General features: G+C 44.3%; 6 protein-coding genes across 8 annotated transcripts; all 6 read left to right on the top strand.

Moving 5' to 3' along the window:
- Positions 1-12,311: 12,311 nt before the first annotated feature.
- On the top strand, positions 12,312-13,198 carry LOC120643036 (leaf-specific thionin DB4-like). 2 transcript variants are annotated; one of them, XM_039919574.1, is made up of 3 exons: positions 12,312-12,592; positions 12,693-12,767; positions 12,848-13,198. In XM_039919574.1, the coding sequence occupies exons 1-3, from the start codon at positions 12,364-12,366 to the stop codon at positions 12,952-12,954; spliced, it is 411 nt and encodes a 136-aa protein (XP_039775508.1). In that variant the 5' UTR covers positions 12,312-12,363; the 3' UTR covers positions 12,955-13,198. The 2 variants fall into 2 exon arrangements, with proteins under 2 accessions (XP_039775508.1, XP_039775507.1); XM_039919573.1 differs by having other exon boundaries at positions 12,317-12,592; positions 12,690-12,767; positions 12,848-13,195.
- Positions 13,199-30,449: 17,251 nt separating this feature from the next.
- Positions 30,450-31,338, top strand: LOC120641065 (leaf-specific thionin DB4-like). Of its 2 annotated transcripts, none has more exons than XR_005662136.1 (3): positions 30,450-30,736; positions 30,834-30,911; positions 30,992-31,338. XR_005662136.1 is itself a non-coding variant. In XM_039917026.1 (3 exons), exons 1-3 carry the CDS (start codon positions 30,508-30,510, stop codon positions 31,096-31,098), a joined length of 411 nt encoding a protein of 136 aa, XP_039772960.1. In that variant the 5' UTR covers positions 30,456-30,507; the 3' UTR covers positions 31,099-31,338. The 2 variants fall into 2 exon arrangements, 1 of the variants encoding a protein (XP_039772960.1); XM_039917026.1 differs by having other exon boundaries at positions 30,456-30,736; positions 30,837-30,911.
- A 3,806-nt stretch (positions 31,339-35,144) lies between these two features.
- LOC120640142 (MEIOTIC F-BOX protein MOF-like) lies at positions 35,145-37,264 on the top strand. Its single transcript, XM_039916018.1, has 3 exons — positions 35,145-36,020; positions 36,181-36,357; positions 37,043-37,264. The coding sequence occupies exons 1-3, from the start codon at positions 35,145-35,147 to the stop codon at positions 37,262-37,264; spliced, it is 1,275 nt and encodes a 424-aa protein (XP_039771952.1).
- Positions 37,265-42,297: 5,033 nt separating this feature from the next.
- LOC120640141 (MEIOTIC F-BOX protein MOF-like) lies at positions 42,298-44,168 on the top strand. The gene is made up of 3 exons (XM_039916017.1): positions 42,298-43,313; positions 43,735-43,884; positions 43,977-44,168. The coding sequence occupies exons 1-3, from the start codon at positions 42,369-42,371 to the stop codon at positions 44,166-44,168; spliced, it is 1,287 nt and encodes a 428-aa protein (XP_039771951.1). The 5' UTR covers positions 42,298-42,368.
- A 2,072-nt stretch (positions 44,169-46,240) lies between these two features.
- On the top strand, positions 46,241-53,453 carry LOC120640140 (MEIOTIC F-BOX protein MOF-like; the record flags this gene model as incomplete). Its single annotated transcript, XM_039916016.1, has 4 exons — positions 46,241-46,385; positions 51,942-52,877; positions 53,036-53,187; positions 53,268-53,453. Coding segments are annotated over 4 exons (1,419 nt in total), but the record flags the coding sequence as incomplete, so codon positions are not given.
- Positions 53,454-63,240: 9,787 nt separating this feature from the next.
- Positions 63,241-65,624, top strand: LOC120641064 (MEIOTIC F-BOX protein MOF-like). The gene is made up of 4 exons (XM_039917025.1): positions 63,241-63,399; positions 63,787-64,729; positions 64,910-65,062; positions 65,150-65,624. Exons 2-4 carry the CDS (start codon positions 63,806-63,808, stop codon positions 65,354-65,356), a joined length of 1,284 nt encoding a protein of 427 aa, XP_039772959.1. The 5' UTR covers positions 63,241-63,399; positions 63,787-63,805; the 3' UTR covers positions 65,357-65,624.
- The last annotated feature ends 5,003 nt before the right edge of the window (positions 65,625-70,627 follow it).

Here is a 70,627-nt window from a genome sequence, read left to right as displayed (position 1 = left end):
TATTTTTGTACAAGAAACGACGCATGTGGCCTTCTGGCCTAGCTGAGCTGCGGGTCTCGAATTGGCGCAGCATGCATCTCGAATGTGGAATCTTGTAAAGTTTTGGAATTTTGAAGGGAACTAAATAAAGCACCCTTGCATATGTAATTGATAATATTTCCATACAAAATTTGAATTCAAATATATAATTGATAATGCATATAACTATAATAAATAGATACTATTCACTTATCAAATAAATTGATAAAACATATAAATACAATAATTTGATAGTATTCACATATCAATTAAATGGATAACGCATATAACTACAATAAAATGCTACAACTAAAAATAATTATCACATATATAAACTAAATTAAATGATAACTGCTTCTAAAAACCAATTGCTAAGTTATGGAGAAAAATAACTAACCTTTTTTGAAAAAAAAACAAAAATTCGCCTCCCCTCCCCTCACTCAGCTGCCATGAACAGTGAGTTCACGGCAGCTTGGAGGGGGGAGAGGTTGGGGTATTTATAGGCGTGGACAAAAGGCACCAGTTGGTACCTATGACCCGGTGCTAAATGTTATTCAATAGCACCGGGTTAAGCCACAAACCGGTGCCTTTGGCCCGAGCGTCAGCCGGCACCGGGTCGTGGCAAAACCCGGTGCCGTTTGCAGTACAATAGGCACCGGTTAGTCCCACCAACCGGTGCCTATACTGACATCTGCATTTGGCACCGGGTGGTGGTACAAACCGGTTCCTATGCTGCCGCATTGGAATCGGTTTGTACCTCCACCCGGTGCAAACTGTCCTCCACGGGGCCGGTCCAAGGCCAAAGATACCAGCTGCTGTTGCAGCCGGTACCATTGGTACCAACAGTACCGGCTGCAACAACAGCTGGTACCTTTGGCCTGGACCTTTGGCCCATTTTCTAGTAGTGATTATTGTTGTAACTAGTTATTAACTTTCAACTTCTAGGTCATCACGTTCTAACTATAAAATCTTTCGTGGAATTCCTGCCAATCAGCCCATGAACTAGAAGTATTTCAACGTTATAAATGTTTTGGCCCATCCAAGTAACATCACGAGATTTTGGGAGGACACTTGGGTGGACCAAAGGAGATTCAAAGATCAGTATCCAACAACTTACAATATAGCTCGCCAACCACATGCTTCAATAGAAGTGTGTTAAGTTCTAAACCCCTAAACATTTTGTTTAGAAGGGCTTTATTTGGTGGATGAAAAACACCAAGAATGGCTTGACCTGGTAGCTAAGATAACCAACATCAATTTAGTTGAAGGGAGAGATCACTTCAGATGGAATTTACATAAATACGGAATCTTCACTGTTAGATCTATATACCTCCACAAGATAAACCAACATGCTCCTTTTCACCACAAATTGATTTGGAAACTAAAAATTCCTCTCAAGATAAAGATCTTCTTTTGGTATCTCCAAAAAGGAGTTATACTAACAAAAGATAATCTAGTGAGGAAGAATTGGAAGGGGAGTTTGAAGTGTCGCTTCTGTAATTGCAATGAATCGATTACACATCTCCTCTTTGGCTGTCACTATGCAACGAATATTTCGAAGATAGTCTATTTAGCTACAGGGTTAACTCGACCAAGATCGATATCCGATATGCTATGAAATTGGCTCTCAAATTTTGATGACAATGAGAGGCGTGTCATGTTGGTGGGGGTAGCCACATTATGTTGGGCCATTTGGAGATGTCGTATTGATATTATTTTTAACAATACCAAGTATTCTTCATTTATACAGGCTGTTTTCAGAGGGACCTACTGGTTGCGCATGTGGGCGCACCTAAAGATACGACGAAGGTGCTGTTCTAAAAGGCGAGTCTTACTTTGGAGATCATCGCCTTGGAAATAGTCAATCGAGGGTGGAAGCATAACCTCAGGATTGGTTTAGATTCTTTTTTCTTTAGTTTTTCCCCAATTAGCCAATGGACGGTTCTGTTTTGTAATAATCTTTTAGCCGTATACACTTTGTAGAGGCCGGAACTCGTTTCCATTATCTGAAAAAATATAACTAGTTGTTGACTGCTGGTGCCGCTTGTGGTAGTGTGTGCGATGAACGAGCCGGCAATGCGACAGGGATACAGTAAAGTTGAAGAGGTGGCGTTCGACTTGGAACGAAGTAGTAGAAGACCATAATAACTGATAGGCTTCATCTGGGAAATAATTCATGTCGCACGAGAGATCTGAATTAGTCGTCTCATGATACCTTCCAATTTATTTTTCTTTTGTCTTTCGTCAAATATATTATAATTTTGGTTAAAGTAAACCATATTCGAGACATGCTGTCATTCGGTGATGAGATTGATCCTACTCTTACCACCCATATTAAAAAGAACGATGAGTTAGCATAACTGATCTAATTGTAATTGCAGCCATACTCTCAACAATTATGCTTAAATATACAGATATTTTATTTGGTCTCCACTGATCGAAGTCTTGTCCATTCTTCCATTGGCTGTGACGGAGCCATCTTAACTACTCTTAACAAAATGTTGCTAGTTGCTGACCAATAAGTTCAAGTCAAGAACAGGTAGCCTATCATAACCATGCACCATCTTAATTACCCTTCATTGTAGGTAAGTCATGCATATTTGTAGTAGGCAACCAAAAGAAGTTCTCTTGTTCAACTCTATGGACCAATGCTTATAGTTGACTAGATATAGAATGATTTCATTTAAGATAACAGGGACATGCATGATATCACAACAGAAATGCTCTCGTTAGGTAAATGACCTCAAGTACACTGCCATATTAGCTATATGTGCACTCCTCCCATTCGTTTCTAGCCAGCAAAATAAAACAATGAAGACAACATGGAATGAAACTACCGACCTATGTGTAGTTGTAGCCCAACCATACTCAAGTGGATAATTAAAAATAAAGAAATGGTTATGCATGCATGTTGGGCATCTAGAATCAACGGAAACAATCAGTAAATGCTAAATTATTATACAATATTATAATGAAAAGCATTAAACTGGTCTTTGTCAGTTAGAATAATCTGGTACGAGCTTATTTGAACATATGGCAAAATATATATCCTTATTTGAACATATGGAACACCTTCTAAATTTCTAGAACTTGAGCTCATTGTAAATATTCAAGTACAGATTAGTAGATTACTATGATAGACTAACAGCTTCTATAAAATGCGGGCACGATTGCTTTATACTCTGGGTTTTCTCAAACAGGTACCTACATCTGATTCGCTGGTAGTTGTGTGGAGCTCACAATAAAAAATAATACCAAAGCACCGCCGCAAGGTATTTGACTCCATAATGCTTTCGGTATCGTATCTTTGAATGATTTGGAAGAAGAATCAGACCGTATTCGATAGAGTGGCTGCAATGCCGGTCTTGCTGTTCAAGGGGATTGATCACACTACTATGAAAAATATTTTTAGGGACTTCTCGTAGCTAAAAATCTATTTGCATGGGCAGTGCTATGACCCGTCTCTACAAATTAATTTTTTTTTAAAATGAAAAATAGGAAAAACTTGTAAATAGCAAAATAAAAAAGAATATAAATATACCAGCCAACCGGCCACCACCACAAGCCTCAACTGCTGAGGTACAACTTTTTTATAAAATATGCATACTTGCATAAACCGGGGTTAGAACAGCCTACCTCATGCATCGTGCGTACCCTCCTCTTCACCACATTAAACTATCATTGGCACTTTATAAGATGTGCTATTCTTTTTGTATTAACTCTGAAATCAAATTGTAGGAGTGGGTGATGGCGTCTAGAAATCCATTTCCAGGGCAGGTGACCCATCACCCACCCCTAAATATATGTTTCTATTTCATTGTGAAAATTTATCTAACTCTTAACTATAGAATATCAAATAAAAAAGTGAAACTTCTACAATATGTCTATTGTAAACTATAGATACAAAAAATGTGCTAAATATATTTCAGTATATATAAGTGTTAAAATTATGGGAACCTCAAAGTATAACTTGAGTTGTATGAGATACTATATAGTCATAGCCATGTGTAGGGCACAACTAGTAAATTATCTTGTGATTCTAAGCGACATTAAATGAATAATATATAAACTTAAAATTTTAGATCTTACCACTACAACTTTGATATGGAACTACTCTAGATCCGAAGTTGTTTGAAAAAGAAATCAAAACTTCTTGATTTGTAAATTAAAGAACTTATAATATTTTTTAGACTATTAAATGAACTTAAATGGAAAAGATATCAACTACAAAATTTTATATCTCATCAACCTCTACAACTTTTGTATAAAGTTTGATTTCATCTGAGATTATATGAAAAAGTTATGAATTGTTTTGCATTGGACCATTTTTAGAGGCGGGTGACACCATCACCCACCCCTAGAAATGTTTTATATGGGTGGGAGGCCCTATCACTTGCCTATGGAAATAGTGGCCATTTTTAAGGGCCGGTAATGTTGTCACCCGCCTCTTAAAATGGTGGCCATTTCAAGGGACAAATGATGCACCATCTGCCCCTAAAAAAATCATTTTTAGTGGTGTGTGAATTGCTATAGTAACCCCGCTCCATTTGTAGGAGCAGGTTAGCTTTTGGGCCACCCCTAGAAAAAAATATATAGGGCATCCTAACAAATCATTTTTGTAGTAGTGTCAGAGAGGAGAGCCAATAGTTATTTTTTGTGAGGAATAATCAATTATGACTAATAGACTTTGCGGTTCGCTCTTATATCCTCCTAATCTTTCCTTATGTTATACTCAGTCATGATCTTAATTTTTGGACCTGCTCGAATTGGATCATTATATACAGTCCCACCATTGTTCTTCCTTTCAATGAAATACTCGATGCTAAGGCACATTTGCAGAAAAAAAAACTTTGATCGCAACAAATGCACTTGACAAACTAACAGGTTCTATATACGTGTAAACAGCCTCTATTATGGTATAATTGATAAAATACGTTCTAGGAAATAAGTCAATATTACAGCTCGCTCGCTACATTTTGCAAGTAGGGTCAGTAGGGGTGGAAGGGTGCCTTTGGACCAAGCACGGCGAAGTTTGAGTTATGATGGAAGATAATGAAGAAGTTGACGATGGTGTCAACAATCTTCCAGATTGGGTATGGGTTCATGAAGCAGGTGGCTTTCAAGATGAACCAATGGACGAGGGTGAAGCAAATATTGCACAAGAGGAGCCACTTGGCGAGCTAGGTCAGGCGTTGCTTGATGCACAGAAAGACAGTGAGACTGTGAAGGAGGCATTAAAGTTCGAGAAGATATTGGAGGATCACAAAAGACCGTTGTTCCCTAGTTGCAAACCGGAGCAGAAGAAGTTGGGTACCACGCTAGAGATGCTGAAATGGAAGGCAACTAATGGTGTCACTGATAAGGGATTTGGTGAGCTATTAAAGATTGAAAGAACATGCTTCCTGAGGGTAATGAACTGCCGTCAACAAATACGAAGCTAAAAAGATGGTTTGCCCTCTTGGATTGGACGTGCAGAAGATTCACGCATGTCCTAACGACTGCATTATGTATCGCGGTGAATACGAGAACTTGGAAGCTTGTCCTGTTTGCAGCGCATTGCGGTATAAGATCAGGCGAGATGATCCAGGTGATGTTGATGGGCAGCCGGTAAAGAAGAGAGTTCCCGCAAGTTGGTGTGTACTTCCCTATAATACCACGTCTGAAGCACTTTTTCAAAAACAAGGATAACGCTAAGTTGATGTGGTGGCACAAAGAAGATTGTAAGGAGGATCACATGATCAGACACCCAGCAGATTGGTCCCAGTGGAGAGTATCCTCAATTTGACAACGACCCAAGGAATATAAGATTTGCTCTAAGTGCAGATGGAATGAATCCGTACGGTGAGTTTGGCAGCGCTCATAGTACATGGCTCATGACCCTATGTATGTTCAACCTTCCTCCTTGGTTGTACCTGAAGCGTAAGTTCATCATGATGCCGATGCTTATAGAAGGGCCAAAAGAACCTGGCAACGATACTGATATGTTCCTGCAACCCTTGATGGATGATCTCTTACTGCTCTGGAAAGAAGAAGGTGTACATGTGTGGGATGAGTATAAACAGGAGTCTTTCAAGCTCCGAGCTTTGTTTTTTGTTTGCATCAATGATTGGCCTGCACTTGCAAAACTTTCGGGACAGTCAAACATGGGATACATGGTCTGCACCCACTGTTATGATGAAACTGATAGCATTTATTTGAAACACTATAAGAAGTGCGTATACATGGGCCATCGCCGATTCCTTCCTACCAGTCACCCCCTAAGAACCGAAGGGAAGCATTTCAAAGGAGAGCCCGGTAGCCAACCTGTTCCGAAGGATGACTAGGGACATGTTCCAATGTGGAAGAATAAGTTCTTTTGGTATCTCCAAAAAGGAGTTATACTAACAAAAGATAACCTAGTGAGGAAGAATTGAAAGGGGAGTTTGAAGTGTTGCTTCTGTAATTGCAATGAATCGATTACACATCTCCTCTTTGATTGTCAAATGTAAAGGAGATTTGGAGGATAGTCTATTTAGCTACAGGGTTAACTCCTCCAAGATCGATTTTCCAAATGATAGGAAATTGGCTTTCAAATTTTGATGACAATGAGAGCCATGTCATGTTTGTGGGGGCAGCCACATTATGTTCGGCTATTTGGAGATGTCATATTGATATTATTCTTAAGAGTAAATTTCACTCTAGATCCCCGAACTTGTAGCAAAGTTCCGCTTAGGTCCCCAAACTCTCAAATCATCCATCCATGTCCCTAAAGTACATTAAGTGTTTCACGAGGGGTCCCAAACCTGCCACACGTGCGTCCGAAGCCGACGTGGCATGCCACGTGGTGCCACGATGGCTAACATTTGCAAAAAGACCCTAAATTTATTTATCTTCTCATATTTGGTCCTTTCTCCCTCTCTTACCCTATCTCTCCCATCTCCCATCAGCTCATCCACCGGAGCTGGCCACCGTCACGCCGCTCTCTCTCCCCCACGTGCCGTCCGTCCCTGCCCCTCCCCACATTGGCAGCAAATGAGCTCCTCTCCGCCCTCTTCTACACCGCACCACCACTACCGGCCGGCAGCCGCGAGCCACGCGTAGCTCACCCGCCCGAGGTGGCCGCCGCCACGCCGCTTTCTTTTCCCCACACGCCGCCCGTCCCTGCCCCTCCCCACCACGCCACTCCACCTCCACGCTCGCTCTGCACCCCGCCTCTGCCCTCACCGTGGCGCCCCTGCTCCGCACTCGCCTTCGCGGCCTGCCTCCGGCGCCTCCCTTATCCTGCCCCTTTCGCCTCTCGCCGCGGCACGGCAGGACGCGCGGCACAACGCCGCAGCGGGCATGCCAGAGCGCGTAGGGCCGCAGCTGCAACGGGCGCACGCAACTGCCATGGCGCCGGCTCTCTCCCTCCGTACCTCCGAATGCCTCGAGCTCGGCTCTTCCTGGCGCGGACGGTGGCGCTCGCCCTCCTCTCTTTCTCGGCGCTCGCCGCCCCCTCCCCTGCCACGCAGCCCGTGGGACCGCGTGCGGCAGCGGCACCTCCCTTCCCCGTCCCTTTCCCTTCTCACGGCAGGGCCACGGCTGTGGCTGGCGGGCATGGCAAGCGTGCACGGCCGCTGATGCGGCAGGCAGGAGGTGCGGAGGAGGGTGGCGCGCCATGGAGTCCGCGCGCCATGGAGTCCACGCGCCCCAGTTGCTCTACCTCCTCGACCGGCTCTCCCTACTCGATGGTGGGTCTCGGAGGGAGGCATGGTGGTGGAGCTGCGGTGACGGCAGGAGCCGGGAGGGGCACGCGCGGTGCCGCGGTGGTTGGGGAGATGGCGCGCTAGCGTCTCATCCTCCTCTCCCTCTCATTCCCCTCCATTTCTTCTTCCTCCAGCCGGGCCAACCGAAAAGCAGAGCTTGCCTCGCCGCTGGTGGGAGCCAAACGCCAGATGAGCAGCTGCCATGGCGTGGCTTTGACCAGCCCTCACCCGTGCAGCCGCAAGGTAGCTCAGCGGCCCCGCACGTGCCATAGCGATGCACGGCGGCGGTGGCGGCAAGCGCGGGATGCGGCTGTGGGCGAGGCGCGTCGACGGCCAGCGCTGGCGAAGCGCGGCGGCGGTGGCGGCCTACGTGAGATGCGGCTGTGGGCAAGGCGCGGCCACGGCCTGCGGGGGCGGCCGAAGGGGATGGTGGTGCTGGGAGGATGCGGAGAGAGATAGAGATTGGTGAGGGAGAGAGAGAGAGAGGGAAAGGACCAAGTATGAGAAAAAGAATTTTAGGGTGTTTTTTACAAAAATTTACCACTGTGGCGCCATGTGGCATTGGCTTCAGATGCATGCGTGGCACGTTTGGGACCCCGTGAAATAATTAATGTACTTTAGGGACCCAGATGGATGATTTGAGAGTTTGAGAACCTAAAGGGAACTTCGCTACAAGTTTGAGAACCTGTGGTGCAATTTAATCTATTTTTAATAATACCAAATATTCTTCATTTGTGCAGGCTGTTTTCACGGGACCTACTAATTGTGCCTGTGGGCGCATCTAGCATGAAGATATAAGGAAGATGTTGTTCGGAAAGACGAGTCTTGCTTTGGAGATCATTGCCTTAGAAATAGCTAATCGGGGGTGGAAGCATAACCTCAGGATTGGTTTAGATTCTTTTTTCTTTATTTTTTCTCCTAATTAGCCAATGGTCGGTTCTGTTTTGTAATAATCTTTTAGCCGTATACACTTTGTACTGGCCGGAACTTGTTTCCATTATATAAAAAATATAACTAGCTGTTGACCGGTGCCGCTTGTGGCGGTGTGTGCCATGAGCGAGCCGGAAATTATACGACAGGGATACGTAGTAAAGATGAAGAGGTGGCGTTTGACTTCGAACGAAGTATCATGTCGCGCGAGAGATCTGGAGTCGTCTCATGATACCAAGCCTTATTCCATTTTTTTTTGTCTTTCGTCAAATATGTTATAATTTTGGTTAAAGTAAACCATATGTCGAGACATGCTGTCATTCGGTGATGACTGATGAGATAGATTCTACTCTTACCATCCAAATTAAAAAGAACGATGACCTAGCATAACTGATCTAATTGTAATTGCAGCCATACTCTCAACAATTATGCCTAAATATACAGATATTTTATTTGGTCTCCACTGATCGAAGTCTTGTCCATTCTTCCATTGGTTGTGACGGAGCCGTCTTAACTACTCTTAACAAAATGTTGCTAGTTGCTGATCAATAAGTTCAAGTCAAGAACAGGTAGCCTATCATAACCATGCACCATCTTAATTACCCTTCATTGTAGGTAAGTCATGCATATTTGTAGTAGGCAACCAAAAGAAGTTCTATTGTTCAACTCTATGGACCAATGCTTATAGTTGACTAGATAAATAGAATGATTTCATTTAAGATAACAGGGACATGATATCACAACAGAAATGCTCTCGTTAGGTAAATGACCTCAAGTACACTGCCATATTAGCTATATGTGCATTCATCCCATTCGTTGCTAGCCAGCAAAAGAAAACAATGAAGGCAACTGAATATAAAACAGCATGGAATGAAACTACCAGCCTATGTGTAGTTGTGTAGCCCATATTTTGAACTTAGAACCGTATTTATTAGGTCAGTATCAATGGTAGTTTCATGGAGAGTTTAATGACATTAAATTCTGTGTCACATCATCAATTTTGTTGACATGACAAGGAGAGAGAAGAAGGGAGTTTCATGGAATGTGTGAGGAGTTTCATCATCATAAAACTCATCTGGCACAGATAACTAGTTTCCGATCTAGATAACCGCGCCATGAAACTATGCACTGAGACTGACCTTACAACTCAAGTGGATAATTAAAAATAAAGAAATGGTTATGCATGCATGTTGAGCATCTAGAATCAACGGGAACAATCAGTAAACGCTAAATTATTATACAATATTATAATGAAATGCATTAAACTGGTCTTTGTCAGTTAGAATAATCTGGTACAACCTTATTTGATCATATGGCAAAATATATATCCTAGTTCTTCCCACATCATACATCGACGGACTATTTGAATAGATCATGGAAGGAACACCTTCTAAATTTCTAGAACTTGAGCTCATCGTAAATATTCAAGTACAGATTAGTAGATTACTATGATAGACTAACAGCTTCTATAAAATGCAGGCACGATTGCTTCATACTCTGGGTTTGCTCAAACTGGTACTTACATCTGATTCGTTGGTAGTTGTGTGGTGGTTGAGCTCACAATAAAAAATAATACCAAAGCACCGCCCCAAGGTATTTGACTCCATAATGCTTTCGATATCGTATCTTTTGATGATTTGGGAGAAGAATCAGACCGTATTTGATAGAGTGGCTGCAATGCCGGTCTTGCTGTTCAAGGGGATTGATCACACTACTATGAAAAATATTTTTAGTGACTTCTCGTAGCTAAAAATCGATTAGCATGGGCAGTGCTATGACCCGTCTCTACAAATCATTTAAAAAAAATGAAAAAATAGAAAAAACTTGTAAATAGCAAAATAAAGAAGAATATAAATATACCAGCCAATCGACGACCACCACAAGCCTCTCTACTACTGAGGTACAATTTTTTTATAAAATATGCACACTTGCATAAACCGGGGTTAGAACAGCTTACCTCATGCATCGTGCGTACCCTCCTCTTCACCACACTACATAATCATTTGCACTTTATAAGGTGTGCTATTCTTTTGTATTAACTCTTAAATCAATTTGTAGGAGTGGGTGACGGCGTCAAGAAATCAATTTCCAGGGGCAGGTGACGCATCACCCACCCCTAAATATATGTTTCTATTTCATTGTGAAAATTTATTTAAATCTTAACTATAGTATATCAAATAAAAAAGTGAAACTTCTACAATATGGTTATTGTAAACTATAGATACAGAAAAGATGTGCTAAATATATTTCAGTATATATAAGTGTTAAAATTGTGGGATCCTCAAAGTATAACTTGAGTTGTATGAGATACTATATAGTCATAGCCATGTGTAGGGCACAACTAGTAAATAATCTTGTGATTCTAAGTGATATTAAATGAATAACATATAAACTTAAATTTTAGATCTTACCACTACAACTTTGAAATGGAACTACTCTAGATTCATAACTTTGATATTAAATGAAGTTGTTTGAAAAAAAATCAAAACTTCTTGATTTGTAAATTAAAGAATTTATAATATTTTAAGACTATTAAATGAACTTAAATGGAAAAGATATCAACTACAAAATTTTCGATCTCATCAACCTCTACAATTTTTGTATAAAGTTTGTTTTCATCTGAGATCATATGAAAAACTTATGAATTGTTTTGCATTATACCATTTTTAGAGGCGGGTGACACCATCACCCACCCCTAGAAATGTTTTTTATGGGTGGGAGACCCTATCACTTGCCTATGGAAATAGTGGCCATTTTTAAGTGCTGGTAATGTTGTCACCCACCCCTTAAAATGGTGGCCATTTCAAGGGACAAATGATGCACCATCTGCCCCTAAAAAATTCATTTTTAGAGGTGTGTGAATTGCTATAGTAACCCCGCTCCATTTATAGGAGCAGGTTAGCTTTTGGGCCACCCCTAGAAAAAAATATATAGGGCATCCTAACAAATCATTTTTTGTAGTAGTGTCAGAGAGGAGAGCCAACAGTTATTTTTTGTGAGGAATAATCAATTGTAACTTATAGACTTTGCGGTTCGCTCTTATATCCTCCTAATCTTTCCTTATGTTATACTCAGTCATGATCTTAATTTTTGGACCTGCTCGAATTGGATCATTATATACAGTCCCACCATTGTTCTTCCTTTCAATGAAATACTCGATGCTAAGGCACATTTGCAGGAAAAAAAAACTTTGATCGCAACAAATGCACTTGACAAACTAACAGGTTCTATATACGTGTAAACAGCCTCTATTATGGTATAATTGATAAAATACATTCTAGGAAATAAGTCAATATTACAGCACGCTCGCTACATTTTGCAAGTAGGGTCAGTAGGGGTGCAAGGGTGCGTTCAGTCAGGTAGGCAGCATATTATCTTGGAAGCTATGTTTGTAATTGTACAAACCATAGTAGTTAGCAGCCAGTTTATTTGAAAAGTCATACATGATCATCTATCATACACATTTATTTGCCATCAGTTATAGATGTGGAATTGTACAAACCCCGATGATGCCTTAAGCTTACACGGCAAGTGTCATCTCAAGGCACGTACTTAAAAATTCATCAGTTCTAACAGCCACACACCATCATCTATTTTCCCTATAAATAGGAGCGATGTGGTTCTCTTCTCTTCATCAGTGCCAATAACCCAAGCCATATTTCTTTGTGTTTTGCAAGAAAGCCGGAAAGAAATGGGAAGCAAGGGTCTTCAGAGTGTAATCATGTGTGTGCTGATACTAGGAATAATCTTGGAAGTAGAGGGAAAGAGTTGTTGCAAGACCACCCTGGCAAGAATCTGCTACAACGTATGTCGTCGGAGGTTTCCCCCGCCAGTTTGTGCACTAGGATGTCGCTGTAAAATCGTAAAAGGCAACAAATGCCCGCCTGGCTATCCTAAATTGAACCTTCTTCCGAACTCCGGTAAGAGGAAACACACTATATTTTCCATGTTCCATGTTTATTATATTTCTCACCGACAAGAACTTATTTACATACTAGCTGATTTATTGTTTATTAGCAGGTGAACCAGCTGATGCCATTTCGTCGTACTGCAACTTGGGATGTGTGTCTTCTATGTGCGACAACATCAGCAATGGTAAATTCATCTAGGATAAGTTTAATTATTTTCTGGAAAACTGAAAATATTTGTTTCTAAGACATACTATACCATTTTAGCTCCAGAATTTGTCGGCGAAGAGACGAACATCGACATGGAACGTTGCAGTGATGCATGTGACCGTATTTGCAATGGGGATGCCAGCATCGCGTCCGTTGCTGCATAATCATGCATGTGCATGACATCGGATAGTACGTGTTCCACAAAAAGGATCTCATGGGTCAGATCCAAGCCAGTGTTTCATCTTATATATGTATACGTGTGCTCTTTTTTTTCTTTGTTACAATAAAGGTAACCACACGAGGGATGCCATGTTCCTACCTGTATGTGCCCATCTCTATCGAGATGTATCCGTGTACCCTTGGCCAGTTAATATAATTAATCACTATAAATTATATAGTTTTGTGTTATATTTATGTTTTTATTTGTTTATTATAGACTTATGTTTCTCTTTGATTTTTTTTATTTTTGTGGATTTGATTGCTTAGTTCACTAATGTGGAATTTAGCCGAGGCCTATATTACTGTTGTAACTAGTTTTTAACTTTCAACTTCCGGGACATCACGTTCTAACTATAAAATCTTTCGTGGAATTCTTGCCAATCAGCCCATGAACTAGAAGTATTTCAACGTTATAGAGGTTTGGCCCACCCAAGTAACATCATGAGATTTTGGGAGGACACTTTTCAAAGATCAGTATCTAATAATTTACAACATAGTTCCCCAACCACATGCTTCAGTAGGAGTGTGTTAAGTTCTGAACCCCTAAACATTTCATTTAGTAGGGCTCACTACAGGAGAAGTGTACATTGGTACCAGCATGTTAGTGCCGGTCAAATAGGAACCGGCACTAACGTGCCTGAACAGTACCCGACGGGCACGTTAGTGCCGGCTAGAAACCCCAGGCGGCACTAACGTGCCATCCCCCAACGGTCAGCAGCGTAGCCACAATGGTCTGAAGCCATGTTAGTGCCGGCTGGGGAGCCTAGCCGGCACTAACTTGGCACAGGCAAATTGGTGCCGGCTGGTGGTTCTAGCCGGCACTAAACATCGACACTTAGTGCCGGCTAAACCCATAGCCGGCACTAACTTGCCCCGTATATACCATCCACTCCTTCATTCCCCAGCCCGACCAATCTATTTGGCAGAGCTCCTCCTCTCTCCCATGGCGTGTTAGAGGGGAGGTGCTTCCCATTTTTCCCAAAATTTGTGAGGATTTCACCCATCCAAGTGCACCAAAGGTTAGTAGCTTCTTCCAATCTTCTTTCATGGTGTTTATTCTTTGTTTCATGCTTTCTAGATAAAGAAAATAGTAATTTTAAGGTTGAGGAAAAATGAGCATAATTTTTCAATTTGTTCATTAATTTTAGCAAAGTAGAATTGATTTGTTACTTTTTAGATAAGGTTTACTAGATAGTTTGACTATGACACATTTAGAGTAATTTTTTTGAATTATTTCACGGGGACATGTGTACATGTTATTATGCAAAATTTTAAGGATTTTAACGATGAGAGAAAATGAGCATGATTTATCAATTTGTTCATTAATTTGAGCAAGGTAGAATTGATTTGTTGCTTTTTAGAGAAGGTTTACTATATAGTTTGACTATCACACATTTAGAATGATTTTTTTTCAAATTATTTCATGGTGACATGTGTATATGTTATTGTGCCAATTTATTTTGCTATTTAGTTTAGGTTTACTAGATATGTGGCCTATGACACATTTACATTTTTTTTTGAATTACTTCATAGTAACTTGTTTTTAGGGATAATGAGCATGATTTTTTTTAATTTGTACATAAGTTCGACAAGAAATAAGTTTCGCCGATAGTTTGCATATTCTAGTTTCTTTGGATAATTTGTGTTGGATGTTGAGACATTTATTTGTGTACGTTCTTTTAGCGACAATTATGCCAATTTGAGATATGTAGAATTGATTTTTGTTTTTATAAGGTAATTAATTACAGATGGACCGGCAATGGATGCATGGAAGCCAGAGCACCTCGGCGTGGATTCAGGGTTTAGATTCTTTTCTCAAAACGGCAATGGCAAATAGGTCGCCAAAGGGTTTAATGTGTTATCCATGCAGTGTTTGCGAAAATAAAAAAGAATTCCGGAAAATAGATACTCTATGGAATCACCTGGCCTTGAATTGTTTCATGAGTAACTATAGCCTTTGGACCAAGCACGGCGAAGTTGGAATTATGATGTAAGATAATGAAGAAGTTGACGATGGTGACAACAATCTTCCAGATTGGGCATGGGTTCATGAAGCAGGTGGCTTTCAAGATGAACCAATGGACGAGGGTGAAGCAAATGTTGCACAAGAGGAGCCACCTGGCGAGCTAGGTCAGACGTTGCTTGATGCACAGAAAGATAGTGAGACTGTGAAGGAGGCATTAAAGTTCGAGAAGATATTGGAGGATCACAAAAGGCCGTTGTTCCCTAGTTGCAAACCGGAGCAAAAGAAGTTGGGTACCACGCTAGATATGCTGAAATGGAAGGCAACTAATGGTTTCACTGATAAGGGATTTGGTGAGCTATTAAAGATTGTAAAGAACATTCTTCCTGAGGGTAATGAACTGCCGTCAACAACATACGAAGCTAAAAAGATGGTTTGCCCTCTTGGATTGGACGTGCAGAAGATTCACGCATGTTCTAACGACTGCATCCTGTATCGCGGTGAATACGAGAACTTGGAAGCTTGTCCTCTTTGCAGCGCATTGCGGTATAAGATCAGGCGAGATGATCTAGGTGATGTTGATGGGCAGCCGGTAAAGAAGAGAGTTCCCGCAAGTTGGTGTGTACTTCCCTATAATACCACGTCTGAAGAGCTTTTTCAAAAACAAGGATAACGCTAAGTTGATGTGGTGGCACAAAGAAGACTGTAAGGAGGATCACATGATCAGACACCCAGCAGATTGGTCCCAGTGGAGAGTATCCTCAATTTGACAACGACCCAAGGAATATAAGATTTTCTCTAAGTGCAGATGGAATGAATCCGTACGGTGAGTTTGGCAGCGCTCATAGTACATGGCTCGTGACCCTATGTATGTTCAACCTTCCTCCTTGGTTGTGCCTGAAGCGTAAGTTCATCATGATGCCAGTGCTTATAGAAGGGCCAAAAGAACCTGGCAACGATACTGATATGTTCCTGCAACCCTTGATGGATGATCTCTTACTGCTCTGGAAAGAAGAAGGTGTACATGTGTGGGATGAGTATAAACAGGAGTCTTTCAACCTCCGAGCTTTGCTTTTTGTATGCATCAATGATTGGCCAACACTTGCAAAACTTTCGGGACAGTCGAACATGGGATACATGGCCTGCACCCACTGTTATGATGAAACTGATAGCATTTATTTGAAACACTGTAAGAAGTGCGTATACATGGGCCATCGCCGATTCCTTCTACTGGTCACCCCCTAAGAACCGAATGGAAGCATTTCAAAGGAGAGCCCGGTAGCCAACCTATTCCGAAGGATGACCAGGGACATGTTCCAATGTGGAAGAAGAAGTCTATATTGTGGAACCTACCTTATTGGCAAGTCTTACAGGTTCGCAATGCAATTGATGTGATGCATCTGTCGAATAATCTTTGCGTCAACCTACTAGGCTTCCTGGGAGTGTATGGTAAGTCAAAAGACACATTGGAAGCAAGGCGCGGCATGTGGATGCTAGCTGGACGACAAGGCCTGTAACCCGAGAAGAGAGACAAAGGACGCCGCTATTTAAAACCTGCCAGCTATAATCTGAGCAAAGAGGAGAAGAAAAGTATGTTCGATTGCTTGAACAGTATCAAGGTCCCGTCTGGGTACTTCTCAAATATACAGGGCATAATAAATGTGAAAGAGAAGAAAATCCAAAACTTGAAGTCCCATGACTGCCACATCCTGATGACACAATTACTTCCGGTTATATTGATGGGTGTTCTACCAGAAAATGTGAGATTGACAGTTGTAAAGCTTTGTGCGTTCATGAATGAAATTTCGCAGAAAGCAATTAATCCAAATAATCTAATAAAGCTGCAGAAAGACATTGTCGAATATGTTCCCTTTCAAGAGGTTCATGGCAGTATTGAAGAAGTATGTGCGTAAATGTTCTCGCCTAGAAGGATGCATTGCTAAGGGCTATGGAACAGAGGAGGTCATTGAGTTTTGTGTTGACTATCTTCCTGATCTCAATATGATTGGGCTCCCCGTGTCACACCATGTGGGGCGACTAAAGGGAAAAGGCACACTAGGAAAGAAATGTAATGTGAACATCCCTTGTAGTGAATTTAGCCAAGCAAAATTCACAGTTCTTCAGAATTCATTCAAGGTGGCTCCATATATTGACGAGCACATGAATATTATACAGTCTGAAAATCCACAGAAGAATCTTGCTTGGATTACACGCCAACATATAAAAACTTTTGACAGCTGGTTCAGACGAAAATTATTGGGCAACAACACAGTTGATCAAAAACTTCAATGGCTGGCTAGGGGACCATCAATCACCATCCAGCAATACCAAGGGTATGAAATCAATGGGTATACATTTTACACGAGAGCTCAAGACAAAAAAAAGCACCAACCAAAACAGTGGTGTCCGTATGTGTATAGTAAACAGTAATGGAGAAAAGAACAACTACTATGGTGTCATAGAGGAGATATGGAAACTTGAATATGGACTCATAGTTGTCCCTCTATTTCGTTGCGAATGGGTGGTTGGAGGAGGCGTAACGAAGGACCGGTATGGGATGACCATAGTTGACTTTAAAAAAATTGGATATAAAGATGAACAATTCGTTCTAGCCAAGGATGTGACACAAGTGTTCTAAGTGAAGGACATGTGAAGCAAACCGAAGAAGAAGTCGGATAAGATGCCTGATGCAGACAAGGCTGGAAATGAGCCGAAACGGCACATAGTTCTTCCAGAAAAAATAAAAGTTGTTGGAGTTGAGGATATTTCGGACAATTCGAAAGATTATGACCAGATTGATAACCTTCCTCCATTCTCAGTTGACGTTGACCCTAGCATCCTCTTATCCAAAGAGGACACATCTTACTTACGCCGTGATCACGCTCAAGGCACTTTCGTCAAAAGGAATATTATCAATGTTCCAGTAGATAATGATAATAAGTAGTAGTTTTATATAAGTTATATATTGTATTTTCTCATTCAGTGATGTAATGTAACGCACTGCATCGTATTTATCTCAATTCTCGATACTATTTGTCCAATTAGGACACAATATCATCTTCAGATAATATTATATTTTTGCATGATATAAATATTATTTACATTCACTAATTTTGCATTACTAGAAGCATTGAAACATTAAATTACAAACAAATAATCAAGTAATTGGCGAATTGATTACATCATTGTATAGGCTACTATTGAAAAGTTTTTTGAATATTTTTGCATGGATGAAAATGAAATGTTTTCGATTTATTACGAATAACATAAACATATACACATACACAAATAAACCCTATAAGCTACCCATAATTGATAATGGTAGCATATTTGCTAATTTACTTCGATTACTACTGTTAGTGTGTAGATATAATTAACAATATGCTAAAAAAATTAAGATATCAATTTTTGTTATATTATTCTAATTATTAAGCCTATTACAAATAATTTTTTTATATTATTGCAAATATTAAAAATTTAGGGTAAAATGGATCTGGCGCTGCCAAATTTTAGTTCCCGCCAGCCGTCACTAACCTGTCCAACCTGACTTCACGGGGGCACGTTAGTGCCGGCTGATAAGGCTAGCCGGCACTAACCTTGCCACTCTGCCCCCAAAAACAGAGATCCGGCCCCTTTCTTCCCTCACTTCTTCGCCCTTCTTCAGATCAACGTGTATCGCTCGCGCCGCCACCGCCCTCGTCTCGTCCTCTGCCGCGCCGGCGCCGCCGCTGTCCCCGGCCGCGGCCTCGTTGCCCCGACGCTGCCCTACCCTACGCCGCCCTGCCCCGACGCGGACCTCGTCGTCTCGCCCGTGCCGCCGCCGCCGTCCCCGGCCACGGCCTCGTTGCCCCAACGCGCTCCCGGCGCCGGCCTGATGCCGCCCTGCCCCGACGCCACCCCGACCCGAAGCCTGCCGGCCCGGCCCGACGATGCCGCCGCCCTCGTTTCGTCCCCGACACACATGATTACACATGATTACCTCGTCTCGCCCGCGCTGCCGCCGCCGTCCCCGGCCGCGCCTGGGCCGGCCCTCGCCCGCGTGCACCGCCGATCGAGCTCGTTCCTGGCGGCCGTCCCGACACCGCGTGGCTGCCCTTGACGCGTGCCCCGACCTCATTGGCTCCTCGCTCAGGTATATGTTACATATGGCTTTGTTAGTTCACTCAAATTTAATTCATAATCTTGGTATATCTGGACTAGGAATTATGTGTAAAATTGCAATAATCACTGATAAACATTTAGTAATTCAGTCCATATGCTAAGACAATTAAGTTCCATATATTAATCACTGAATTTGCAAGCACTTTTCATGCATATAAGAAAATGAAATGATTATGCCCATTGAGTTCCATTGTTATATTACCTGCAGCAATGGAATGTACTCACATTCACATAGCACCAATGGACCTAAATCTAAAGTCAACTGTGAGTGATGCCAGTAGATGTTATCTAATTTGGGAACTCTTGTTTCGAGGTTTTGAAATTAATCCAACTGCCATATGGAATACTTAATTCAACGTATCCAATTCAGTTCGGTTTCATATTGTTTGATATAATAAATGGACAGCTAACACTGTGGTGTGATTTTAGCAGTGTAGATTGAAGATGCAATTGTTATTCTTGTTTTAATACTTTCCATTTGTCGTATGCTATCTTCTATCTCTAGCATTTAATCAGTCATACAGAAGTTTCTATTGCCAGTGCCATTCTAACCGTCGCATTAATAAAGCCTTCAAAAAAAAAAAACCGTCGCATTAATATACTATTGATATTTTTGACTTTTTGTGTTCTACCTGTCTACTGAAGATATGGTAGTGTTCTTAAGCATTAACGAGCGGATCTGCAATATGTTTTTGCGGATCTTATTTGAGAAGGTGAACGCATCACACTAGTGTCCTCGCTGTCTCAACCCACCCATAATCTCTCTGTTGCTTCTTTACCAGTAGCGGTATTTTCTTTCTTAACCTCCTCTTGCATGTATCTTCTGTTACGTTTTTTGTGGTTATCATTACAAATATCATGCAAAGCTTGGCAGTATTTTATATTATTCTTACTAATACTAGTCAAGGTCGTGCAGTCACTCCCAGTTAGGAAAGTCTCTATATTTTTCAATTGTATTCAGTGCAGGCCTTCTAGATACTAGTAATGGATTATGCCCATTTGTTCCTCTAATTTTGTCCGTTTGTCCCTCTTATTGTATTCAGTGTAGGCCTTCTAGGCCACATCATCAACAAAAGACTGTGCCCATTTGTCCCTCTAATTTTGTCCCATTAGCTCTCTGTCATCGAGAATACTAAATATTTACTTTATTGTTTCAGGTAGTGGAAATGGATCCTACAGACATCCAAGACGACTTAATGCACGAGCTCATTCGTGGAAATACCGAGTACATTGCTCCAGAGATTGATGAGGCCGAAAATGATGGCGCCCAATATTTAAACTTGCATTATCATGGTGACGAGGATGAAGATACTAATGGGGAGGAAGAAGAAAATCTCGACGAAGCCGAGGTATAAAAGTTTTGTCAATATATATGTGATTAGAATTTATATATATATATATATATATATATATATATATATATATATATATATATATGTGTGTGTGTGTGTGCGTGGACAACTTGTATTAATTTTTAGATATTCTTTCAGGTATCAGGATCGACGAAACCTAAACGGAAACGTGGCTCCAAGAGGAAGATGGTAGGATGTACGACCATCACGGAGATCGACGAAGCAACCGGTGAGCCACTAGCCCCTGGTCAAATTAAGACGACATTTGTAAATCTATTGGGATATCTTGTTAGGGAAAGCGTCCCCATAAAGTACAAGCTTTGGAAGAGAAATAAAGTCTCTGATCGACCTGAAGATATCATGCTAGATTCAGAGAAAGATTTATTATGGAAAGAGGTGTCCTTGCACTTCAACTTTCCCCAGGCAAAGCTGACAAATTAAAGGGATGGGCATTTAAGAAGATGGCAACTCAGTTCGGCTCGTTCAAGAAAAAATTGGTGGCAAACTTTGTCAACAAGGGCCTCACACCAGATTTTGATAAAGTCTGGAAGAAGCAACAAGAGTGGTGGAATGAATTCGTGAACAACAAGCATAGTGCTGATAGCATGGCAGCCTCGATTCAAGGCAAAATGAATGCTAGCAAAAAGATAAACTTTCATAGACTTGGGCCTGGAGGTTATAAGGTTGCTGTTCCGAAATGGGAAAAGATGGAAAATAATTTAATTGCAAAAGGAATCGTACCGCAGACCTTGAGTTGGCCCAAACGAGCAAGGTATTACTTCTATGCTCATGAAGGCACACTAGACCCCGATACTAGAATGTTTGTGACTAGCGACGTACTAAGAGAGGCTGCCCAAAGAGGAAGAAGGAACCTTCCAGCCCAACAGAGAGAATGGCAAGGTGACTTACGCTCTTGGGAATGCGGAACACACTGGACGGACCCGAGGCGTGGGCGTAGTTCCATGGAAATATGGCTTTTCCGGAGATCTCGAAACCTACCGAAGCCAATGCAAAAGCAAGGCAGTAGTGGCAGAGAAGATCTGTAGCCTAGAAAACCAGATAATGCCACTTGAGGCAACAGTTGGGCAAGGCTCGGACCAACCAGCTGCCAATGTGGAGATCAGCCCCCCTCTCAGCGTCGTAGTAGTGTTGCTTCCACGGAGCACCCTAATTTGGGTGCCGACAGGCCGAGGGACCCCATTGACGACATTACCGTTAGGACCCAATGTGAGCTTTTGGTTCTTTATGGGAAAAAGCTCAAAGTTTGTGCTGAGGGTTATGCAGAAGTCCAAAAAGAAGGCGGGACAATACATTGCCAGCCGATTCCGGAAGGATTCGCTAGAGTCTTTGTTGACCGAATTACTGAAGAACACTGGGAAGACATGGACCTCCCGATCCCTATAGATCCTGAAGAAACAGAACTACAACATGCCGTAAACACATGAATTGCTTGGCCAAAGCACGACATAAGATTGGTGCAAGCAGCCACAGATTCCGCTCGGTGCTCAAGGCAAAGATCACCAATGCCAGCTGACAGGAATCCTAGTGTTGGTCCACCTTCTCCACCGCCTGCACGGGACCCCAGCATGGATTCACCATCACCAGCCGCACAAAGCGAGCCCAGCCCGGCATCATCACCAGCCGCACAATAGAATCAGAGTCAGCGACAGATGGCATACACGGTACCTTCGGTCCAGCCTTCTCATAAGGAGCAAAGAAAGAAGAAATCGAAGGCTCCAGAAGAGGAAGAGGCAGGAGAATCATTTCAATCCTTCTTGCTGAAGTGCAAGCTACAGAGGGAGGCTGCCAACAAGAAGCCAGAAATAGATCCGGTTGGAAAGGCACACTTTATTAAACATTTCATTAAAGATCCCACCAAGGGGAAAGAAAGAGAATCGGATTATGATCGGCAGATCAGAAAGTGCTACTGCAACCCCAAGAATCGGCAGATTAATGCAAAGACCGTTCCCAGCTCTGAGAGCAATCCAAACAATCGATCCCTCCGTTGATAGTGCCGCGTGAAGAATGTCCCGATGAATCAAGAGATCTATTGACCATGGCTAGGATGATATTGCAAACTGATCTAACAACGGCTCAATTGCTTGGGGTGGCCCTACAGAATGCCCGCGATAAGTAAAAGTTTGTACTTGGTGAACCTTTGATATGGCCAGAGTTGCGACCATTCCTACCAACGAGAATGGCCGAGTTACACAAATGGTATGCCGTGCAATCTAAAGCTACTGAATTAGAGATGTTCCCAGCTCGGATTTAAGATTAGCATTTCTGGCGCGGGGCAGATGATGTATATGTTGAGTTTGCAGCACTTTACGATTTATACCATCAAGATGCCCTTCACAGGTCCCTCGTCAGTGTATGGTGAATGTAAGTATTGTCTCTCGTTTCATTATTTTAGCCTTGTGTGTTGACTGATCCCTACTTTTCTTGTGTCCCGTTGGTCAAAAATTCAAATTTGCCGAAAGAAGAACTTCCATAACGTCGGGTTCTTCGACCCCGATGTTATACACGAGCAATCGATAGCGCAAAAGCCTAAAGACGTAGTCAATGTTATATACAGGGGGTTGCATAAGAATAGCATGTGTCCCTTCATTCTCTTGCCATACAATCATTAGCGAGTCGTTCTTCGTTAGCCACTTTTTTCAATCCCTTCGTATTAATAATACTATTTAATAACTATTATAATCAACATTAATTGGTTATGCGTATGTATATGCACAGCTTTTATTGGATATTGCTTTGTATTCGGATTGAGGAGCACAAGGTCTTGGTGTACGACTCGTCAAGGCAAGATAAATTAAAGTACCAAGATCTCATCGAGGTGATAAATACTGCATAGAGTCGCTACCTCCGCAAACACATAGGCTTGCCCATAGGTGAAATCGAGCCTCTTCTTTGGGTGACTGATTTTTCGGTATGAATATATTCTCGCTACTAATGTCATTCGTAATAAACATCAGAAAAATTATATATCATAACCCACATTTGTCCATAGTATTGGAGACAGGACCAAGAAAACAACTTATGTGGATACTACGTATGCGAGTGGATCAACTCCTTTGCAAGTGAAAAAGGGCAAATGACCGTGGAGGCATTCAATGTACGTGAGCACAATCATATTTGCTCATTATTTTAATTCATTATTTTTTATTCTCATGTTTTTATCGGAAAATGTGACAGCGTTAGTGGATGAAAGAAGAACTCATTGAAATGGCTCGGGTCAGGGCAATTCATGAAGCTATGTGCGGATTCCTGCTCGATGAAGTCATAAATCCTAAGGGCGAATTTCATGGCGATCTCCGTAAAAGCGTCGCCAAAGAAGATCAGACGATGAGGAAGCTGACACGTTACTATAGTTGATGCTTAATAATTTGTAATATCTCAAGTACTTTTGAACTCCTAAGTGTTCCATACATGACGAATATATATATGTAATATTAGTGTGATATGCGGTCCTAATATTACTGTTCAATTCAAAGAGTACGAGTACATAGTCACATACGGTACAAATCCACATAGCCATATGTATAAAAACGAAAAAGAATAGAAACATAAAGAAGAAAAAAATATTTAGTGCCGGCCAGTTATACCAGCCGGCACTAACCTTGCTGCCAGGCGCCGGGCGGGGTCGGGCACGTTAGTGCCGGCTGGTATTTCGGGCCGGCACTAACCTGCGCACATTAGTGCCGGTCAGAATAGCCGGCACTAAGCCGTCCTGTGACCGGCATTGCTGTGGCTTTCTCCGGCAGTGGCTTTAGCGGATGAAAAACACCAAGAATGGCTTGGCCTAGTAGCTAAGATAACCAACATCAATTTAGTTGAAGGGAGAGATCACTTAAGATGGAATTTACATAGATACGGAATCTTCACTGTTAGATCTATGTAGCTCCACAAGATAAACCAACATGCTCCTTTTCACCACAAATTGATTTGGAAACTAAAAATTCCTCTCAAGATAAAGATCTTCTTTTGGTATCTCCAAAAAGGAGTTATACTAACAAAAGATAACCTAGTGAGGAAGAATTGAAAGGGGAGTTTGAAGTGTTGCTTCTGTAATTGCAATGAATCGATTACACATCTCCTCTTTGATTGTCAAATGCAAAGGAGATTTGGAGGATAGTCTACTTAGCTACCGGGTTAACTCCTCCAAGATCGATTTTCCAAATGATAGGAAATTGGCTTTCAAATTTTGATGACAATGAGAGCCATGTCATGTTTGTGGGGGCAGCCACATTATGTTCGGCTATTTGGAGATGTCATATTGATATTATTCTTAAGAGTAAATTTCACTCTAGATCCCCGAACTTGTAGCGAAGTTCCGCTTAGGTCCCCAAACTCTCAAATCATCCATCTGGGTCTATAAAGTACATTAAGTGTTTCACGAGGGGTCCCAAACCCGCCACGCGTGCGTCCGAAGCCGACGTGGCATGCCACGTGGTGCCACGATGGCTAACATTTGCAAAAAGACCCTAAATTTATTTATCTTCTCATATTTGGTCATTTCTCCCTCTCTTACCCTATCTCTCCCATCTCCCACCAGCTCATCCACCGGAGCTGGCCGCCGTCACGCCACTCTCTCTCCCCCACGTGCCGTCCGTCCCTGCCCCTCCCCACATTGGCAGCAAATGAGCTCCTCTCCGCCCTCTTCTACACCGCACCACCACTACCGGCCGGCAGCCTCGAGCCACGCGTAGCTCACCCGCCCGAGGTGGCCGCCGCCACGCCGCTCTCTTTTCCCCACAAGCCGCCCATCCCTGCCCCTCCCCACCACGCCACTCCACCTCCGCGCTCGCTCTGCACCCCTCCTCTGCCCTCACCGCGGCGCCCCTGCTCCGCACTCGCCTTCGCGGCCTGCCTCCGGCGCGTCCCTTATCCCACCCCTTTCCATTCTCGCCGCGGCACGGCAGGACACGTGGCACAACGCCGCAGCGGGCATGCCAGAGCGCGCAAGGCCACAGCTGCAACGGGCTCACGCAGCTGCCATGGCGCTGCCTTCCTCCCTCCGTACCTCTGGATGCCTCGAGCTCGGCTCTTGCCGGCGTGGACGGTGGCGCTCGCCCTCCTCTCTTTCTCGGCGCTCGCCGCCCCCTCCCCTGCCACGCAGCCCGTGGGACCGCATGCGGCAGCGGCACCTCCCTTCCCCGTCCCTTTCCCTTCTCACGGCAGGGCCACGGCTGTGGCTGGCGGGCATGGCAAGCGTGCACGGCCGCTGATGCGGCGGGCAGGAGGTGCGGTTGAGGGTGGCGCGCCATGGAGTCCACGCGCCCCAGCTGCTCTGCCTCCTCGACCGGCTCTCCCTACTCGACGGTGGGTCTCGGAGGGGGGGCGTGGTGGTGGAGCTGCGGTGACGGCAGGAGCCGGGAGGGGCACGCGCGGTGCCGCGGTGGTTGGGGAGATGGCGTGCTAGCATCTCATCCTCCTCTCCCTCTCATTCCCCTCCTTTTCTTCTTCCTCCAGCCGGGCCAACCGAAAAGCAGAGCCTGCCTCGCCGCTGGTGGGAGCTAAACACCAGATGAGCAGCTGCCATGGCCCTGTTCTGGCCATGGTGTGGCTTTGACCAGCCCTCACCCGTGGAGCCGCAAGGTAGCTCAGTGGCCCCGCACGTGCCAGAGCGATGCACGGCGGCGGTGGCGGCAAGCGCGGGATGCGGCTGTGGGCGAGGCGCATCGACGGCCAGCGCTGGCGAAGCGCAGCGGCGGTGGCGGTCTACGTGAGATGCGGCTGTGGGCAAGGCGCGGACACGGCCTGCGGGGGCGGCCGGAGGGGATGGTGGCACCGGGAGGATGCGGAGAGAGATAGAGATTGGTGAGGGAGAGAGAGAGAGAGAGAGAGAGAGAGAGAGAAAGGACCAAGTATGAGAAAAAGAAATTTAGGGTGTTTTTTGCAAAAATTCACCACTGTGGCGCCATGTGGCATTGGCTTCAGATGCATGCGTGGCACGTTTGGGACCCCCGTGAAACACTTAATGTACTTTAGGGACCCAGATGGATGATTTGAGAGTTTGAGAACCTAAGGGGAATTTCGCTACAAGTTTGAGAACCTGGGGTGCAATTTAATCTATTTTTAATAATACCAAATATTCTTCATTTGTGCAGGCTGTTTTAACGGGACCTACTAATTGTGCCTGTGGGCGCATCTAGCATAAAGATATAAGGAAGATGTTGTTCAGAAAGACGAGTCTTGCTTTGGAGATCATTGCCTTAGAAATAGCTAATCGGGGTGGAAGCATAACCTCAGGATTGGTTTAGATTCTTTTTTCTTTATTTTTTCTCCTAATTAGCCAATGGTCGGTTCTGTTTTGTAATAATCTTTTAGCCGTATACACTTTGTACTGGCCAGAACTTGTTTCCATTACATAAAAAATATTACTTGACTGGTGCCGCTTGTGGCGGTGTGTGCCATGAGCGAGCCGGAAATTATACGACAGGTATACGTAGTAAAGATGAAGAGGTGGCGTTTGACTTGGAACGAAGTAGTAGAAGACCATAATAACTGATAGGCTTCATCTGGGAAATAATTCATGTCGCGCGAGAGATCTGGAGTCGTCTCATGATACCAAGCCTTATTCCATTTTTTTTGTCTTTCGTCAAATATGTTATAATTTTGGTTAAAGTAAACCATATGTCGAGACATGCTGTCATTCGGTGATGAGATAGATTCTACTCTTACCATCCAAATTAAAAAGAACGATGACCTAGCATAACTGATCTAATTGTAATTGCAGCCATACTCTCAACAATTATGCCTAAATATACAGATATTTTATTTGGTCTCCACTGATCGAAGTCTTGTCCATTCTTCCATTGGTTGTGACGGAGCCATCTTAACTACTCTTAACAAAATGTTGCTAGTTGCTGATCAATAAGTTCAAGTCAAGAACAGGTAGCCTATCATAACCATGCACCATCTTAATTACCCTTCATTGTAGGTAAGTCATGCATATTTGTAGTAGGCAACCAAAAGAAGTTCTCTTGTTCAACTCTATGGACCAATGCTTATAGTTGACTAGATAAATAGAATGATTTCATTTAAGATAACAGGGACATGATATCACAACAGAAATGCTCTCGTTAGGTAAATGACCTCAAGTACACTGCCATATTAGCTATATGTGCATTCATCCCATTCGTTGCTAGCCAGCAAAAGAAAACAATGAAGGCAACTGAATATAAAACAGCATGGAATGAAACTACCAGCCTATGTGTAGTTGTGTAGCCCATATTTTGAACTTAGAACCGTATTTATTACGTCAGTATCAATGGCAGTTTCATGGAGAGTTTAATGACATTAAATTCTGTGTCACATCATCAATTTTGTTGACATGACAAGGAGAGAGAAGAAGAGAGTTTTATGGAATGTGTGAGGAGTTTCATCATCATAAAACTCATCTGGCACAGATAACTAGTTTCCGATCTAGATAACCGCGCCATGAAACTATGCACTGAGACTGACCTTACAACTCAAGTGGATAATTAAAAATAAAGAAATGGTTATGCATGCATGTTGAGCATCTAGAATCAACGGGAACAATCAGTAAATGCTAAATTATTATACAATATTATAATGAAATGAATTAAACTGGTCTTTGTCAGTTAGAATAATCTGGTACAACCTTATTTGATCATATGGCAAAATATATATCCTAGTTCTTCCCACATCATACATCGACGAACTATTTGAATAGATCATGGAAGGAACACCTTCTAAATTTCTAGAACTTGAGCTCATCGTAAATATTCAAGTACAGATTAGTAGATTACTATGATAGACTAACAGCTTCTATAAAATGCAGGCACGATTGCTTCATACTCTGGGTTTGCTCAAACTGGTACTTACATCTGATTCGTTGGTAGTTGTGTGGTGGTTGAGCTCACAATAAAAAATAATACCAAAGCACCGCCCCAAGGTATTTGACTCCATAATGCTTTCGATATCGTATCTTTGGATGATTTGGGAGAAGAATCAGACCGTATTTGATAGAGTGGCTGCAATGCCGGTCTTGCTGTTCAAGGGGAATGATCACACTACTATGAAAAATATTTTTAGGGACTTCTCGTAGCTAAAAATCGATTAGCATGGGCAATGCTATGACCCGTCTCTACAAATCATTTTTTAAAAAAATGAAAAAATAGAAAAAACTTGTAAATAGCAAAATAAAGAAGAATATAAATATACCAGCCAATCGACGACCACCACAAGCCTCTCTACTACTGAGGTACAATTTTTTTATAAAATATGCACACTTGCATAAACCGGGGTTAGAACAGCTTACCTCATGCATCGTGCGTACCCTCCTCTTCACCACACTACATAATCATTTGCACTTTATAAGGTGTGCTATTCTTTTGTATTAACTCTTAAATCAATTTGTAGGAGTGGGTGACGGCGTCAAGAAATCAATTTCCAGGGGCAGGTGACGCATCACCCACCCCTAAATATATGTTTCTATTTCATTGTGAAAATTTATTTAAATCTTAACTATAGTATATCAAATAAAAAAGTGAAACTTCTACAATATGGTTATTGTAAACTATAGATACAGAAAAGATGTGCTAAATATATTTCAGTATATATAAGTGTTAAAATTGTGGGATCCTCAAAGTATAACTTGAGTTGTATGAGATACTATATAGTCATAGCCATGTGTAGGGCACAACTAGTAAATAATCTTGTGATTCTAAGTGATATTAAATGAATAACATATAAACTTAAATTTTAGATCTTACCACTACAACTTTGAAATGGAACTACTCTAGATTCATAACTTTGATATTAAATGAAGTTGTTTGAAAAAAAAAATCAAAACTTCTTGATTTGTAAATTAAAGAATTTATAATATTTTAAGACTATTAAATGAACTTAAATGGAAAAGATATCAACTACAAAATTTTCGATCTCATCAACCTCTACAATTTTTGTATAAAGTTTGTTTTCATCTGAGATCATATGAAAAACTTATGAATTGTTTTGCATTATACCATTTTTAGAGGCGGGTGACACCATCACCCACCCCTAGAAATGTTTTTTATGGGTGGGAGACCCTATCACTTGCCTATGGAAATAGTGGCCATTTTTAAGTGCTGGTAATGTTGTCACCCACCCCTTAAAATGGTGGCCATTTCAAGGGACAAATGATGCACCATCTGCCCCTAAAAAATTCATTTTTAGAGGTGTGTGAATTGCTATAGTAACCCCGCTCCATTTATAGGAGCAGGTTAGCTTTTGGGCCACCCCTAGAAAAAAATATATAGGGCATCCTAACAAATCATTTTTTGTAGTAGTGTCAGAGAGGAGAGCCAACAGTTATTTTTTGTGAGGAATAATCAATTATAACTTATAGACTTTGCGGTTCGCTCTTATATCCTCCTAATCTTTCCTTATGTTATACTCAGTCATGATCTTAATTTTTGGACCTGCTCGAATTGGATCATTATATACAGTCCCACCATTGTTCTTCCTTTCAATGAAATACTCGATGCTAAGGCACATTTGCAGGAAAAAAAACTTTGATCGCAACAAATGCACTTGACAAACTAACAGGTTCTATATACGTGTAAACAGCCTCTATTATGGTATAATTGATAAAATACATTCTAGGAAATAAGTCAATATTACAGCTCGCTCGCTACATTTTGCAAGTAGGGTCAGTAGGGGTGGAAGGGTGCGTTCAGTCAGGTAGGCAGCATATTATCTTGGAAGCTATGTTTGTAATTGTACAAACCATAGTAGTTAGCAGCCAGTTTATTTGAAAAGTCATACATGATCATCTATCATACACATTTATTTGCCATCAGTTATAGATGTGGAATTGTACAAACCCCGATGATGCCTTAAGCTTACACGGCAAGTGTCATCTCAAGGCACGTACTTAAAAATTCATCAGTTCTAACAGCCACACACCATCATCTATTTTCCCTATAAATAGGAGCGATGTGGTTCTCTTCTCTTCATCAGTGCCAATAACCCAAGCCATATTTCTTTGTGTTTTGCAAGAAAGCCGGAAAGAAATGGGAAGCAAGGGTCTTCAGAGTGTAATCATGTGTGTGCTGATACTAGGAATAATCTTGGAAGTAGAGGGAAAGAGTTGTTGCAAGACCACCCTGGCAAGAATCTGCTACAACGTATGTCGTCGGAGGTTTCCCCCGCCAGTTTGTGCACTAGGATGTCGCTGTAAAATCGTAAAAGGCAACAAATGCCCGCCTGGCTATCCTAAATTGAACCTTCTTCCGAACTCCGGTAAGAGGAAACACACTATATTTTCCATGTTCCATGTTTATTATATTTCTCACCGACAAGAACTTATTTACATACTAGCTGATTTATTGTTTATTAGCAGGTGAACCAGCTGATGCCATTTCGTCGTACTGCAACTTGGGATGTGTGTCTTCTATGTGCGACAACATCAGCAATGGTAAATTCATCTAGGATAAGTTTAATTATTTTCTGGAAAACTGAAAATATTTGTTTCTAAGACATACTATACCATTTTAGCTCCAGAATTTGTCGGCGAAGAGACGAACATCGACATGGAACGTTGCAGTGATGCATGTGACCGTATTTGCAATGGGGATGCCAGCATCGCGTCCGTTGCTGCATAATCATGCATGTGCATGACATCGGATAGTACGTGTTCCACAAAAAGGATCTCATGGGTCAGATCCAAGCCAGTGTTTCATCTTATATATGTATACGTGTGCTCTTTTTTTTCTTTGTTACAATAAAGGTAACCACACGAGGGATGCCATGTTCCTACCTGTATGTGCCCATCTCTATCGAGATGTATCCGTGTACCCTTGGCCAGTTAATATAATCACTACAAATTATATAGTTTTGTGTTATATTTATGTTTTTATTTGTTTATTATAGACTTATGTTTCTCTTTGATTTTTTTTATGGATTTGATTGCTTAGTTCACTAATGTGGAATTTAGCAGAGGCCTACATAAATGTTGTAACTCATTTTTAACTTTCAACTTCTGAGACATCATGTTCTAACTATAAAATCTTTCGTGGAATTCTTGCCAATCAGCCATGAACTAGAAGTGTTTCGACGTTATAGAGGTCAAGAGCAGCGCGCTATGGATCATCATCATGTGAGCTCGTGATCCCCTCCCAAGGCAAGCATCCAAACCTATTGACTCTTTGTTGATTTCGTCCTCCCACAAATATCCCTGACACTGTATAGAAAAATATTGGTGCACTGCAGAAGTATAGTGAGATCCCTTCCCCTATAGAGGGGCATTCCATTTCATTTCATTTGGTGATATTTCCCTCAATCCTAATTTCTATCGATTCCATTTGGTGCCGTTGACGCAAAAGATCAACATTCCATTTGGTGCAGTTGACGCGAAAAATGAACAATGATTCCACGTGCGCAGCACACTGGCATGGGAGATCTGCTCAACTCCAGTGTAGATCCTTAGCCTCTTAACGTTCAGGACATGCCAGTCAGTTTGATCCTGCAACTAACAAGATAGATAAATCCGATGATCAAAGAGCCGATCAGCCAATAGGCTGATGTAGCAATATCAACTAATGTCAAGGATTTTAAACAATCGGCTATATGTCTGAGGCAGACCCTGATAGATAATAAATAATCACTACTACAAAAATGATCTGTAGGAACGCCCCACTTTTTTTTATGGGCGGACCAAAACGTCAACCGTTTCTATAAATAGAGCGGGGTTATTGTAACATCTGGCCCGCCCATAGAAAACATTTTCAGGGGCGGGTGACCCGCCCCTCAAAATGAGCATCATTTTCAGGAGCGATTCATGACGTCACCCACCCCTAAAAAGAACATTTTTAGAGCGGGTGACGCCATGAACCGCCCCTAAAAATAGTGGTATTTGTAGGGACGGGTCATGGCCTCACCCGTTTCTTCAAATGCATTTTCATGGGCGGGTGATGGCATGGCCCGCCCCTACAAATGGTTCCATACAAAAAAAATTCATAACTTTTTCATATGATTTCGGATGAAGTCAAACTTTATATCAAAATTGTAGAGAATGACGAGACCTAAAACTTTGTAGTTGATAACTTTTTCATTTGAGATCATCTAATGGTCCAAAAAATTAGTATAAGTTCTCTAATAGCTATAACTATATAGTATCACATACAACTCAAGTCATACTTTGAGGTTTTCACAATCTTAACCTTTATATATACTGAAATATACTTGGGATATTTTTTAATTTCTATAGTTCACAATAACCATAGTGTAAAAGTTTCAATTTTTTTAATTTGATTTGCTATATGTAAACAATTAAATAAATTTTCGGATAAAATAGAAAATTATTTTTAGGGACAGGTCGTGGCATCACCAGCCCCTATAAATGATTTATATGGGCGGCTGATGGTGTTACCCGCCCCTACAAATCAATTTCTGAGTTAATATAAAAGAATAACATACCTCACAAAGTCGCAAGTGCTTATGTAGTGTAGTGGTAAGGAAGGTACGTGCGAAGCTGGAGGTCGGCGGGTTAGTGGTGGTGGCTAGCTGGCTAGGATAATTTTTTTCCTTTTTTATTTTACTATTTTCAAATTTTTTTTGAATCTTTTTTTATTTTCTGGACAAAGATTTGTAGGGGCGGGCCACGACATGACCCGCCCCTAGAAATTGATTTTTAGGGACGGGTCATGCCGTGACCCGCCCTAAAAATGATTTTTAGGGGCGGGTAGATTACCCGCCCCTGAAAATGACATTTTTAGCAGCGACAACTAGAGTCGGGTACCGCATCCGCCTCTAAAAATATGATTTTAGCCGCCCCTAAAAATCATTTTTGCAGTAGTGAATGATGAACCAATCGGCCCATATTTATATAGAATATTAAATCTTGGATCAATGGTTAAAGCATATATCGGCTGGGAATATGATGTAAATATAACTTATCGGCTATAGCTCCCCAATAAAAGGCCTATGCTAGCAGTTCGATGAGGGTGGAGCGATTACTGAACATCGATCTATCTTATCGCAAAAAAAAAACACCAAGATGCATGATAACAATTAATCTGCCATCCACTAGCTACCAATCGGATCGGACTTAACCGAGATAGCGTTGGCAGCAAGATTTTTTTTTAGATAAAGAAAAATTCCGGCCTTGAACATTCACAATATGAATATGTACAGCCACACGTTACAAGAGTTCTTAAACTCTAGACCTCAAAGAGTTCTTAAACTCTAGACCTCAAATGAGGGTCTAAAAATACAAGAGGGGAACCTCTAAAACAAAGAAATCAAGATTAAGCTTTAATCCTCTTTGTCCACGTTCCGTCCTTGCAAAACATTTACACAGCACCAAATCATCACATCACTCGTCTGCTTAGAAACTCGATGTCTCAACCATCTGATGCTACTGATGCAAGGATCTCAAGACGATGCTCCAAAGAAGAAAACGACGTCAAAGACGTCGTTGCCGCCTCACCTAGCAAGCTAGAATTGGGTTTTCACCCGAAGATCCATCAAATTCGGTGTCGAAAGCGCATCGGTAATACCTCCAACGAGGAAATCGGTGCAAGAAGCGTCGCTATTTCCATTGGGATTTCTCCTGCGCTCTTTGAAGCCACCAGCAGCAACAGCCGGCGGCCGGGCCAGCCTCCGAGGCCTGGTCAGTGGTCACCACCAACAAACCAAAGATGACATTGCCGCCCCTTAATCCCGCTGTCGCGCCAGCACCATGGCGAGCCACCCTCGGACGGGGCCAGCAGGCATGTCGCCACCGCGTAGTGGTCGCGCGGCTGCCCAGCAAGGTAGGGTAGGGACGGCGGGGGAGTAGCGTCCGGCGCGGCCGCCGCATGAAGCGGCTGGACGCCGCGGCGTCGACCCTCCTCCCCAGCTCCGGCCAAGGGACACCACCAGCAGGTAGAGCGCCCGCCCGCACTCCGCCGGCGGCGCGCCCCCAGCTCCGGCAGATGATGAACTAAAAGCAGTGTGGACGCTTGCCTCGCCGATCAGGGCGTGGTACCCGTACGTGCCCCCGTCATCTCCCAGGGATGTTCTTGAACTGGATGTGCGGTTGTACTGAAATGTCTGATGTCCGTCGTCACCATGCATGCTATCTCCTGCACTTCTCTGGCAACGACTGCCGGCCAGGCATTTGATGCCTTGCAGTTCATTTTTCATTTTTTTCCAGCTTACCTGTTTTTTTTTATGATTACGAACTTAACCTTTCTTTTGGGTTTGAGTTCTTACCGAACTGCAAGGCCCCGATTGCTTCTCTTCTTAAATAAAAATATAAATAACAGTGCTCTTGCAATCTTTCAAAAAAAGAAAGAAAAAGAGAATCTGGTCAGATAGCCACCCGCTCAGCGGTGGCCCAGGTGTGTCAGACCTGTCGGCTCGGCGTCCCACACTCCCTGTCCCATCCCACCTACTCCGCATTTCTTTCCTCTCTCGTCTCTCCCCTGGGGAATTGAAGGCAGCAGGCTGATGACAAGCTAGGGTTTAGCTTCTTCGTTCTCCCCATTCTGCTCCAACGCCGCTGTCCCCAGCCCAGAATCCAAATCCGCGGACGCCCTTTTCAGCTCAGAGAGCGACGCCGCCCGGCCGCCGCCTGCCATGCTCATGCTGGAGCGCGCTTGCGGCGGCCTCCCCTCGGCTACGCCGCGCTGAATCCGCTGATGTAAATCAAGAACAAGAACCCGCGATGGCCGCATCCGCCACCAAGCGGGCCCGCGATGCTGACGGCGGCTCGATCTGCGGCAGCGACCGGCTGAGCGCCCTGCCGGACGACCTCCGCCGCCGCGTCCTCTCCTTCCTCCCTGCCCAGCAGGCCGTGCAGACCACCGTGCTGTCCAAGAGGTGGGCGGATCTATGGCGCTCGGCGCCCGGCATCAACCTCGACCTCATGCATTTCCGCAGGTCGCCCTACGAGCCCTGGGCAGAAACCACGGGCAGGATGGAGCGTTTCTTCAGCAAGCTGCTGATGCTGCACGACTCCCCGTGCCTGGATGCCTTCCGGCTGACCGCATCCTCTGCTGGCCTCGATTCGCGCCGGCACATCGATGCATGGGTTCGCCGTGCCGTCAGGGGCAACCCCTTGGTGCTGGAGGTGCGGACCATGTCTTCCGACGGCCATGATTTGTATCAGTTGCCCCATCTGGGCTCCAGTAGCCTGCCTTGGCGTCGCCTCAAAAGGTTGAAGCTTACTGGCGTCTCCTTGGACCATTCTTTCGCGGAGATGCTCCGTTCTTGGTGGCCGCACCTGGAAGATTTGGTTCTCGTTCAATGTCAGATTGGGTTCTGCGGCATTGAATCCGACAGGCTGAGAAACTTGACCATCCAGTATTGCACAAACCCACCTGCAGATGTGTTTGTTATCAGGGCCTCTGGTCTCGCTGCCCTGAGCCTGGCTCTTCACAACAGCAGCTATAGAAATGGTGTTTCATTACATGTAGGGAATTCCCTTGTGAGGGCATCAGTTACTTTGAAACGTGATGAGTTCTCTCCAAGAAATGAAGCCATGATTCTTGGCAGCCTATTCAATGTTGCAAGTTTGGAGATGAAAGATTTCCAAGCAATGGTATGCATGCCTTCCTTTCTGTGTTGTAGCTCCATGCATGTATATATTCTGTGTTGGAGATGAAAGATTCTTGACATTTGAAGGTTCCTTGACCATGATACTGAACCATGATAGTTTATCATTAGCTTTATTTAATGTCTGTTAAGTTTATCTATTTCAGGCAATTCTGGATACGGAATTATTTGATAAACTCCCAGCATTTAACAATCTGAGAACCTTGACTCTCAACCCATTCTCTCTAAACTCCACCGTCTGTGATGTGCACAATTTCAAGGCTCTTAGGAAATTCCTCCAGAAGGCTTCTAATATGGAGATGCTTACTTTGGAAAATTTCTGGGTAGGAACACACTTATAATTTATCTGTCTACTGTGAGTATGTCACTGTTGATTTGCATAAATATCTATGATATGATTTTTTTACTGGTGAAACTACTCTATTATTAGAAGGCTAACACGAGCCCTGCATGGTATCTACCGTACCCTACCTAGTTACCGTTACCTGGAATTCTTGGATAATTTTTTTGTGAAAGACTTGGATAAATTTATCTGGTTGATTATTTATTTCACGTGACTTGATAAGTAACCAAAGAAGGATTAGAACAGAAATTCAATCCAGATTAGGAGAAAAGCCAAACTGTGAAATTTTACCAGGTTACTGACAATGGGAAAATGGGAATTCTGGAAAGTAGCCATACGTTATCTTTTTTCCTTGAATTCTCGATCTGTGCAGCAGGTAGGTTCTTTGAACGCTTAACAAGTGTACCTTGATTTCAGGTGGCACCAACTATTGAACTCGTTGAATACCCTGTGGCGCTTCAAAACTTGAGAACCTTAATCCTAGATACGTGCAATTTACATAATAACTTTGGGTTATTGCATCACTGTTTGCGAAACACCCCTAATTTGGAAAAGCTTACTCTACAATATTGCAAGGTACTTCATTTTTCTATTAGCCTTATTTTACACAATTGCTCAATTTATCTTGTTATCGGTAACTTACTCAAATCCTTTATGATGGAAAGGTTTCAGATGGTTCCCCTGGAGGGGAAGGCAATGCCAAGACAAAGAAGGCGGAGTCTCAAAACATGGTGCCTTTGCACTGTCCCAAGCTAGAGTCTACTGAACTCAGATACCATGGATATGATGCCAACATTCCGATACTGCAAAGGCTTTTGCTGGGCATCTCTGCACCAAAGAATTCAATAAAGTTCACCAATATGAAATATCGGTTCGTGATGTGTTGAGTTAACTTAAGGTTGCACTCGTCTGGTATTACATGGTGCGTGCCTTATGGAACTAGCAATCAGAGAATTTTTGAGCTGTTAATAATGATCTGTTGTATGAATGAAGTATTATGCTGTCTGATACGTATGAGTCGTCGTTGGTTAGTTCTGATTACGTGCTATAAGGCGGGTGCCATCTTTTGTTGTGCATTTTTCTGCTTTTTTTCTTGAAAGTATGCAGCAGTGTGTGCATGGCAGTGTGTGCTTATTGCATATAGTTACATTACATGTGGTACTGCTGCTCTTATATATCTCACAGAGTGCAAATAATAAATGCACTGCATTTTTAATTTCCAGGACTAGACGAACACGTCCCTTGCCAGGTTTGCGCTCACATCCGGGCTTGATAGAGCTTTTCATCACCAATTCACTGGGGTTTTTAAGAGATAATCATGAAGGTTACCTCCTCCTGATGACATCAAGGCAAACACACAACACAAACGGAAGGAGGTATACTATGATGCTAATATAAAAATTGCATATGTATTTTAAACTTTGAGATATTTATTAACAATATAAGGGCGGGCCTGGTGCAGCGGTAGAGCCTACCGTCTGTAACCGGAAGATCCCGGGTTCGAGCCCCAGCCTCTGCACATTTGTGTGGGTAAGGCTTAGGGCTTTAAAAACAACCCTTCCCCAGACCCCGCACAGTGCGGGAAGCCTACGGCACTGGGTACGTCCTTTTTAATATAAGTGGCCGACCTTTTATAACATTTGGAATATTGAACAATTTTATTTGGACTTTAGAGACTACTGGAATGTCGATATTGCACGTGGCTTTCTTTCTAAAGAGACATACTATGGTAGACAAGTTTCCATACGGAAGAGACTATGATACGCCTTCTACAAACATTTTTTAACTGCCTGTCACATCCATCACTTGTGTCGTCGTCCCTCTTTTGTCATATATTTTTTGAGCAGCTTAGGAACACGAAGATAAATTTATCAAAGGATTGCGGTTGCAGTGTGCCTGATGATATAATTATGTAAAGTAAGAACACTACACCACAGACCCCCAAATGCCGACTACAATTTGATCGGCGAAGACTTTGCAATTCCTAGCGAACGAGAATATATATGCACTGAAAAATACATTTTATATTATATACTTGGCTGTCGTAAAGTCATTGCCATTTTGTTCATTGGCACAAATAAATTTAGGCATTAGCCTTTCTTATGAAATATTGTTGATTTGCACTAGAAGATAAGATCAAAGTCAAGAACAAGTAGCCAGCCATGCATGCATGCAATCATACTTCACTGTGTATAAATCATGTATGATCAAAGTTGCAGCTATGATATCACCTCGATGATATAATTAAGATAGATTGGTTACCTCCAATGTGTAATTATGTGATTTAGTTACATTATGAACACAACTATATATCTAGTAGGAATCATCCTAAAATCTATAAAACCTTCATTTATTAATCTGAAAAATTAGGAATATAGTTGTTACTGTATAAAGTATCTAGTAAGACTATGAGAAATTATTGAGATGGTAGTTTTGGTCTTTTAATTTGTATTTAATTATTTATAGCCATATCATTTATGTTGCCATTGTGTAGATGCTGATTTACTCGATAGCTTAGTTGCTCGTGTTTGTGTTTACCAGTTGTTTGAATTGATTGCATAAAATAGAAAAACTCTTCATGATATCAAGTCTTATTATCAACTTCTTTTATAGTACTTTGCCATGTGTGCTATCAGCCATATTAATAAAATAAAATATTGGTTGCTAGAAAAAATATACACGTCCATAGTTAAAAAAAAAACATGCTATATACGTGCTGGTTGAGCTGCTATACTTTGTGTTGGTCTATTTGACTATTCTGAAATTATGTGAATTTTGCTAAAAGCAAATTCCAAACCTCATATTGGCATAGACGGCACTTCCTAATTAAATGAGTAGCTGCAGTCTGCTGATCTATATAGGGTTTGTCAGAATGACTTTTTTTAAATAATGTTCACAATTATTTGACAAGCAAGCGATTTACAACCCTTGCATTTTACTTTATGCCTACCAATTGACTTTTGATCTTTGTTAGTGTAGGAACATATAAGAATATGGGTGTGGTCTGGATCATCAGCCAGCGACACTGCTGCGCAAGGCCTTCATGCATCCCAGAGGCTATTCAAAAAGCATGACGGATGGCTCGCAATTGGCTTGTGCTGCTTGAGAAGAAATCTTATGCGATGTAAATGTAGTTAAAAGTTACAATTTTTAAAATATATAAATTAGTAATTGTTGATAACTACATGCCTGGAAAATGATTTGATAACTAATATGTTTTATCGAAAGAGACCGCCCGGCCCAGCCATCCTTAGAAGAAAAAAAAAGGAAAATAGAACTCTAGCCATGGTGTTTCCTGATTACTGCGACAAAATAGTTACAGAAAAGGAGCACGTACATGATGCATGCTGCATTATTAGTAGAGAACATAGCAAGTAGTTTAATATGTATATATGTGCTGATTAATGATTTTAGGCTGGTAGGAAATGGTAGCAATCTGAATCTTCTGAATTTCCACTAGTTCTGAATATCCTTCATCAGAGAGAATATCTGAGTTTCTCTGGTAAGTTAATTAAGCTGTGTGCTGTGTGTATGCAAGCCTATGTGTGGGTGAGTGTTATGTAATTGGGCTATCTGGATTGTGGAAGGGTTGTTGGAGAGTTGAGCAATCAATCAAGCTGAATTATTCTTGATAATGTAGGCCTTTGTGGAACTGTGGATTCATTTGAGGCCTGTCGTCACAGGTTAATTAAGCAAGGAAATTCTATATAATTTTGATCAGCCATTAGAATATGTTTTCTATTAAATTATTTTTCATATTTCAAAACTTTCTGAATTTTACTATGTCAGCCTTTTACACATTCCATAAACAATTTTGACTTGACAAACATGAAAAATAATTTATTCTTGTTAGGAATTAATTTTTATTCTTGCTAGTTTCTAGTTTCATCATTAGAATGTGGGCTTACGTAATTGCTAGTGTCATTCTTAGTATTTTTTTCATCCAGTACAATTAGGCACGAATTTCGAGCCTTCAGTATCCTCAGGCATGCAGAACATTGTGCTCGCTGCAGAGTGTGTAACACCTCAGGTGTTAATCATATGTGATTAACTTAATCATGGTCATTAGTTTCAACTCACGCGGCAAATCACTAAACTAGAAATTTTTCCCTGTCAGCCTGGGCCGGACCGGTCTGACCGGTCGGAGCAACCGGTCTGACCGGTTGAACTGGTTTCAACCATTTTGGGCCCCACAACATTTAAATCACTCACTCACTCTCTCTCTCTCTCTCTAGACGCCGTCGATGTCCGTCGCCTCCGTCAGTCCCGAGACCGATGCCCGTGCCTCCACGACTTGGCGTCTTCAACTGCCGTCCGCTTCCTTGGTTTTGTGGCGCAAACCAAGAAACCCTCCTTCCGTCGCCGCTTGCGCCCTCGATCCAGAAGTGGACGCCACAGCTGCCGCCCGGCACGATCTCCGGTCCCGGCTGCCCTTCACCGCCGTCCACCGCACAGTCCATCGGCCACAGCACCTCCACGGCAGCTCACCGTCGACACTCGACGCCCGTGTACCTGCAACCAAAGACCAAGCACACGATCACACCGCACGGTTGACAATTCACTCATCACAAGTAGGATAGAGTACTCCACATTCCTCAAATAATTTGTCTGCTTGTCATCACAGCACCTGCTGCTACTTCCATGTTCCTGGGCGTGACGCCTCACAACTTTACTGGTGGTCTTTCGCTGAGCGAGATGCCATCCCTTGCCAAGGCAACGGTTGTTCTATATGATAGCAACATAGTCGGTCGATTCAAGACCCTCGGCGGTGGTGTATCTGATGTCATAACAAATCTAGAGGTGTCAGTTTCCAAGATGATGGTGGTATGCTTGTGCATTCTCTATCTTCCATAATTATTTGGTGATGTTTTCTGGTTTCATTAAGATTCTACTGACTCATTTAGAGGTGTCAGGTGGTGCTGGAAGACGGATCCACGACATTCACACAATTCAAAAACCTGAGAGCCTTAGTACTAAACAACTGTGATCTTAGCGATGACTTTCAGATTTTGGGGCACTTTCTTCGTAATTCACCCAAGCTGGAGAGACTCACTTTTCGATGTTGCAAGGTATGTTATTGTGCTTTAGCTTTTTCAACTCATATTTAGTTATAAACAAATAAATTTCTACTGGTGTTTCATTAGCTCACATCTTCTATGTTGCCGACAGTACTCAAATGACACAAAGGAAAAGAAAGGATCGTCCAAGTCGAAGAATGCAGAGCCTACCCCCACACCCTAACCTCGTGGATGTTCCGTGCAAGAACCTCAAGCTCACCGAAATAATATATAAAGAGAACGACGACATCCGCCACCTGATTGAGCCTTTCATGCGCACTTCAGGGAATTTACCGAATAATTGCATAAAGTTCACCAAAGTTGTTTAGTACTATTATTTGTTATCTGATTATCTCAAGGCTGTCAGTTTAAAACTCACCGAAGTTGGTTTTTGTAGTCCTGTTATTGTTATCTCAAGGATTTGTGGTTACATATAGTGTCAGTTTGTCACATAATGGTTGTTCTTAATTTTGCGCGAGCGCGCACACACGCACATGGCCTCATCAACTAAAGTCCAGGAACGTATGTTTCATTAGTTTTACATGATTTATGAGCTTTTAGAACTTGAAGACGAGGAATAAGAAGCTAGAGCTTATTATTAGAGTTGATGAGGCCAGCTATGAAGTTTGGCAGCCTAGAGCATACTCAGAACAAACGAGCTGGGCTTCTTCTTCATCTGGGCATGTGGCAGTCAACCGACCCCACGCAGGTGTGCAGGTGTTCGATCAGAAAAAAGATGGCTGACCGACAGCAACGGAGAGGATCGGCATGATCCGATAACAAGTTCGATAGAACCTTCCTGACCAGCTACGATTTCAGCTAATAAGACGTTAGTTACTTATACACCCAAGTGCATACCGGACTCGCCATCGAAGCTATCAATCCAACCGAGATCCTAACTGAACATCTGCTAATTAAGCGCGCAGCTCGCACGATGGAAGCCCTCGGCAAGCGGAAGCGCGGCGGCGACGATGCTGGCGGCGGCGGCGGCGGCGACCGGCTGAACGCCCTGCCGGACCACCTCCTCCACGAGGTCATGTCCCGCATGAAGGCCCGGCAGATGGTGCAGACGTGCGCCCTCTCCCGGCGGTGGCGGCACCTCTGGCCCAAGGTCCCGTGCCTCGACATCGACCAGCGCGAGTTCCTCCACGCCGGCCACGACAAGTTCGACGACTTCGTCTACTTCCTGCTGCGCGAGGTCCCCGTCGCCCGCCTGGACGCGTTCCGGCTGCACGCCAACGAGGGCTTCGACAAGGCCGGCCTCGTCGCCACCGGCGGCGCGTCGGCGTGGATCCGCCGCGCCGTCATGGCCAGCGCCCTGGCCGCGCCGCCACCTGCGCGCGACGGCGGGCCGACGACGACGAGCTCCTCCGGCTCCTGGCGCCTCAGGAGGCTGCACCTCTCCGGCGTGCGCCTGGAAGGGCCCTTCGCCGAGCACGTCAGGTCACGGTGCCCGTCCCTGGAGGACCTGGAGCTGAGGGCCTGCACGTGCCGGTTCCGCGCCATCGCCTCCGGCTCGCTGGGGAGCCTGTCCCTGGTGCGCTGCGCGTCAGCGGCCAAGGAGTTCGCCGAGATCTCGGCGCCCAGGCTGAGGAGCTTGGTTGTCGACCAGGGCTCCTCGAGCTCGAACGACGTCGCCTCGCCGACGCCGTTCGTCGTCACGGCCCCGGCCCTTGCTCGTCTGTCCCTGGTCGTGTCCCCTTACAACTTCCCCGGCGGCGTTTCCTTCGGCGAGATGGGATCCCTTGCCAGGGCATCGATTCATCTGAAGGAACGGGAGACAATGGCGAAGCGTGCGCACCACAGAAGCCATCTGTTCAAGATTCTTCGCAGCGTGTCGAACGTGACTAGTCTAGAGCTTAATGGCTTCGACGTGACGGTAAATGTGGCTAGCTTTCCTCTTGTGCATTATCTATCGTAGTCTTCTTATGCTGCTGCTGCTTCCCTTTCGTTCTATGATGGATTCATGTTGTGTTGTGTCATCTGATGTACGTACCCCAGGTGAAAGAAGGTGAAGAATCCACGGAATTCCCAGAATTCAGCAACCTGAGGATCCTAGAATTGGACCAATGCGGTCTTGGCCATGATCACCATGTATCAGGGCACATTCTTCGGAATTCGCCCAACTTGGAGAAGCTCACTTTCACTTTGTCGAAGTCGTGTTGGTTGGTATGGTATATTTAAGCTTTGAAAATTCGTCTCATCATCCATCTCACAAAACTTCTATAACTTCTCTGTCGTCCTTGCCAATGCCCTTTTTTTTCTTTCACTTCATTTGCCTGAATTGAATTTTACTCCAGGTGCCTGTCGAACCACCTTCATATCCAGAATTCAAGAACATGAGAGCCTTGATACTGCGCAACTACGATCCCGATGGTAATTTCCAGACATTGGGACACTTTCTTCAGAGTTCACCTATATTGGAGAAGCTTACTTTGCAATGTTGCAAGGTACAATAATGTCCCCTTCTTTTACTCTTCGTGCAATCACATGTGACTAAATTCAGTTCACTGTCTCACATCTTTTATGTATGGTGTACAAGGATACGAGGAAAAAGAAAGGAACCTCAAAGATGAAGAACATCGACCCAAACCTTATGGACGTCCGGTGCGAGAACCTCAAGCTTACTGAAATCATATACAAAGATGACGACGTTGGCCAACTTGTCGAGTTTTTACTGCGATTCTCAAGGAATCTACCGAACAATAACATAAGACTAATCAAGATAGATTGACTAGTGTCATCGTTTGCCCAGCGCCTTGTGCGTGGTCTCGTGACCTATAAGGGCTCCTCTGAATTCTACTTGCATACCCTTGGCTAACAGAAGTGTAAGCATATATAATTTGTTTCCCCCTCTCAACACCTTTAATCAGAGATACAGGAAAAAAGATTGGTTTTTCTCAATCTTTTAGAGATACCGTGCGCACTTTAAGCATTTGGTTGCAATTCTAAGAAACATTTTGTTGCATGCATGCCCTGTATAACTTTAAAATATTTAATATTTTACGAATATTTTTTATATATATTGATCGAGAATTATTGTTACTCTTCTTTTATTTTTAAGTGAGTTGATGGTTTCTCTGCCAAAGAAAAAACAAACTTATGTCATCTCAGTGCATAACTTTATTGCATAGTTATAAAAACTGAGATTTGGTAACCAAGTCAAATAAGTGTTATGGATACTTCTACAAAGGATCGATAGGGCAGTCCCAATGGAAGAAACTAACACGGTTTCCATAGTATAGATCCATAGAAACTATTTTCCATAGTGAAGGGTGTCTTCGATTAATAAATATTTTCTCTTTCTCTCTCTTAATTCTACCTTCCTCCTCCAATGGCAAGCGGGTATGAACTCCCTAGAAACTAGTGGTTTCTCTCCAATGGTGATTTTATAGTTTTTGGGTGCATTGGGTGAAGAGAAGACTTCAGGAAACTATTTCTAGGATTTTTCCACTCTTTCTTCATTAATTATATTGTCATTCTTAGGCCAGTCTCAGTGGAAATTTCATGGACACAGATATCCCTCCGTCCTAAAATAAATACAATTCTAAGACCGAGCACTCAAACCAATGCTACGTGTAAAATTACCAAAATACCTTTTGTCTTTTGTGAGAATTAGATGAGATATTAGTTGTCTTTTGTGAGAATCTTCCAGAAATTGTCTTGTCTTTATTGATAGGTGGGTTAAAATTTGCATTCTTTATGGGACAAAATTTGAACTCTAAAATTGCATTTATTTTGGGACGGAGAGAGTAGACTAAAAATTAGATAACCGTGCTAGATGAGTTTTATGGTGATGAAACTCTCCTCACATCCTATGAAACTTCATTCTTCTTTCTTCTTACCATGTCAGCAAAATTGATGATATTTAATAATATGAAACTCTTCATGAAACTCCACGGAGACTCATCTTAGATGGCAAGTCGATGAGAATAGAAACCATCACCAATACAGGACTGCCCGATCAATAAAAAAAATTCGAGGAACGTTGAAAACGCAGCAGCGTGTCCATGCGCTGCTGCTGCCTCCGCCGCCGCCCACGTACACCCTCCCTCGAGAAGGATCTGCACGGACAGAGCCCACAGCGCCAGACGCGTTCACACTTCACACTCATTACGCGCTTGGGCGAGGCACGGTCTGGCGACGAACGACAAGTCAACAAGGCTCTCCAGAGCGAGACGCGTGGCGCTTGCCGCTTGCTGACGGAATAGCTATGCATCGCGCGCGCGACGCCTAGGCGCTGCTGCTCCACTCCAATTACAGCCCAAATAGAGGTAACCGGCCCACTAATATATTTATGTTTTGATATATTTATATTTAAGCTCAACATATTCTAACAGAGGCTGCACAGCTCCACTCTGATTATGGCTCAAATGAGATAGCGAGCCCACTGGAATATTTATGCTTACATCCCAACATATTCTAACACAGTTTGCACTTGCTTTTTTTTACAATATTAGCCCACGTACCTATACTGTTAAATTATTTTTCTCTTCATTGGTCCTGAAGTTTTTGTTTCTTCTTTTAAGTGAGTGGTTCTTAATATTTTTTCATGTTTAGCTTTTCTCACGACGTGGGATCTTTTCTCTTTCTATTTTATTTTCTTTCCTTATCTATTTCCTCTCTTTCTCGTTCTCCTTTCGCGGAACATCACCCGAAGTGATAATGATAGATAACCCCACCAGTTGCCGAGCCCCGGCGGTGGCGTGCGCTCGCACTCCTCGGTTACTGTGCACGGCGGCCGCGTTGCCCCGCATATATCTGCGTGCTGCGCCAGGGACCCGTCCTCCAGTCTTCCTGCTGTAACTTCTCTTCCTCGATGGCAAAGAGAGGGAGAAGGCGAAGGGTTCGGTGGCTTCCTCCGCACGCTTGGCTCCGTCCCGGCGGCGTCTTCTCCGGTCGGGCTTTCTGTCTGGCGAGCCTCTCCTCCAGGAAGCGGCCGTGGCGCTCGGTGAGTCCCTTCCCCCTTCCGCAATGACCAAACCCCGACCTCGATTCGTCCCTCGCGATTTGATTCGCTCTCCAGAAACCCTTGCCTCTTAATCTTTGTACTAGATCCAGCCTACTTGTCTAGTATAGCAACTGTTGGAGCATTCTCATGTAACCGTGACAGTTCAAGTTGTATCCATGTCGATTAGTTGCATTAGCTAGTTGTTTATCTGAACATGTTTTGTAACACGCGTAGAATCGAGGGCAACAACGGAGACTGCACGTTGTTGCGTCGTGACCGCGTCCTGGGGAGGGCAGACTCCGCCACGGCGTGCATGCCGTGCATGTCGCACGGGCGTCCGCAAATGACGGCGCACCGTGCAGCAGCAAGTCATGGCGGGGATGTAGGATCGAGCCCGTGATAAACTCAAGTTGAATGCATTGGAGAAGCTGCGTAATAAGCAGTGAAACCAACTCGCCACGCTCGCGTCAACTCTCTCGCTGTGTGCATCGTGTCTGTGGTGACCGCGCTCCGGGCATCGCCGGAGTCTGGTGAACTCATAGGACGGCGATCCGCCTATCCTAACAACTGGTATCAGAGCCACCGTGGATCAATTCCACTCCGGATCCGTGAGTCCACCGCGCTCGCCGGCGTTGAAGAAGCACAAGGCGTGGGATCGATGACTGGTGAGGAAGAACAATGGGCGACACCATTCCGAGCTCCGGTGTCGGTGGCGTGAAGAAGGGTTCGCTGATGTGGCCCATGTTGTCGCGCTCCAACTACATCGAGTGGGCGATGCTAATGCAGTGCAACTACGAAGCCATGGAGATCTGGGATGCTATCGAGCCCGGCGGTGCTGGCGTGAAGCGCGCGCAGGACCGTCAAGCCATGAGTGCGCTGCTGCGTTCCGTGCCCAAGGAGATGTGGCAGACGTTGGGCGGCAAGAAGTCTGTCAAGGAGGCGTGGGAGGCGGTGAAGACGATGCGGCTCGGCTCAGAACGCGTGAAGGACGTCAACGCCCAGAAGCTCTCACAAGAATTTGAGAACCTCCAGTTCAAGGAGGGGGAGATGATCGACGACTTCGGCATGCGCATCACCAACCTCGTCGCCGACCTGAAGACTCTCGGCGAGACAATTGCCGACGAGAAGGTCATCAAGAAGTTCCTGCTTGTCGTCCCTCCGCGCTTCACCAGCGTGGTTGTATTGATCGAGATGTTTTGTGATCTCAAGAAGCTCACCATGGAAGAGTTGATTGGTCGTCTACGGGCGGCGGAGGAATGTCTTGACGAGAAGGTTGAGCAGATCACCGACAAGGCTGGTCGTCTCCTCCTCACGGAGGACGATTGGCTCGAGAAGCACAAGCATCGGTTCTACTCTGGGAACAAGCCTGGAGGGAACGGTGCCGGTGGCGGATCCTCGAAGGGCAAGACGGCGGCGTGCTCTAATGGTGGCGCCTCGGGGCAGGTAAAACTGACCTCCGAGGGCACACCAAGAAGGAAGGGCCGATGTCGCAACTGCGACATCTACGGTCATTGGGCGGAGGACTGCAAGCGCCCAAAGAAGGAGAAGAAGAAGGACGCCGGCCAGCCCGAAGCGAATGTGGCGATCGGCGGCGTCGATCAGCAGGGTGCGCTGATGCTGGCCACGTGCGACGTCGTGCACGGGTCATCACAGTTCGTCCACCTGACTGAAAAGGTAATCCCTGTTGATGTCCCAGATGGTGTCTGGGTGCTCGACACAGGAGCTAGTAATCACATGACAGGAACCAGATCAGTGTTGACTCAACTTGATAGATCAGTTCGTGGTTCAGTCAAGTTTGGAGATGGCTCACGTGTAGAGATTCATGGCATGGGATCAGTGGTGATGCAAGATCGCCAGCAGGGTCACAAGGTACTAACTGACGTTTACTATATTCCTGAGCTGAAAAGTAACATTGTTAGTTTGAGTCAGTTAGAAGAAAAAGGATTTATGGTTGTTTTGGGAAATGGAAGGCTTCGTGTGTTTGATCAAGAACAAACATTGTTAATCTCTGCACCTAGAATAGGCAATAGGCTCTACTTGGCAACTTTTGGGTTAGTTCCACCAGTATGTTTGCTTGCTCAATCTGATAATGAGTCTTGGAAGTGGCATGCTAGGTTTGGGCATTTAAATTTTAGAGCTCTGAATGATTTGAGTTCTAAGCAAATGGTTGATGGCCTGCCTAGGGTCACAAGGGTAGAGAAAGTATGTGATGGTTGTGCTCTTGGGAAACAACACAGAACACCTTTTCCACAAATGTCAAGCTACAGGGCTGAAAAGGGTTTACAGCTTGTGCATACTGATTTGTGTGGGCATATCACTCCTAAAACAATGGGGGGTGCATCATATTTCCTGTTGGTGGTAGATGATCACAGCAGGTACATGTGGGTTGAAATGCTGAAGCACAAGAATCAAGCACTTGAGTGTTTCAAGAAGATTAAACTCAGAGCAGAACTTGAGTGTGGAAACCAGCTGAAAGCCCTGAGAATAGATCGTGGAGGAGAATTCCTGTCAAATATGTTCTCAATTTTCTGCACTGAAGGTGGGATCAAGCATTACACAACTACTCCTTATTCCCCTCAGCAGAATGGAGTAGTAGAGAGGAGAAACCAAACTGTAGTTGAGATGGCTCGGTGTATGCTGAAAACAATGAGGGTGCCACCTGAATTTTGGGGTGAGACAGTGTGTACTGCAGTGTATATTCTTAACAGGTGTCCAACAAAGAGCCTGAATAAGAAGACACCTTTTGAGGCTTGGCATGGCAAGAAACCAAATGTAAGTCATCTGAGAACGTTTGGGTGTGTTGCTCATGTAAAAACAGTTGGTCCAGGTCTGAAGAAAATGTCTGACAGATCCAAGAAAATGGTCTTTATAGGCTATGAGTCAGGCACAAAAGGCTATAGGTTTTTTGATCCATCTACTAAGAAGTTGGTGATTAGTAGAGATGTTATTTTCGATGAAAAACAGCCATGGGACTAGACCAGTGCAGTTGAGAGCACAGAACAACCAACAGACAGTTTCATTGCTCACTATGAGATGACTGACAAAAATCCGACAACAGAAGGAATTGAAGAAGTTCCAGTAGCAGGAGAAGAAGGGGGTGCTCCTGTCGATCAAGATGGTGTAGTGGATCATGATGATGCTATACCAGCCCCTCAGAACAGCCCAGGAACACCTGGTGCTCAACATGGAATTTTTGCAACACCACCGAGCCAACACTCTGAAGAAACTTTCGGAGGGCCATTAAGATTCAGGACGATCAGTGATCTTCTGAACTCTACTGATGAGATCCAAAATTTTGAGTACAGTGGTGTGTGTTTGCTAGCTGCAGATGAACCATCTGGAGTAGATGAGGCACTAGAAGAGGAATGCTGGATCAAGGCTATGAAAAGTGAACTTCAGTCAATTGAGGAGAACAAAACTTGGCAGCTTGTCAGTCTGCCAAAGGGTCAAAAGGCAATCGGTTTGAAGTGGGTTTATAAAGTCAAAAGGGATCCTGAGGGAAACATTGTCAAACACAAGGCACGTCTTGTTGCAAAGGGGTATGCTCAAAAATTTGGAGTGGATTATGAGGAGGTATTTGCTCCTGTTGCCAGGCTTGAAACAGTGAGACTCATGCTAGCATTGGTTGCCAATTGGAAGTGGGAGGTACATCACATGGATGTAAAATCTGCTTTTCTAAATGGTGTGTTACAGGAGGAAGTATATGTGACTCAGCCACCAGGCTTCCAAGATCCAAAGTCTCCAGGCAAGGTGCTGAAATTGTCAAAGGCTCTCTATGGGCTCAAACAAGCACCTCGAGCTTGGAATGCCAAGTTAGACTAAGAACTTGTGAAGTTGGGGTTCTGTAGAAGTGAAGAAGAGCATGCAGTTTACAAGAGGGGCAGTGGTGACTCACTGTTACTGTTGGGAGTGTATGTAGATGATCTCATCATCTGTGGGCCAGACAGCAACAAGATTGCTGAATTCAAACAGCAGATTAGCAGAACTTTTAGCATGAGTGACTTGGGCCTACTTAGTTACTACTTGGGAATGGAAGTCAAGCAGAAACCAGGTGAGATACTCTTATGTCAGAAAGCATATGCAACAAAGATAATAGAACAGTGTGGCATGACTGGATGTAATGCTGTTGATATTCCAATGGAGCAAAACAGCAAGCTGTTACCTGGGAGACCTGACATGGCTAGAGACACTACAAAATCCAGAAGCATAGTTGGGAGTTTGAGATATTTAGTGAACACTAGACCAGACATAGCATATTCTGTTGGTATGGTTAGTAGGTTCATGGAGTCTCCTACCACTGAGCATTGGGCTGCTATAAAATGTATTATCAGATACATAGCAGGCACCACTGAATATGGGTGCATATATACATGTGGATCTCACTCAAACCTGAAACTGTTGGGATACTCTGACAGTGATCATGCTGGTGATCTAGAGAAGAGAAAGAGTACTTCAGGAGTTGTATTCTTTCTGAATGGCAACCTAGTTACATGGTCTTCACATAAGCAAAGAGTTGTATCACTCTCGAGCTGTGAAGCTGAGTACATTGCTGGTGCTTCAGCAGCTTGTCAAAGGGTGTGCTTGACAAGGCTGATAGCAGACTTGTCTGGAGAAAAGTTGAAGAATTTCAAGCTATTGATGGACAGCAAATCAGCTATTGGGCTGAGTCAGTGTATCATGAAAGGGGCAAGCACATTGACACACGATATCATTTCATCAGAGAGTGTGTTAGTGGTGGCATAGCAGAAGTGGAGCATGTTGGGACTGACAAGCAACTTGCAGACATCATGACAAAGCCTTTGGGCAGAGTCAAATTCGTGGAGATGCGTCAAGAGCTAGGAGTCAGTCAGGTGAGTCACGGTTAAGGGGGTGATTGTTGGAGCATTCTCATGTAACCGTGACAGTTCAAGTTGTATCCATGTCGATTAGGTGCATTAGCTAGTTGCATTAGCTAGTTGTTTATCTGAACATGTTTTGTAACACGCGTAGAATCGCGGGCAACAACAGAGACTGCACGTTGTTGCGTCGTGAATGCGTCCTGGGGAGGGCAGACTCCGCCACGGCGTGCATGCCATGCATGTCGCACGGGCGTCCGCAAATGACGGCGCACCGTGCAGCAGCAAGTCGTGGCGGGGATGTAGGATCGAGCCTGTCATAAACTCAAGTTGAATGCATCGGAGAAGCTGCGCCATAAGCAGTGAAACCAACTCGCCACGCTCGCGTCAACTCTCTCGCTGTGTGCATCGTGTCCGTGGTGACCGCGCTCCGGGCATCGCCGGAGTCTGGTGAACTCATAGGACGGCGATCCGCCTATCCTAACAGCAACGCCAGATCGTGCGTCGTCGGGATCAGTCTGCTTGTGTCATTTCTGATCTAATAGCGCGTGTCATCTGTCAAATCGAACTAGTATATTTTGTGTTTTTCGATGTAAAACAAATTGAGCTGTTCGAAATGCGCCGGTGATACCTTAGATCTCAAAGAAAGCCTTGACTGTTTTTTTTTTTTTGAAGGGTAAATTTGTGCTTAGCATGCGCCTTTAATTTTGGCCTTCTGCAGAGGAAGTGTTCCAGGCAGGACACTCCAGGGAGATCGGCGCGAAAGGAAAGCGGCCCCGTGCAAGCAGCAGCAGCTTGACCGGCGGCGACCGGCTGAGCTCCCTGCCGGATTGCCTCATCCACCACATCATGTCCTTCATGAAGGCCCGGCAGGTGGTGCAGACCTGCGCGCTGTCCACCAGGTGGAAGCACCTCTGGCGCTCCGTGCCCTGCCTCGACATCGACCAGGAGGAGTTCAAGGCCACAGACTCGAACTCCCGTAGCAGTGAGACGTGGGAGAAGTTTGAGGACTTCACCGACCACCTGCTTATCCCTAATAATATTTCCATTGCGCTTTTGGATGCATTCCGTCTGCATGTTAGTAGTGGCATGCCTAAGGGTCAGCAGGCAGCTAGATGGATCCGTCATGGCATAAAGTACAGCACCCAGGAAGCTGGCATTCAGCGCAAGGGGTTTAGCTCTAGCACCTGGCGCCTCAAAAGATTACATCTTTCCAGCATATATTTGGATGCCCATTTCATCAATCATGTCAGGTCAGGGTGCCAATATTTGGAAGATTTAGAGCTTAAAGATTGCGAGTGTGCATTTCAGGATATCACCTCCCACTCACTGACGAACTTAAGTCTGAAAAATTGCTACTGCTATGGACTTTCTGCTATCACATCGCCCACGCTGAAGAGCTTGATTATTCATATCCGCGGACGTACAGGACAATTGTTGGTTGTCACTGCCCCTGCTGTTGCTTATCTGATCCTGGACGTGGAAGCTTCGTCCATTGGTGGTATCTCATTAGAGGAGATGCCATCTCTTGGCAGGGTCTCGATTCGTCTAAGAAATAATTATTACATAGAAAATGTCAGCCAGGATCAACTGAAGCTTCTTTGCAGTGTGTCTAATGTGACGAGTTTGGTGTTGTCGGGTTTCAAGACAATGGTTTGCCTTCTCTTTCTTTACCTATTGTTTCATTTTCGTTCTTATTCATCTTTTGCCATGTGTCTAATGTGACAAGTTTGATGTTATAAAGTTTCCAGACAATGTTATGATTTCTTTCTTCATTGGCATTTCCTTTTGCACTTTCATTCATGTTGTACCAAGTGCTTGGTGAGGATTCGGTGACATTCCCGAATTTCAGGAATCTTATGTCCTTATTACTGGACAGCTGTGATCTTAGTGATAACTTCAAGACATTGGAACATTTTCTGAAGAATTCACCAGATCTGGAGAAGTTAACCCTTCGGTGTTGCAAGGTATGTTGTACTTTGGCCTTTTAAGTATGCATGTAACTCAATTCATTTCATTTTCTTACATTCCTTTACAATCCAAACAGTTCTCAAAAGATCTTAAGAAGAAAAAGGCCAAGTCAAAGACTTCTTCCCAGTGTCTCAACTTGGTGGATGTCCTGTGCAAGAATCTCATATATAAAGATGATGATGTCCACCAGCTGGTGGAGCTATTGTTGAGCATTTCAGCGAATCTGCCGAAGTATAATATAAAACTTACCAAAGTTGACTAGTATTATCTTCAGTTCAGATCTTCACGTTCTGGTTCACTGAATTTTGTATGCTTGCCCTGCTGTAATTGTATTATGCTACCATGTGCCTTTGCCTTGTGCTACCACTACCATGTGACTTTTGCTCTTGACCATTTCTCTACCCATGTATCCTTTGCTTAAGACTTAAGCTGATGCTTGGCTCTAGGCTTTTTGAGCCTAATGAAGCTATGTTACCAACTTCAAAACAGAACTGAAAAGTTACATATTTGCTTCTTCCTGAGTTCACATGATCTGCTTTTCTATCTCCAGCCTGTGCCCCTTCCCATGTGTACGTAGTGCTTCTCTGCAAACTAAATACCAGTCTTTAGCCCTGTATTTTATACTGTTCGGGGGTAAATAGAGTGCTGATATTATTAACATTTGATTCTGAAGAACCATAACCGGTCCATTCATCAATGATATGGCTTGGCGCCGTCGCTGCTGATCCCATGTAGTTCTTGACAGAGATCTTTTGGTACAGTTCTAGGAAAACGAAGGATTCTTTTGAGTGAATGAGTTAAGTTATGCTTCTGCTGTAAAGATGCATAAATATTCTTATGGTTCAGTGCTAGTACTGTACAATGTGCAATACAGCCACTGAGCTACAGGGCACGATGCCTGACGTTTCTGAATGAGAATCAGGTCTGCATTTGCATTCGACCTGGAGTTGAGTTCAGCTCTGGTGCCGTCCCTGTTTTGACGCAATCACGCAGCGCCCAAGCTGTGGCCTGTGGCCTGTGGCCGTGCCCGCGGGTGTCGTCCGCCACACTCTCGACTCGTTGCGGCGCGCAAAATGAACTGCGCGGCCTTGGCAGGATGTGCCGGCGCCGGAGCTCTGGCCACCAGCCAAACGCCTACCAAAACTGTTGCGCGGACAGGGCGAGTTGTGGCGCAATTCGGCCATTAACCAGGGTGACGCCTAAAGTTTTTTTTTAACTAAACATGTGACTAAAACTTTTTTTTTGAAGCAACACATGACAACTTTGTGGCGCCATTCGGCCATTAATCAGGGCCTAATGTTTTTTAACTAAACATGTGATTATAACTTTTAGATCTGTTGGGGTGTGTCTTAGGTTAACTAAGGATAAAGACCCTCTTTATGTATAAAAGAGGCTAAGTTAGAAGTCTAAAGACTTAGGGATCTTGTTATAAAATTTAGAGATGTAATATTCAGCCACACTAGCGGAATGAATATAAACTACCACATTCTAGACCTCTAGGATTTGGAGAAGAGAATTTTTGGCCATTTGTTCACCCGCTCGATCGGCTCGGATTTGGAGGAGAGAACTTTTGGCTATTTATAAACTTGCTCATTCGGCTTGCTCTCTCTCCTACTCTATCTCATCTTTCGTTTTTCGGGATTCAATCCAATAAGATCACTACTACCCTACATGTATTGAATTTTACTCCAAGTGCCTGTTTGGGGTCCCTTCCATATTCAGAATTCAAGAACATGAGAGCCTTGATGCTGCACAACTATGATCCTGATGATGATTTGCAGACATTGGGACGCTTTCTTCAGAGTTCACCTATATTGGAGAAGCTTACATTACGATGTTGAAAGGTACAATAATGTGCCTTTCTTTTACTTCCTGCAATCATATGTGATGTGACTAAATTCATTTCACTATCTTACATCTTTTATGTATGATGTGTTATGTCTATAGGATCACGAGCGAGTAGATCAGAGGGGTCCCATTCACTTTTCTTTATGTGTGTACAAGAGAGATCCTAGATCTACACGAACTGAGAGAAGGAGAAAGAACACAGAGAGTAAAAGGGAGAGACCATCACCCCCGGCACTCGAAGTCGATCCAACCATCTCGGATTCGGCGATGCAGATCCGCTCTATGGCAGCGACGAGTGGCGCAGTGAGGTCGCAGGCATGGCGGTGTAGTCATAGTCGGTGGCACCGACACTGGTGGACCAGCGTGGACGCCGGCGGCGACGAGTCTTCCCGTCGCTCCAGCGCACCCTCGCAGATCAGCCTAGGATTTGTAGATGAGAGCTGGCGGCACAGCGAACCTCGTATTGAGCGCCCCGCCTCCCACCCCTATTTATTATTGCGCTGGGCAATAGGGGCCCATCAGCAAGAGAAAGGCTGGCCGCTCCCCATCAGGGGACGTGGGGAAGTCTGAGCTGGGCTTTGCCGTTGGATTAAGCCCAGTCCGAGATCACTTCCAATATTCTCCCCCTTGATCTCTTCTTTTTCCTTTGAACTTTGTACTTTCTTTTAAAACACTCTGACTTTGCTTGTTCCATTACAGATTAGTGCATAGAGCATGTTCCATCATTACAGTTCATGAATGATAGACTCAACAGCTACCATACACATCATAGTTTTGAAAACAATTTTTAACTTTTGGGCCCTTTATTCTTCAAGAATCACATGTTTTCCCTTAAACCCATGCCGGCAATGTGTTCTCTGAACATGGTAAGTCTTTTGTGAGCGGATCCACGAACATTTTCTTTGTACTTATATGCTTAAGAGTAATTGTATGATTCTGGATTTTCTCTTTCACAACATAAAACTTTATATCAATGTATTTGGTAGCATCACTTGGTTTATTGTTGTGAGTACAAAACACTGCTGGTTCATTGTCGCAGTACATTCTGAGTAGTCTTTGAATGTTGTCTACCACTCTTAAACTGGGTATGAATTTCTTTAACCATTCAACCTGCCCCCCGAGGCCTCATAACATGCAACAAACTCGGCATACATCGTCCATGATGCAGTCGCAGTTTGTTTGGAGCTTTTCCACGATATAGCTCCCCCTGCGAGAGTGAATGCATAATCGGACGTGGACTTTCGGTCATCTATGTCTCCCGCAAAATCTGCATCTGAATACCCTTCAATCTCTAAGGAATCAGATCTTCTATACGTTAGCATGAGACCTATTGTATGCCTTACACATAACGCAAATCTTTTTTATCATAATCCAATGTGTCTATCCTGAATTACTTTGATATCTGTCAAGTATCCGGATAACAAATGCTAAGTCAGGACGTGTACACACTTAAGCATTCTGTAAGCTTCCGACAGCTGAACCATATGGAACCGCTTTAATTTGATCAATCTCATATTAGTTTATGGGACATTGAAACTTTTCAAATCTATCGCTCTAGACTATTGGAGCATGTGAAGGCTTACCCATTGAATTAGATGCAAGTTATTTATATTTTTTTGTGATTATTAGATCGACTCAAAAAGTTGATAAAATAAATTAGAATGGCATTCTATATAAACAATTTAGTAGCATGTGATCATAATTTATTAGCTGATAAAAAATAAATACTACAGTATTAGGTACTAAGTATTGACTTGCATGCTTACCTAGAATCGATAGAAAATTTGATTCTTTTTAATAATTGCTGAAAAGGTATCAGCGTGTCCGTGTGCTACTGCTAGTCTGCTACCCCCGCCGCCGCCCACTCGGCGTCTTTTTTTATTTTTGCATTTTTTTTAAAAAAAATACAGAAATATATTTTTGGTTTTAGGTTTTACAGTTCTATACCCCTACTGCCCGGCAGGAGGGCGGCAGGTGGGCGGTAGGGACCTATATGTAAATAAAAAAAATTGCGCAGAGGTTCGTGGAGGGAGCCTGCCGCCCCACAAGGGAAAGTTCAAGACACACTGGGAATGTTCAATTGTTACACCACATACTTGTAGATTGACAGGTGTAGTGGGACATCATCGTAATATCACATCAACTTTCGTGGCTAAGAAGATGTATGGGGTGATTCTTGACAAAATGGATTATGAGCCTGCATTGATAATTAGGGACATTGAACAGAATTTCCAGTATGTGATCAGCTATGCAAAGGCTTGGCGGGCTAAACAAAAAGTATTTGAGATGAGGTTTGGCACTTATGAAGCATCATATGACAACCTACCTCGTATGCTTGAAGCAATTGTGCAAAGAAATCCTGGAAGTGCTTTTGATACATACTGTGTACCGAGCTAGTCAGGGGGGCCAAGCATTCTGCTGCGAGCTTTCTTCTGTATTGCAGCATGTGTGAGGGCATTCATTTACTGCCTTCATGTTCTGTGTATTGACGGTACTTTCCTGACAATGAAATATAAGGGAACAATATTGACGGCAATCGGAATTGATTGTAACAAGCAGATAGTTCCCATCGGCTTTGCCTTTGTTGAGAATGAGAACACAGAAAGCTGGTACTGGTTTCTTGAACGTCTGAAGATTCACGTTGTTGCTGGAAGGCCTAATGTTAGCCTTATCAGTGATAGGCATGCAGGTCTATTTGCAGCTATAAGGCAACTCCAAGAAGGTAGTCAATTTTCATCTTCTATATGGCCAGATGTTGTCAATAGGTGGTGTGTGAGGCATATGGCTGCTAACTTTTATGAGCGGTTCAAGAATAAGGATCTGATGAATTTGTTCAAGCGATTGTGCACTCAGAATCAGCAGAGGAAGTTTGATGCTTTGTGGGGTATAATTGATGACATGAGTGCTGAATTGCTTAAGAGTCAGGCCTCATCATCCAGCAGGAGACGTTCTACAGATTCATTAATTGGACATGCTAAGCCATTTTCACAGTGGATTGATGGTGCGCCTAAAGAGAAGTGGTCACTTCTGTATGACACAGATGGGAGACGTTATGGGATCGAGACGACCAACCATGCTGAATGTTACAATATGGTAATGCGTCGTGTTCGTGGATTTCCTCTTGTTGGCATTGTTGAGTTCATCATGTATGGATGCATAAGGTATTTTCGGGAGCGATACACATCAGCCGCTCCCTTACTTAATGATCCAGGAGTGCATTTTTGCAGAAGGGTCAATGAGTACATGAAGAAAAAAATTGAAAAGGCTAGATTTCACTCAGTCATATCGATGGGCACAAAGGAGCAAAGATTTGAGGTATCATGCAGGGACAGGACCGGACAGGGTGTCCGCAGACAAAGGGTAATTCAAGAAGTTTTGATAACCATTGACGGGAGGGTGTTCTGCCGATGTCAGAAGCCAAAGGTGCATCACTTACCATGCTCCCATGTCATCGCGGCTTGTTCTGTATCTGGGTTAGATGCTGCGTCATATGTTTCTCAATATTTCACAAAAGAAGCCGCAACACAGACTTGGTGTCATGAGATATACGACATCAGTATTCTAGGCCCATTCACTCAAAAAAATCCACATCCAATTCTCATCCCTGATGCAGCTACGAAGCGGGGCATAGGCCGACGGCAGACACGTCGTATCCGGAACGGAATGGACGAGGCCGAGGCTGGAAAGAAGAAAAAACATTGCAACTTGTGTGGAGCGGACGGTCACACTTACAAGAAGTGCCCACAGCTTTCAGTACCCAATGCTGCTGCCGAGGCTGGAGCTTCCGGGAATCCGACGGATGGATCGGCTCCACCTACAAGAATTCGCCGCATCTAGTTGTGCATTTATTTGTGTGTACGAAATTAAGTATATTGTGTATGTATTATGCCTAAATGTCTTGTTTAACTAGTTGGCAGTGCGTATTTCTATAGAATTTGGTTGTAATGAACGTAACATTTAATGTAATATCTTATGTGGTATCTTGTTTAACGTTATATTTATATTTCGTTCATTGTATCAAATTGGTTAGCCCCAAATGCTTGGACACATGGTTTGTCGCCACCTATAGCACAAGCCACCACATAATGTGACACATAGAAGATAGCTAAATGAGTACACATCCATGATACTGAAGAAGCCAAATTATTTCAATACAATTTGCTTCACAATCTAGACCGATGAACAATATATGTTACACATTATTTCATGAAATCATCTAGGTAGTCACGCACAGGGGGAGGAACATCATCTCTTGGAGGCCATGGTTTGGGGGCATGAAGTCATCTAAGTCGTGATCCCAGTTAACAGAACTTGGTGCTGGAGGTGGTGCAGTTTGACTTGACGAACCTCTTGACTTTCCCTTTCTCTCTTTTATGGTTCTACTTTCATGTACAGGGGGGAAACATCAGGTGTTCGAGGCCTTGATTTGGGGGGCATGAAGTCATCCATATCGTCATCCCAGTTAACACAACTAGGTGCTCGAGGTGGTGCAGCACGACTTGACGAACCTCCGGTCACGTGTTCTTGCGGAGGCCGAGAACTATGACCCGAAGATCTTTTCCACCTCCTTCGTCTAGTTTGCGGCATAACTCCACCGAAGATACATACCAATTTTTTGAAATTTGGTATCGATTTGTTAATCAACTCCGTGTCCTCGGGGTAATCCTAGCATATAATTACACAAGAATTTTACTATTTCGTAAATATGGATTACAAATAACGGACGTGATTAGAACTGAATAAGAGTTACCTTAATGTGCATCTCATACACTTCTGGCCGCATCCATATCTTACAAGTAGTTTGTAAGAATCAAATAACATGTTGATGATTCGCTAGTTCACATACCCTCATGTATATCTTCCTACGTTCTAGCAGGTATTCCTTTAAATCTTGCATTGTAATACCTCGAAACAATGTCAAATATTTAAACTCAATTAATTTGGACAACACCATCTCTATCGTACCATCCGCTAATGGATCCAACTTCTTACTGATTACAAGACGTGTCATGATCTCAAGAAATATACTGGATTTTTCTTCGGTCCATGAAAATCCAACAGAATTGGAGGCAGACATTGCCTTATGCTGCAATAACAGTAAGGTACTGTCATTCTAAGTTTACTATTCTATATTTCACTATCCAAAAACTAAATCTATTCTAATTCATGATTATTTTAGAAACAAGTCTATAATAATTGAGAAATATTAGTTACCTGCGGTTCGGATCCAAAATCCGGTAGGACTTCGCCGGTGGAATTACCTCACTCACCCTCCCTCTCCCCTCTCTGGATCTCGTGGGCAGAAAATGAGGGCGCAGGGGGAAGAGGCGGAGTTTTATATTAGTGGAGGGAGCCTGCCGCCCCCCTGCCGGGCGGCAGGCCCCCTGCCGCCAACTGGTGGGGCGGCAGGCTCCCTCCACGGACCTCTGCGCAAAATTTTGTTTTATTTACATATAGGTCCCTACCGCCCACCTGCCGGGCGGTAGGCCCCTTGCCGCCCCCCTGCCGGGCGATAGGGGTATAAAACTGTAAAACCTAAAACCAAAAATATATTTCTATAAAAATTTTTTTTGAAACATGCAAAAATAAAAAAAGACGCCTCGTGCTGCACTGCTGCTCCGGGCCGGCACAGAATCTTTTTCCACCGGCGGGGATGAAAACCAAAATGGTAGTTACCCATTTCTGATGATTGTTTTCTAGTTTTTACCGACTTTTAAGGCTAAATAAAAATGAAAATAATTATCAAAAAAATGAAAACAAAAATGATAAAAAAATATGAAAATGAAAACGAAAGTGATTTGAGCATATCGTTTTCGAAAATATCGTATTTTTGCAGTATTCTGCCATATTTGACCGATAGAAATATCATATTCACATACAAGCCAGCACACTCTGCTATTTATATTTTTAGAATGTCATATCTATAATTTTAGAGAGTCATGACTCATTATCCTAACCCTAAATCACAACCTAGCGACGTGAATTCATTGGACTATGTACAGTTTTATGGATGACGAGATTAATGTCTAAAATTTTAGTATTATGAAATGAGATCCATGTCATGAATAGACTGATACTTGAACTAATATCTTAACCATTAGTATTTGTGTATGAAATATGTTAAATCATATGGTCAATGTTGTGCTTTATAGTTTGACATATTTATTATTTTGAAAATATCGTTTCGATGGTTTCGATCGTTTTCGATGTGTTCTTAATCGGTTTCTGAAATTACCGCATTACCGATGTCGTTTTCATTTTCGATAATACCGTATTGTTTCATAAAAAAATATAAAAATGAAACTCGTTTTTATTTTCGATAATACCATATCATTTCTGTTTCATAAAAAAAATAAAAGTGAAACTGGTGAAGTCTTTCACCGACCATTTCCGACCATTTTTATCCCTAGTCGGCTGGCCCTCCGTCGAAGAGCCACAGTGCCAGACTCGTTGCGTGTTGAGTTGGCGACGAGCCGCCGACGACGACAACAAGTCAACAAGCTTGGCTCTCGAGAGCGAGACGCGTGGCGCCTGCCCGACTGCCGTGCCCGGACGGTGGCGTGCGCTCGCGCTCCTCCGGCATTGTACACGGCACGCGGTTCGTCTACTTCCAGCTTGTTCGGCTCGGGTTAGGCCATTTCAAAAAAAAATCCAATAATATTTATCACATCAAATCTTCAAACATATGAAATATTAAATACAATTAAAAAACAACTGATTGCACAGTTTAATTATAAACAACGAGATGAATCTTTTAAATTCAATTAATTTATAATAAAATATTAATTGTTAAATAACAACAAAAGTACTGCAGTGCCAAAATTCAAAAAAATTCGCAAACTAAACAACCTTTAGGATCTTGTTTAGTTCGCAAAAAATTTTGGGTTTTAACACTGTAGCACTTTTATTATTATTTGACAATTAATTTTCAATTATTAATTAATTAGGCTTAAAAAATTCGTCTCGTAATAATCAGTTAGACTGTGTAATTAATTATTTTTTCAACTATATTTAATACTTCATGCATGTGTCCAGAAATTCGATGTAACCGGTATTGTTGAAATTTTTTTAGGAACTAAACAGCGTGTAAATGGTTGGGCTTACTTATAGATGGCCATTGAGGCCGCCCGGCCCGGCCTTGGCACGGGCCCGCCCTAGCCCGTTCTTTATCGGGCCGTGCCTAGCCCGGCCCAATATCCCATCGGGCGTGCCGTGCTAGCCCACGGGCTCCCCTGACGGCCCAGGCACGGGCCCGTGGGCCTGTTTCGTGCCGGGCTGGCCCGAGAAAGCCCGGCACTACAACACAAATCGGGCCGCCGGAAGCCCAAAAATTAAAAAAAAACACGCTACCGCTGGGCTGCGCTGCTGGCCGCCGCCCGCGTCTCCCGCAGTCCCGCTGCAGCGAGCGCCTGTTGTGGTGCACTGGTGCTGCCCGCCTCCCAATCTGCCGCGCACACCGGGGCCATCCGCCGCGCCTCCCGCCAGCTTCGCCCGCTGGGACGAGCAGCGGCTAGCAGCAAGGGGTCGCGAGCGGCGGCCAATGGGGAGGAGCGGGCCAAGTGGAGGCTGGCGGCGAGGGGCGCGGCGAGCCTGCGAGCGACGGCGACGGGGACAGGTGGGGCAAGCAGGGCCGGCGGCAAGGGGCGGGGCGAGCGCTGACACCGGGAGCGAGAGGGGCGGGGCGAGAGCCGCTACGCTGGCCAGTGGCGAGGGGTGGGGAGCGCCGCAAGTCGTGGCCATGGAGGAAGACAGGGGGAGGCGGCGGAGGCACTTGATCGAGAGGAGGCGGATGTGCTTTGGGGCTAGGTTTTCTTTGTTTTGTACTCCAGGGAGGTAGGGAGGGAAGAGGAGACCGGGTCCTTAACGGGCCTATTATTTTTTACCGGGCTATGCCGTGCCGCCCGGCGGCAGGAGTGGCGGCCCAGGCTCGGCACGCCCCACCGGGCCAGGCCAGCACGGGCACGGAGGCCACCGGGCCGCGCCGGACTTGGACCGGGCCAAAAAACTTGCTTTCGGGCAGGCTGTCGGACTACTGGCTGCATGGACATTTATAGGCTTACTGCGCCACTGCCTGCAATGTACTGCAACAACAACGACGTAGATGTACTAGTTTGTATTTGTCTACACTCCTTGTCTACGTGTTCGTATCGTACCAGGTTCAGGTTCAGGTTCAGGTGCGCCCCGCGTGGCACGGCGGTGGCTTTTTATCCCTGTGCTGCCCCCTCCTTTTCCCTTTGCCTCGAGGAAGAGGAAGGCGAAGGGTTCAGCAGCTTCTTCCGATTGACTCCCGCTGGCCGCGTCTCCTCCGGTCGGACTTTTGTCCGGCAAGCCTCTCCTCCAGGAAGAGGCCGTGGCACTCGGTGAGTCCCTTTCCCCTTTCGTAATGACCAAATCCCGACCTCGAATACATGCGTCCCTCACGATTCGATTCGCTCTCCAGAAACCCTGGCCTCTTAATCTTTGTATCAGATCCATCTAGCCTACTCGTGTGTCTACTGCAGCAACGCGTGCATCGGAATCGATCTGCTTGCGTCATTTCTGATCTAATAGCGCGTCTCATCTTTCAGATCGAACTAGGTTTTGTGTATTTTTTTTATGTGTAAAACAAATTGAGCTGTACAATTGGGGATTCGCGAAATGCTCCGCTGATCCTCTTTTTACAAAGCCTAGGGATCTCAAGGCGAGCCTTGAGAGATTTTTTTTAAGGGCAAAATTGTTCTTAGTATGCGCCTATTGGCCTTCTGCAGGGGAAGTGCTCCAGGCAGAATGGATATCGAGGCCAATGGAAAGCGGGCCCGTGCAAGCAGCAGCAGCAGCTTGACCGGCGGCGACCGGCTCAGCTCCCTGCCGGATTGCCTCATCCACCACATCATGTCCTTCATGAAGGCCCGGCAGGTGGTGCAGACCTGCGTGCTGTCCACCAGGTGGAAGCACCTCTGGCGTTCCGTCCCCTGCCTCGACATCGATGTGGAGGAGTTCGAGACCACAGGCTCGAACCCCCCTCGCGAAGCGTGGGGCAAGTTTGAGGACTTCACCGACCACTTGCTTATCCCTAATAATATTTCCATTGCGTTATTGGATACATTCTGTCTGCATGTTAGTGGCATGTATAAATCTTATCGGGGTCAGCACGCAACTAGATGGATCCGGCATGGCATAAAGTACAGCACTCGGGCACCTGGCATGCAGCGCCAGGGATTGAGCTCAAGCTCCTGGCACCTAAGAAAACTATACCTTTCCAACTTATATTTGGATGACAATTTCACAGAGCATGTCAGTTCAGGATGCCAAAATTTGGAGGATTTGGAGCTGAAAGGTTGCTATTGTAGAACATTTCATGAGATCAGCTCCCACTCACTGAAGAACATTATTCTGAAAGATTGCGAGTTTAGTAAACTTTCTGCAATTACATCACCGGCACTAAAGAGCTTGGTTATTGAGAGCGACGGCTATAGTAGAATTCCCTCTCTGCTAGTTATCACTGCCCCTGCTGTTGCTTATCTGCTCCTGGACGTGACAGCTTCGAACTTTTACGGTGGTGTCTCATTTGAGGAGATGCCATCTCTTGGCAAGGCCTCAATTCATCTAAGGTGTGATGAAGTAGAAAGTAAACTCAGCCAGAATCAACTCAAGCTTCTTTGCAGTGTGTCTAATGTGACAAGTTTGGTGTTGTCAGGTTTCACAACGATGGTTTGCCTTCTCTGTCTTTACTGATGTTTCTTTTTCTTTCTTATTCATCTTTGTCGTGTGTCTAATGTGACAAGTTTTGGTGTTATCAAAGTTTCCAGACAGTGTTGTGCTTTCTGTCTTCATCGGTATTTCCTTTTGCTCTTTCATCATATTCATAATGTGGTGCCTTGCATACACCAGGTGCTTGGTGAGGATCCAGTGACATTCCCGAACTTCAGGAATCTTAGGACCTTATTACTGGATAACTGTGATCTTAGTGATAACTTCAAGACATTGGAACATTTTCTGAAGAATTCACCAGATCTGGAGAAGCTAACCCTTCGCTGTTGCAAGGTATATTCTACTTTGGCCTTTTTGAGTAGGAGTATGCACGTAGCTCATTTCATTTCATTTTCTTACATTCTTTTACAATGCAAACAGTTTTCAAAAGATCTTAAGAAGAAAAAGGCCAAGTCAAAGAGGGCATCTTCTTCCCAGTGTCTCAACTTAGTGGATGTCCAGTGCAAGAATCTCAAGCATACTGAAATCATATATAGAGATGATGATGTGCGCCTGCTGGTTGAGCTATTGTTGACCATTTCAGCGAATCTGCCGAAGAACAATATAAAACTTACCAAAGTTGACTAGTATTATCTTCAGTTCAGATCTTCACGTTCTGTTTCACTGAATTTTGTATGCTTGCCCTGCTGTAATAGCCTAGCGGTACCATGTACCTTTGACCTGTTCCAAGATTTATGGGCTAAGGCTTTTGTTCTATGGACTATGGTATTGATATTTAGTCTTTTCTCTACCCATGTATCCTTTGCTTAAGACTTAAGCTGATGCTTGGCTATAGGCTTTTTGAGCCTAATGAAGCTATGTTACCAACTTCAAAACAGAACTGAAAAGTTACATATTTGCTTCTTCCTGAGTTCACATGATCAGCTTTTCTATCTCCAGCCTGTGTCCCTTCCCATATGTATGTACTGCTTCTCTGGAAAGTAAATACCAGTCTGTCGCCCTGCATTTTATACTGTTATGGGATAAATAGAGTGCTGATTTTATTAACATTTGATTCTGAAGAACCATAGCTGGCCCATTCATCAGCGAGATGGCTCTCTGAGATCCTATCACCTTCTGACTGTCTTCATTATGTGTATGCCCTACACTCTCTTCAGATACAGTGTTGTTTCTTAAAAAAAAAAGGGCGTATCCAGTGCCGTAGGCTTCCCGCACTGTGCGGGGTCTGGGACAGTGCTGTTTCTTTCTTTAGTATTAATTAATTGGCGTGCGAACATGTACTTTTGATCGCTCCTGGATAACTTAGCTCGAAGATTTTTGGTACACAGTAGCTATTCTGTATTCTGTTCTCTGCACTTGTAGCCTTGCCTTTGTGTGATGCTTCGTTCTTATGTTAAACCTTCTTATAAGAAGTTGCATGTTTCACAGCAAACTCAAAGTTGCAGGTTTGCTTCCTTTTTTATACATGTTCGTTCAAGCATAATGGAGGCATGTATGTCCTTCAGAAACTAAATCTGAGTTCACATGATCAACTTTTTGGCTTTTTGCATGTATGTTATGCTACTCTGTGCACTGTGCAGGGAAATTCCTATCTGTGACCCCCCACACTTTGAACTGATGCAAGACAAACATTGTGAAGTGTGAAGAAATTACTAACATTTGATTCTGAAGAACCATATGGGTGTTCCCTGTTCTGCGTTTGGTACGCATTGTTCACTGGTGTCATCGTCTTTATAAATCCCCTCCGGCCTTCATTATCTCCGGGATTATTAGCTCATACTGTCTTCAGTTCTTCAAGCGTACTTGATTTTGACCGTACGCTTCCCGTCCTCAACAGAGCCTTCGATCGGATGAACCACTTCCTTGGAGATGTCCCGCAGGGCGCCGGCCAGCTCGAAGATAGCGTGGTCATCCTCCAACTCGAGCTCGATCCGCTTCAGGCTCCTGCACGGGTAAGCTGCCGACGCACGCTGCTCGTTGGAGCGCTTCCTCTTGGCGCTCGCCTTCCTCTTCCTGCTCCTGGTCGTAGGAGCGCCGCAACCCGAGAACACGCCGAGCGCAGGCAGGTGCACAGCGTGAGCGTCTCCAGGGCGGGGGCGCTCCCAAGGAAGCGCCGCAGCACGTGGCAGTCGGCGCCGACGTCGCAGCCGTCGAGGAGCAAGCTCCTCAGGTTGCCGAACACGGGGAACCCCCCCGGGCTGGCCGTCGTCTAGCAGCGCCGCCGTCGAGAAGCCGAACAGCTTCAGGGTCCTCGCGCCGCGCAGGAACCTGAGGACGCCGAAGTCGCCGGCCCGGCGCATCAGCGGCGCCTCGACGACGGTTGGCATCAAGCATTGCAAGGTGATCGGCGGCGGATTGCCAAGGACGCGCAGCGACACGAGGCTGGGCGCCATGAGGACCAGCTCATCGAACTGGTACGCGGGGCTGTCGTACTCGATGGACAGCTTCTTGAGCGAGCCGGAGGCGAGCCGGCGGAACTCGTAGCGGCACTCCTGCAGCTGCATGTCTTCCAGGACCGGGAAGCCGGCGGCGAGATTGTCCGCGAAGCTTCTCGTCAGGGTCAGGCCTGCGAGGCGCATCGTCCTGAGGCGGCAGGTGAAGGTGCCGGCGGCGTAGGCGGTGGGGAAGCCCGGCCATCTTGTGTCCTCGAGGACGTCCTCGGGGTCGTCGTTGTCGCTGCGGAGGAAGAGTGCGGCGGGGCGGCGCGCGAGCCCGCGGCGGATCCACCTGTGGGCGGCGCGGAAGTCGTCGCAGGCGACGCGCAGCCGGAGCGCGTCCAGCGGCGGCGACGACGCGTCGTGCCGGAGGGACAGCCGGTCGGCGAGGTCCACGAACCTGTCCCGCAGCTCGATGGACGCCATGAGGCGCTCGTGCTCCTCCTTGCTCGCGTCGTGGAAGAACTCGCTCTGGTCGATGTCGACGCAGGGCACGGCGCGCCAGAGGGGCCTCCACCGCCGCGACAGCGCGCCCGTCCGCGTCGCCCGCAGGGAGGTCAGGCGCGACAGGATGTCCGTCAGGAGGCAGTCGGGCAGCTCGCTCAGCCGGTCGCGCCTCCGGCGGCTGGCTCGCGGGAGGCGGCGGGCGTCGTCTCCATGGCGTGGGCCGGGGGTCGTGGGAGGCGGAGTTGCGTAGCATCCAGCCAAGGCTCTGCATTTGTAAGGAGGACACGCCCCCCCCCCCCCCCCCCCCCCCCCCCGTTTCCATGAAAGGACAAGGACCGCGGCGTGACTCTGACATGCCGCGGTCGTGTCGGACTCGGACACGTTCGTCTCCGCGGCTTCGGACCGAGCGGCTATCTTCTCGGATAGTCGGATGCGTTCAAAGGGTACGCGCCATGGCGATCGACACGATCGTTGCGGCTTGTTTCGGATACGGATACCAGTTACATTTAGCTCTTTGGCTCTGATCCACAGAATAAAGCTGGGAGCTGAGTTCTTGAGTATATTTTTAGAAAAGAATTAGCTTGCAGCTATATTTATTGGTTGACTTAAATGCTTCTATGTGATTGATCTTCATATCTTGAGTGTATGTTCATTCCTTTGTGATTGAATTGGATTTTGTGATGTTCTTGATCTATGATGTCTGGCAGCGCCAAAGTTCAGTCCATTCACCAATGTAGTGGTCACCACTCACCAACATGAAGGAAACGTCCATGGCAGTCTCATGACCACAGAATTGGAAATGAGTGCAAATGCGGTCTGGTTATCACTTGATGGTGAGAATGATACACATTACTGAAATGGCACTACTAGAAAACACGCCAAAGGTCCACCCCAAAAGTACTAATATGAAGATGAACCGGTACCTATGCTAGGTGTAAGGATCGATGGATCAAGAGGGGATGAATTGAGACTTTTTCAAATTTCTAAAACAAATTAAAGCAACCTTAACCTATGCAATGCTAGTAAGGCTCAATTCACCAACCGGCTAACTAAGCACACTACACAAGCTACCAAAGATACAACAAGGTATGAAATTAAGTAAGGTAGAGCTAAGTTATCATCTCTAAGGTCAAGCACATGAATAATTGCATGAAAGTAAGTGCTTGAAAGTAAAAAGTGGGCAAGAGACAACCGGATTTTTTCCCGTGGTGTTGATGTGTTGGCACACACCCCTAATCCACGTTGTGACACTCACTAAGAGTCTTGTCACCTCCTATGTCACCGAGACGAGGGCGCTCACTAAGAGTCTCCGTTCACCATCCCGGCGTGGTGGAGTTCAAGCCACGTACAAACTTCTTCGGGCTCCCACAATCCTTGGCAAGCTCCGTAAGAAACACCTTCAATCACCAAGATCGCCTAGGTGCTGCCAATCACCAAGAGTAACAAGCTAGGGCCTTCACTTGAGCAAGAACCGATCACCAAGAACGGATGCACACAAGTTTCTCTCTACTCAAGTCCTTAGTCTTGCTTCTTGAATGATTGAATGAACAAATGTATGGAAGATGAAGCTCAAGGTGGCTCTCAACAATAGTATGAGTGTATTAATGTTGCCTGGTGTCAAGAGAGCTCAAAATGACCCATTGGAGGGGTATATATAGGAAGCTCACACGAATAGAGCCGTTGGAGAAAAGCTGCCAGAAAAGTACTTAACGCCGGTTAATCCGACGAACCTCCATTAGCCAGCGTTGGTTTAACCGATGAATGTAAACTGCCCATTTGGAAAACTAGCCGTTACAACTTGGGCAGATTAACCGACGTATCATCGGTTTAATCGGTGAGTGTAGTTGTCCACTGATCAACTGAAAAACCAACTCTCTGGACAACTGCACCGACGTTAACTCAAATCCATCGTTGGTTTAACCGGTGAGTATAACTTCTGAAATCCCTGGGAAAACCAACTCTCTGGACTAATGCACCGACGTTAATTTCAAACATCGTCGGTTTAACCGGTGTATAGACCTTGCCTCAGCTTCTGAGTCCATTACACCGACGTATTCAATTTCAATAACGTCGGTTCAACCGGGGAATGTACTTGTACAGACTCTGATAACTTCGTTTAACCGACGTATAGAAAATTTGAGGCGTCAGTTAAACCGGTGTATAGACTTTTTCTGATTTTGTCTTTTCTGATTTGAGTCTTGAATGAAATCCAAATATTCTTGAGATATAAGTTGAAAACCACTTATTTGAACTTCTTAGGAACCTGAGTGACCATAGTGTGCATCCATTTTTGATTGACCATGTCCATGCTCAAGTTACTTGGCCTTAACCCCTCTTAATAGTGCGACCTCTGCAAAACTATAAAACATATACTAATCTAAGTGTCCTTCTGAACCTTGCGACACTTAGGACTAGAAAGATCCTTAGTCTTGTTATATATTTGAGTTGAATACCGAGATCGCCTTTTTGAATAATGAAATTGAGGGGCCTCTTTAACATATGACCAAATGAGCGATAATGTTTCATTAAGCTGCACAAACTCATTAGTCACAATAATGATTGTCATTAATCACCAAAACATACCTAGAGGGCCTAGATGCTCACAATTTCCCCCCCCCCTTTTTGGCGATTGATGACAACACAAACAATAACTTAAACGAGAAAGCGAGAAAAGTAAACAGGATAGACTCAAGCAAACTCGAAAAAGAACCAAAGAGCTCAACGGCTCAAACGGAATCCATAGATATGTCTCAACACACAGCATACGCAAGAGTCAAATGTACATATCCATGAACTAACATCAAATGAGATATAAAACATCAAAGTCCTGTAACTACGAGCTCTCTCTAGCTCTACCCTCCCCCTGACTAGCTCTACCCTCCCCCTGACTCCAACTCCCCCTAACTCTCTCCCCCTTTGGCATCAAAGCACCAAAAAGGCAAGCTACGGGTCCTGCTGTTGCGGCACGGCGAGGAAGCGGTCCGGGTCGTCGTCGTCGTCGTCGTCGGACGGAGAA

Source organism: Panicum virgatum, chromosome 7K, assembly GCF_016808335.1.
Source record: "Panicum virgatum strain AP13 chromosome 7K, P.virgatum_v5, whole genome shotgun sequence".
Classification (NCBI taxonomy): Eukaryota; Viridiplantae; Streptophyta; class Magnoliopsida; order Poales; family Poaceae; genus Panicum; species Panicum virgatum.
Note: the sequence above shows the minus strand (reverse complement) of the source record. Positions and strands in the feature narration are given on the sequence as shown.

Coding starts and splice junctions, on each gene's coding strand:
- LOC120643036 (XM_039919573.1), top strand. CDS start 12,364: ATGGGAAGCAAGGGTCTTCAGAGTGTAATCATGTGTGTGCTGATACTA. Junction 12,593..12,689: donor GAACCTTCTTCCGAACTCCG/GTAAGAGGAAAC, acceptor ATTGTTTATTAG/CAGGTGAACCAGCTGATGCC. Junction 12,768..12,847: donor GTGCGACAACATCAGCAATG/GTAAATTCATCT, acceptor ATACCATTTTAG/CTCCAGAATTTGTCGGCGAA.
- LOC120641065 (XM_039917026.1), top strand. CDS start 30,508: ATGGGAAGCAAGGGTCTTCAGAGTGTAATCATGTGTGTGCTGATACTA. Junction 30,737..30,836: donor GAACCTTCTTCCGAACTCCG/GTAAGAGGAAAC, acceptor GTTTATTAGCAG/GTGAACCAGCTGATGCCATT. Junction 30,912..30,991: donor GTGCGACAACATCAGCAATG/GTAAATTCATCT, acceptor ATACCATTTTAG/CTCCAGAATTTGTCGGCGAA.
- LOC120640142 (XM_039916018.1), top strand. CDS start 35,145: ATGGCCGCATCCGCCACCAAGCGGGCCCGCGATGCTGACGGCGGCTCG. Junction 36,021..36,180: donor TGAAAGATTTCCAAGCAATG/GTATGCATGCCT, acceptor TATCTATTTCAG/GCAATTCTGGATACGGAATT. Junction 36,358..37,042: donor TTACTTTGGAAAATTTCTGG/GTAGGAACACAC, acceptor TATGATGGAAAG/GTTTCAGATGGTTCCCCTGG.
- LOC120640141 (XM_039916017.1), top strand. CDS start 42,369: ATGGAAGCCCTCGGCAAGCGGAAGCGCGGCGGCGACGATGCTGGCGGC. Junction 43,314..43,734: donor TTAATGGCTTCGACGTGACG/GTAAATGTGGCT, acceptor ATTTTACTCCAG/GTGCCTGTCGAACCACCTTC. Junction 43,885..43,976: donor TTACTTTGCAATGTTGCAAG/GTACAATAATGT, acceptor ATGGTGTACAAG/GATACGAGGAAAAAGAAAGG.
- LOC120641064 (XM_039917025.1), top strand. CDS start 63,806: ATGGATATCGAGGCCAATGGAAAGCGGGCCCGTGCAAGCAGCAGCAGC. Junction 64,730..64,909: donor TGTCAGGTTTCACAACGATG/GTTTGCCTTCTC, acceptor TGCATACACCAG/GTGCTTGGTGAGGATCCAGT. Junction 65,063..65,149: donor TAACCCTTCGCTGTTGCAAG/GTATATTCTACT, acceptor CAATGCAAACAG/TTTTCAAAAGATCTTAAGAA.